A 72,089-nucleotide genomic window follows, 5' to 3' on the forward strand; every position below is an offset into this window, starting at 1 on the left:
TGAGGATGTTCAAGAACCTCGTTTTGTCATATTGCCAGAATTATTTTTCTAGTTCCTTCTCATTTGGGTAGACTATGTTAGAGGGAAGATCTGGAATTCAAGGGCTGCTATTCAAATTATTTTATCCCACAGGGTACTCCCTTGATGTGGTGTTCTCTGCTTTCCCCTAAGAATCGGGCTTCCTGACATCCAAACTGTAGTGATTGTTTTTCCTCTTCTGGGTCTAGCCACCCAGTGGAGCTACCATACTCCAGCCTGGTACTGGGGAGTGTCAGCAAAGAGTCCTGTGATGTGATCCATCTTCAGGTCTTCAGCCATGGATACCAGCATCTGCTCCAGTGGAGGTAGCAGGGGAGTAAAGTGGACTCTGTGAGGGTCATTGGTTGTGTTTTTGTTTAATGCACTGGTTTTATGTTCGTTGGCCTCCACCCAGGAGGTTGTGCTTTCAAGAGCACATCAGTTGTAATCCTATAGGGAGGATGCAAACTTGCCCTAGGGACACCTAGTTAGGTATTCAGGTTTCTCAGGTGGTGGGCAGGGCCATAGAGTCATCAAGAGATTATGACCTTTGTCTTTGGCTACCAGGGTGGGTAGAGAAAGACCGCCAGGTCGTGGCGGGGATAGGCATGTCTGAGCTCAATCTCTCCTTGGGTAGGGCTTGCTGTGCTGCTGTGGGGGGTCGGGTTGTGGTTCCCAGTCTAAGGGTGTTATATTCCCAGGGGATTATACCTCCCTCTGCTGAGTCATACAGGTCGCCAGGGAAGTGGGGGAAAGTCACAGGCCTCACGCAGCCCACAGTCCTAAAAGCCAGTCTCACTCCCACTGTGTCCCCACCACCCCCTGCCCCGCAATTGCACCAAGTTTAATTCCAGGCGGCTGGGACTTTCCCCAGACCATGAGCCTCCCTGTTGAGAAAGCAAGCCGACTCACAGTTTTTTGGTGTCCAGCGAGCCTGCTGTGGTGATCCAGTTCCTTCAAAAGGTCTTTGGATTCTCTCAGTATTCTTGGTATCTTCCTGCAGTAGTTCTTGGCACAAAAGTTCGTGATATGAGTCTCCACACGCTGCTCTGCCTCTCCAAGCGGGAGCTGCAAGCTAGTCCTGCCTCCTGTCTGCCATCTTAATCTAAAGTTCCATGATAGTATTTTAAACCAAATATATAAATAAATGATATACAAAAAAAAAGTATACAACAAGACCAGGTTGCTTTTTGTCTCTCAAAAAAGCACGGTTGATTTGGCATTAGAAAATTACCAATAAAGTTCAGTTCGTTAATAGAAAAGAGAAAGGAAATCAGATAATAGTGCTGATAGATGTAGAAAAATATTTGATAACATTTAATATCAGTTCAGAACTTGAGAAGATTCATAGCAAACTAAAATAGAGGGAACTTCCTTAATTTGATAAACACCTATAAAATAAATCTACTGAAAACTCTATATTCAATGGTAAAATACTGAATAGTTTCTTCCTAAGACTGGGGTTGAAGAAGAAATACTACTGATCATCATCATATCTCATCTTTGTATCACCACTATTCAACATTGTATTGGAGGGCCCAGCATGTGCAATAAAGGCAAGAAAAAGGAATAAAATGCATAAAAATACAAAAGGAAGCAATTACTGTTATTCATATATGTTATGATTGTGTACCTAGAGAATCTCAAGTAATCTGCAAATACTAAATTCAATAGTGAATTAAGCAAAACTACAAAACATTATAAAGATAAATTAAACAAGATCTAAATAAATACAGAGAGATACTATGGCTTCTCCCCAAAATGAGCTAGTTTCAATGCAATCTTAATGAAAATCCAGTAGCTTTTATTGGAAATTATCAAGTTGCTTTATGGAAAGGCAACCTCCTCCCCCAACAACCAAGGCAATCTTAAGGAGGAAGAACAAGTTGAGACCTCATATACTACTGGATGTTAAGAGTTTTATAGCTACAGTAATTAAAACAGCATGACATTCTTGACAAAAATAGACAAACCAATGGAGCAAAATAAAGTCCAGATAGAGATACACATATATGAACACATGATTTATGACAAAGGGAATATCGTAAAGCCCTGGAAAGTGGGTATTCTTTTTAGTAAAATGCTTTGGTCACATGGAAAAAATAATATTGACTCCTGTCTACATCATATTCAAGAAAAACTAATTCTAGATGGATTTTCAATCTCAGTGTGTAAGAAAAAAATAGTTTTTATAAGATAACATATCTTCATGATAACTGGGGTAGACAGAGATTTCTGAAACAGGATATGAAACCACTAAACAAAATGGAATTCATTTATAAATTTGGGTAAATTAAAATTAGGAATTATGTTCTTAAATTAAAGGGCACTATTCAGTGTGTGAAAATGCAAACCACAGATTCGGAGATATTTAAAGTATATATAACCAACAATCAGACTCATGTCTAATCTTACAAATCACTTATTTAAAAAGATAGACATGCCAGTTTAAAAATGAGCAAAAGAATTAAGCACTTTACATCTAATTAAACAATAAGCACGCAATAAACTCGAGGTCATCAGGGAAAGGCAAATTGAAATCATAATTCAATACCATTACAAACTTACTAGACTGACAATTTCAAATGTTGGTGAGGATGTGGAGCCACTGGAACTCTGTTTGTGGGATGAATTTGAAGGGTGATAACTGATATGACCACTTGAAAAAACTGTACATTTGTATGTGCTATGACCCAGAAATTTCATTTCTAGGTATGTACTTAAGATAAATGCTTATATTTATTTGCCAAAAATACCTGCAGAAGATGTGCCATATGAAATACATAGCATTCCCAGTGAAGAATTCTGTCCTAAATATTAAACCTGAATCTACTGGAGCTTATAACCTTAATCCAGTTTACAGTGAATTCAGGGTGTCTTAGACCATTGTGTTGCTATAAAGGAATACCCGAGGCTGGGTAATTTATAAAGAAAAGAGGTTTATTTGGCTCACAGTTCTGCAGGCTGCATAAGAAGCATGGTGCCAGCAACTGATTCTGGTGAGGGCTTCAGGAATCTTCTAATCATGGTAGAAGGTGCAGAGGGAGCAGGCATGTCACATAGCAAGAGCGGGAGCCATGTGACATACCTGCTCCCTCTGCACCTTCTGCCAATATTAGAAGAGGGAAGAGGTGACAGGCTGTTTTTAACAATCAGATCTCATGAGAACTAATTTAGTGAGAACTCACTCATTACTGCAATGACAGCACCAAGTCATACATAAAGGATCCACCTCCATGACACAAACACCTCTTACTAGGTTTCACCTCCAATGTTGAGAATCAAATGTTGACATGAGATTTTGAAGGGACAAATATCCAAACTATATCACAGGGTGAAGAGAAGCTATGTACCATGAGAAAACAGTTCAATCCAGAATATTACAAAATGGTCTGAACTCTTCCAAAAGTCACTATCAAAAAAAATTATGAGCCAAAAAAATATAACATCAAATGCAGTGCATGAACCAAGACTGAATCTTGATTGAGAAAAAAAAAATGACCTCTGAAAGACAGTCTTATGATGTTTGGGGAAATTTGAATCCTTGATATCAGATGTTATTTTAAAGTTACCATTACTTTTCAGGGTGTGAAAATGATATAGGGGCATGTTCTTATTCTCAGGAGGTACATGCTGATGTATTTATGGGTGAAGTGTCATAATGTCTGCAACTTATTTTCAAATATTTAGCAAAAAGCAATGTATAGATGGATGATAGATGAATGGAGGTAGATGCAGCTCTCAAACCAGCATGAGAAATAAGGTAAATATGACAAAATGTTAACAGTTGTTTAATTTAGGCAGTGGGTATTTGATGTTTATTTTGCCATCCTATCAACTTATCTATATATTTAAAATTTTAATAAATTCCTGAATTATGTATTTTAATAGGATTTTGTGCTTAGCTTATTTAGAAGGTACAAATATGTTTTACTCTACTTTAAGAAAATAAACATTAGAAATTCTAGAATATATATTATGGGTATAGTTTATGTTAAAAAGAGTACTGAAACTCCAGTCAGAGAACTTAAAGTGAAAAAAAAAAAAAAACAACCCTTTGGCTCCACATTAGAAGTCTGGTTCATGAATGTACATTTATATGTTTCAGGTTAAAATAAAATACTTACTGTATATATACATCACCTTTTAATGATTCCCAGATTTAGCTACGTTCTTCCAATGAGCCAACCAACCACTAGTGCCAGTTAACTCCAGATGAGAGGGATTCCTCTGTATACTTTGTGTATGTAAAGAATGTAGCATACAGCTAATAACTGGTTCAGTGATTGTGATTGGAATAGCCATCTGTTAGTGTAGTTGGGTATTCCAAGAGATAACAGGATGAGGAAAGACTGTCCTGGCCTTCTAGGGAGCCTCATGCAATATGGTGGTGAGGAGCCCAGGTCTTGAAGCAGAGGGACATGTGGTTAATTCCTGGAGGTATTATCTTGGGAAAATCACTTAACCAACATGAGCCTCAGTTTTCTTATATGAAGGATGAGACCTGCCTCGCAGAGCTTTGGTAGGGCTTAAATGTGACCGTGACTCTGTAGCAGCTGTATGATGTGGGTGCAGCAGCAACAATGAATTAATTGTTGGTGGTATCATGTATAGGAATGTCTGGTCAGAGGAAGAGAGTTCTAAGGCTGTAGTTGCTGCGGAAGACACACAGTAAATAGGGGTTCTGCTGTTTCAAAAAAAATTCTAAAAGGGAGAAATGGGCTAAACTTACCAAGCATACTTACAACAACCTGACTCATAAACTGGCTAGACCAATTTTCCACAAAAGATTCCCAGGACCACAGGCATTGGTATCACCTGCTGCAGTTTTTCAAGATGCAGATTCCTGAGCCAAGCCCTGTACCTACTGGGTCAGAAGCTCTCGAAATGAGGCCTGAGAAGCTTTATTTTAACAGGTATGAAAGCCACTGAGTGTTGAGACTGTCTATCCTGTTCACTGTTGTATTCCCTGCAACTAGCAGAATGTCTGAGGTGCTCAGTAAATACTGGGTGGTTAAATGGACGAACAGATGAATCAATAACATGACTCTGACATAGGACAGAGTAGGAGTTCTGATTTCTGCTCTTCCTTACATATGCCTTAGGCTGCAAGTTGCCTTCTCCTCTCTTCTTTTTCCTTTTAATGCTGTCTTTAGGGTCGTCATCACCTGATTTTGCTGCAGAGACTTGATGAGGCAGAAAAAGGTGAACCCCGGGGCTTTCCCTGCCCGAGAAGCCCCAACCTGTGAGCTAGATTTATATACAGCAGTGGATTGAGCAGTGCTTCTCAATCCTGGCTGTACTTTAGAATGACCTGAGGCTTGGCCCGCACCCTAGACAAATTAAATCAGAATAACTGGAATGGAGGTCCAGGTACTGAAAATTTTCAAAAGCTCCCGAGTGATTCTGTTTCATAGTGAAGTTGAGAACCATTGGCAAACCATAATATGGATACCTCTAAAAATCTTAGTGTTGAGTGCAAAAGGTGAAAACAATTTATAGCACATTACTACTTAAGGATATTAAACTTTAATATACACACAAAACCAAGTTCTGTATTTTTTGGAGATAATCTAAGAACATATAAGAAATCCCAGGAAGGAAGACAGGAGAGGGAAATGGGAGGAAACAGGAGTGAGAATAGAGAATAAATGTGGAAATATAAAATAAAACAAGAGAGAGAGATTACACAGACCTTAAAGACTAAAAAGTGTGACTCCCAAACATCAAATCACCATAGTTAGTATGAATAGAGCAGTCGTGTGTACTAGACACAGTGTAATTGATTTACACACCTTATGTCTGTTAATCTTCATAACAACTCTGAGGTAAGTGTTACTATTTAGAGTCATTTTATAGATGAGGAAACCAAGGCTTAACCAAGATCATACAACTAGTAAGTGACAGATTTGGGTATAAACCCTGTCTACCTGGACGGAGTCCAGGCTCTATTTACTCCACTCATCACTTCTTTGAGTTTTCTTGAGCACCTGCTGAAAGGAAAATGTCCTCCTCCCCAAGCCCAGGTCTCTATTAGGCTGCTCAGAAACCACCAGCACACACTTCATCCCAGCCCTTGCCAAAGACGGGAATGAGAATGACCATCCAATGCTCTGTGCCCAATGCAGAAGAAAATCTACATACAACCTCCCTGACCTGGAAACATCCAAAACCAGCCTCAGTTTCCTAATGAAGACCAGCAATGTTTGTTGGGTTCAAGGAATAGAAAAAAGCTTCACCTGGCTGGAATAGAAGAAGAGGATGGTGGGTGCTGGAGCAGAGGATATGGGGGCTCAGAGCTCTTCACTTCCCACCGACATTCCTTTTCCCTTGGAGGTGGACTGAGCATGTGGAAGACTTCCATGCAACTTCATATCCACTGCTCACAACACTTGCCTCTGAGGATGTGACCTTCCTACCAATCCCAGAACCTTTCAAAATTAATTATAATAAGAATGTATTTATTGAGGCAGACACAAATATTAGTCCCCATTTTCTTCAGAGAAAACAGAAGCATACAGGGATAGCTTGAATAAAATTTCCCATCCAGAAAGGGATGAAGGAGGAGAGACCAGAAGTTCAAACTCCTCTTATCTGAGTTGGCGCCCTCTAGAGGTGAGCTGACTCTCTGACAGTCCCTTCTCCTCTCCTAACTGGATATCCAGTTTCCAGGTAGGTCCTTCCAGGTGGACGCCCGCCTGACCTCGATGCATGCTCCAGCTCTGGGGTGCACTCACAGGGGTAGGACATAGAAGGTCAACTCAGACCAGCTGCATGCGCAGCTACCTCTGCAGAAAAAAATCAAGAGGTGCTGGAAGCCCTTCTCCCTCTGCTTACTTAGCAACATCTCCCCTGCTGCCCCACAGCAGTTATCTGAGGAAATAAAGGCTTTTGTTAAAATATAAATCTGTAATTTGAGGGGATGTGAAAAGGTTAAGGGACAGGCTGCGCAAACTTTACTGTGCTTGACACTCAACTTATAAGTGTATTGGAAATGCAGATCTTAGGTTCCCATACCACAAATTCTGATTCAACAGGCACCAAATGGGGCCCAGGCAGCTGCAATTCCAACAACTTCAGGTGTTTCTGATGCTCGTGTTCTATGAATCTCATTTTGAGAAACACTGTGTGAATATGAACTCTTCAATTAGTTAATGAGACTTGGCCCAGAGGTCAATTGTGTCTATAATGAAGCAGAGAGGAGAAGGATACAGCTGCTCCCCGTCTGACTTGGTCTTTCTCTGTACAGTTCAAAGCTGTGTTCATAGCTCAGGGCTTTAAGAGACAGTATTCAGAGCCTTAACTCAGGAGGACCGCCTGGAGACCTGCCAAGGTTTTGCCTAGACACACATCACACATTTACAGGGGTGGCAAAGGTCTTGTGCTATCTCAGGACCTCACACAGTTCTTCTCAGTTTCATAGGCCCACTCAAGAGGTAAATGTGGAAACAGAAAAGTTATATATCTATACACACACACACACACACAGAACAATAAAACAGGAGCAATTTATTCATAAGATTCTAAGTCATGAATTGTCTCTACTTATAAAACACTAGCCCATAAATTATGATTCTGCCAAGCTTCATTTTGAACAAACCCACACTCTCAGAAACATCAGCAGTTCAACTGCAGAGACAGAGATGATGAGGTGGCTTGAGAAGAGTGACAGAAATGTCTCTAGATGGGATTCCAGACCTTCCGGAGGAGGCTTCTTTGAAGGCCACCTGGCGATTGCATGGATTCTGATTCTCCCCGTAGTGATCTTGCCTTTCCAGGTACTGAATGGATCTCTTTGAGCTGTTTGCATGGCCGGTGTGTGAACTTTTGGCATGGCCAGTGTGTTCAATGGGAGTGCTGGGGTTTACAATTGGAGGAAGGATACCGACTCCCTTTATGGCTGGAGCTTCTTGGGATTCCTGAGTGTCACCTTGGTCCACAAGTAGCCGTTAAAAATTTGAAAAAAGTCAGCTGTTTGTCTTCTCACTCTTCTACAGGGCTCCTAGAGATTAAGACAGCCAAGCCTTCCTCTCCCTGCAGGGCCCATCTCTTTCTGAAATATGAATAATTTGGGCATTTTAAAAAATGTACAATTAAATTATTATTGATAGCAATCCTCATTTTGTGCTATCAAGTACTAGGCTTTATTCATCCAGAAAAATGATATTTTGAATTGTGGTGATACAGTGTTTCAACAGATTCTTACATGCTTCCAAAGTTTTGAATGCTATTACAACAGGGCGTCACATGAGGGCGCTCTAGAGAATCTGCAAGAGCAAATTCCGTAGGGAATGGGGAGGAGAGCGTTGTATTAATAGATTTTACTTTTTAGTTTGAATTTCCTTAGTCTAGACGGACTCACAGAGTTTCCAACTGTGCTTGCATGCCTGCTGTGCCCAGCGTGTGAATGTGAGTGTGTGTGTGTGTGTGTGTGTGTGTCTGTGATGCACGCATGGAGGGGTTAGGGAGGATACAGGAATAGAAGTTGATGAGGCACCAAGGGGAAGGAAAATTAAAATGATGAGCTTCAGAAGTCACCTTCTTTACAATTTGAGAGGCAATTTTCTGCTCCTATCTCTTGAAATGTCCTCTATCTCTTCCTTTCAAGGGAAAAAACACCAGTTCCCACCCAAGAGTTCTCCAGGACAAGGGAGGCCTTGGAGAAATGCAGTCAGAGGTGAATGGGAGCAGATAGCTGCTTGTCAGTGCACGTGCATCTCTTCCTGTCCACTTTGGCTGAGACCAACCTGACCTTGCTGAGCCCTGGCCACGCCGTCAGCCTGCGCTGACAATAGGAGACCGGGCCACACTCTCCTAGCAGCTGCCCAGGCGAGGCTCATGCCCCAGAAAAAGCAGCTCCAGTTACACATTAGTCACAGAAATAACAATGATCAAAGGGAGCCAAAGGCATGAAATGGCTTCATTTTCCCAATTTAATTATGGGACTGGAGGATACATTTCGATCTGGAAGGAGCCTGATTTCAACTTGTTATAAAATGGTTGGATAAAGTGCTGTATATTATTTTTTGTTTCTCCCCTCATCCCTCCTCCCCATCTGTAATACAAGTTTTCATAGGCTGTTGAGTCCTTTTCAGCTCCTCCCTGTAGACGCATGATAAGAAACATAAATATGTCCCTTTCTTACCTAGGGAGTCCTACTCATGATGCTGATGCACCCAATTAGAGCCGGTAGTTAAGATCCCTGGGATTGTTCTGGGCCCTGGAAAAGAATGGCAGCAGGTGAGTGATGAGAGGACCTCCCCCTCAGGGCAAGTGCAATGGCCTCATTGAGAAAGTATTCAGCCATCTGTAAAAAGGGGCCTATGGCAGTGGGGTCAGATGACAATGCCCCACATGCTTTAGTGGTTAAGATGCTTCAGTGCTCAGATGTTTTAGTGGCTACAAGTTGTTTTACTGGGCAGAGAAAGATGTGAATCAAAGCTGTGTTCCAGGTATATGTGATGGGCTTTCTATCCCCTGCCACACACACACACACACACACACACACACGTGCACACACACATGCACACGTGGACCCTCCTGCCCCAAAGCCAGGCCTTGAGCTTCGAAAGGCTAGAGGCAAGAATTAGACCAGGGACGTGTATTTCCATCCTTAGAAATTGTCTGACTGTTTTATACTAATTAAATGACAAAGTGTAATGAAATTGTTGCCTGGTAAGGACAAAGCCACCAGGTTGTTTTTTGTTTGTTTGTTTTTGTTTTGTTTCGATTTTTCCAGAGGGGAGGGGAGGGGCAATGATGAGACGATTCTTTTTGGGTCAGCCATCATACATAGCACATAAAAGATTTGACTGGGACCACATAGTGAATGGCGTCCTTTAGAGCTTACATGGGCAGTGCAGACTCAGGCAGGGGCTAGAAGTCAGGGGTGCAGTTTCTAGACCAGCTCTGCCACTGACTTGCCATGTAAATTTGGAAGGGACTCCTGTCCACTCTGGGGTTTATATTCTTCCTCCGGACTAGGAGATTTCTCCCTCTGCACCTTTTTGCTCCAAGGGTCTACTAGTCCATGCCTCTCTGATGCTTAAACATCTGTGTGCAGCATTTTTAGGAGGCCTCTTTCCTCTGCAAAATAAGAGGCCTCTGCTCTTACATTCCTTTGGGATGTGTTTGGAGTTTTATTTATTCTCCACAAGATTTAACTGTAGTACAAGGTGAGTCTTTTTCCTACTCCCCAGGAATTAACCTATGGCATAAATTACAGGCAGGAAGTAGATGGAGCAGATAAACACGGAAGGTTTGATTTCTTTTCCTCTTCCTCTTTCCTTGAACCTTTTTGCACATCCATATTAAAACCCGTTTCTGGCTTTCTCCCTTCACACTCCTATTTACAGGGTTTACAGAACAAGGATCTCTCAGCAAGATGAAACTAGGTCTCCCCTCATATACAATTTGAGTGAGGTCTTCCTTGTGAAATGGATTCACCTTTTGTACTGGAAGAAAAAAGCTTTTTAACATAGTTAAAGTAAAAAATAAATAAGGACAGAATCTGCACAAGGCAAAATTACATTGATATCTTCTCTTAAAAGATAGATTTTTTTTTACAAATTCTGTATGTCCAGATACCTTTTAGAAGCAAACTCTGATTTCACACTGAGGCTGAAAATGTATGAACTCAAAGCTGATAAGAAGCCACAAATAGAGTAATTTATGCTTTATATTTTATGTGATATACTTGACAACATAAATAATCACATAGGAAGGCCTCTGTTTAGCGTTGGCAAATAAGAACACGACTATGTACGGGTGAAGGATAGCAGAGAGAATTTTAACCTTGAAACTCCCTGTCTATTGACTACTTAAGATCCTAATATTTCTTTTTTTTCTTTTCTTTTTTTTTTTTTTTTTTAGGATGGAGTCTCATTCTGTTGCCCAGGCTGAAGTGCAGTGGCATGATCTCAGCTCACTGCAACCTCCACCACCTAGGTTCGAGTGATTCTCCTGCCTCAGTCTCCCAAGTAGCTGGGACTATAGGCATGCACCACCACGCCTGGCTAATGTTTGTATTTTTAGTAGAGAGGGATTTTCACCATATTGGCCAGGCTGGTCTCAAACTCCTGACCTCAGGTGATCCTCCCGCCTTGGCCTTTCAAAATGCTGGGATTATAGGTGTGAGCCACCACATCCAGTCTGGATCCTAATCTTGAAGCTGGATATACCAGGATTTTTGTCCTGGTCACATTTAATATTTATTCATTTTTTTAAAAAGGGCAACAGAATAGAAAATGGGGTTTTAATTTGATAATATCCAGATTCACTTCTGGTTCAATAGGGTGGTACTTCTAGTGGGCATTAGAATCTCTGGGGGAACTTGTTTCAAATGTTGATTCTCAGGCCTCATCCCTCAGAGTGTTTGATTCTGTAAACTGTATTGGGTGCAAAAATCTGTATTTTAACAGGCATTTCATGCTGCTTCATGTGCCTCTAGTCCGGGGAGATTGTAATTTAAGAAACATTTGTCTAATACATATTCAATTTTGTTCAGTTATAATTTTTCTATTTTTGTTTCAACTGTTTTATATACTCAAAGGCTTACATGTATTATTAATATTACAGTTTAGCTTTATTCAGTGGCATTGTATCGATTAAAGATATGCTGGTTAGAGGCCACATCTTATTCATCTTTCTAGTCTCAGAACTTAGTGCACTGCCTGTGACACAGTAGACTCAAAATCTGTTCGTGAATCTCGTTGAGCCAAGGGTGCAGCTGTGATTTAAAGTATCTGCAATCTCAGATCTTGATCACTCAGCCTTAAACTCTGAAGGACAAAAAAGGCCAATGGTGCATCTTTGCACTAATTCATGCCCTCAGACATAGACACTTCTCATTGGAGCAGGATCTATAACAAGCTTGCTTATCTTCTTTCCCAGTTGAAAGGAAAAGAGGGAGAATTAGAAGAGGTACCCAATAGCTCATCCTTCCCCTGTCATCACCCGGGCCCTATGGTCTCCTGCCAGAGACCCTTTCCCCATCTCTGTAACTGTCTGAAACCTACTCATCATCTAAGGCACGGGTGAGGTCTCACTGGGAAGCCTGCCCTGACCATTCTCACCTCCCCTCCTGATCTTCCATGGCACATCTAGCAGCTCATCTGAACCAGTGCTCACACTGACCCACCAAATCTTTATTGCCTTTGCTCTCCCTATCACCCACCTTAGAAATACTGGTTAAAGCTAGAGTCCTCATTCCCTCTTCTTCCCACATTCCTGAGATCTGCAGTAGAAAATGTCAATGGTTTCTAAGTCCAGTAAAATGTTAAAAATCTGTAGTATGTACTGCTCAATAAGCAGCTCAAACATCTCCTACCTTAGAATCTTATTTATCTTTTCATATATATTGAACCCACCCCAAATCCTATTACTTTCTTGAAAGTCTCACCAATCCATCCACCTTTCTTCATCTCCACCACCGCTTCTCTTGCTAGTCCAAGTTACCTGCTTCTCTCACTCAGGCTTTTGTCCTAATGTTTTGCTTGTTGTTTACACATTCCAGTTTTTCTCCACTTAGTAGCCAAAGTGATCTCAAAATGCAAAATGATCTTATCTCTTCCTGGCTTGAATGCTGCGTGGTTTCCCGTTCCTCTTTTAAGATCGACGACGCTTCTCAACAAGGCCCTGCCTGGTGTGAACCTTGCCTACTTCTCCAACTTCATCTTCCAACAAGCTCATTTTGTTTTCTGTGCTCCAGCCACCATGGCCTTCTTTCAGTTTCTCCTACTTTCTCGATTCCCTTCTACCACAGAGACTTTGCACACACTACTCCTTGTTTTTGGTCTTCCCTCATCTCTTCATTGAAGGAACTGCTATTCATAGGGCATAACTCAGCTCAAATCCTTCTCTGAATTCCCTGGCTAGGTCATAACCTAGTCCTATAGCACCATGGATCTTCCTTCAGAACACTTAAAGCAGTTTAGTGCAGTTTTGATTTTACAGGTATCTTTGTTTTTGCTTGCTTGATATCTGTTTCTGCAATTGAGTGGGAGCTTCCTGAGGACAGGGATCATATCTGGTTTTGCTCACCATTATGTCCCAGGTATTTAGTTCAATGCTTGTGAAATGACAGGCACTTGATAAATAGTTGTTAAATGATGAAAGTTGGATAGATTTATTCAACAACACAAAATGTGACATTCTCTGGGGATGTGAATATACATTAGATGTTGCCCTTTATATTCAGAATCTCATTATCTAGTGCAGGAAACAGACTTTAAAGCTTTTAATTTCAGGAATGTAATAATACAAGGATGACCATATATCTTGGGATACAAAGCAGAGAGCAATGAAATATGCCCAGAGGAATCTATGGAGATGTCATGGAGAATGCAATATTTGAGATGTGTCTTGAAAGATAAATATGAGCATTCAAAATGGAGAAACACCCAAACAGATGGAAAGCATATGCAAATGGCTGAAGATGGGCTATAGGATAAAGTTCTGGAACATGTTGGGTTGGGGTGATGGGGCATGGATAAGGCATGGGTGGCCGATTGAGGTAAAAGAACTTGCTAAGAGTATTGGACTGTAAGAAACAGAGCCAATAGAAGTACAAATAAAATAAATTCAAGGGTGCTTATGTGTTAGGAAGGTCACTCAGACTGGAGTGAAGAATGATGAGGAGCTAGAGAGAAAAATGAAGCAACTTCACTATTTCAGATGAGAAAAAAATGGGGGCTTGTGCAAAGGCAGTCATAGCAAAGTAGGAGGAAAGGTAACTTTGAGCGGTTTTCAGAGGAAGAATCAACAAGACTGGGTGACCAGCTGGATATAGGCCTTGAGAGAGAGGAAGAAGGGTAAGGTCATTTAAGTTAAGTAGCCTAGTAAGGTGGTGGAATTGTTAACCATCATAAAAAAATTCTCCAGGAGAAGAAATTTGGGAATGAAGGAAGAGATAAACAGCTCAGTTTTGAGCTTGCTGAGCTTAGGTGCCTAGGAAACTCTTCTTAGAAATTTTCAGGAGGAAGTTGGACAATCACAAGGCTAAAGGCAAGGAGCTTCCTATGACTACCTGTTACTTTTGTTCTCTGGCATTGGTGGCAGCTTATAAGAATACATCACTCTTGTGTGTCTTTAAAAAGACAGTAAGCAGTATCTGTCACCTGCCTGGAGCCAGGTACATCATCACCATAGTGATGGACCATTCAGACAATAGTTTCATTGAAGGAGAGTCATATGCTGTCTGAATAATTGAAAAGGCACCTCCAGCATTCAAGTGGAGCTTTAACTTGGCATTAACTAAAAACAGGTGGATGCTGGCTAGCCAAGTGAGTAGAACAGAACTCTATTAAGATTTAATATTACTGCAATAGGGCAAGGAAAACACCTACAAATGATCATTACATTGAATTGTACCATCTTCATCTAGAGAGGCCACTCAGTGCTCTGGGGTTTGGCATGGTTGGGGTTGGGGGGTGGGTAGCTATCTCCCCTTGGTTCCCTCTTATTTCAAACCACTCATTGATTTCTTCATCCATGTAATAGTTACAGAATCTAGGTTCTAAATCTCTTGGCAGCATGTGAAGACACCAGCTTTGGTCTTTGCTCTTGATTAAATGCATGGTCTCTAGAGCCAGAGAGCTTTGAGTACAAATCTTGGCTTGGGTACTTACTGACTATGTGATTAACTTTATTTTGTGTGCTTCAGTTTCATTTTCTGTAAATCAGACATAGTAATGTTAGCTATTTCAGGTGAGGTTTTTTGTTTTTTGTTTTTTGTTTTGTTTTGTTTTGTTTTGTGATGATTTGTGATCCCTTTAGGGGAAAGCCTGAAGCCTGCCACTTAGGAAGTGCTTTATCACTGGATCTTGAAGTTCAGGAATTGCAAATTGGAGTATTTTTCTTGATAATCAGTGTCTCAAAAACCAAATTTAAACACCTTTAGAGGAGTGGGTACCATCCAGTTCCTCAGGCCCCGCTAATCTCCATGACTTTGATACTCTTCCCATTTGCACATTTTTCTTAATCTGGTGGCCCTTATATATTTTTGAGTCAACAGACCCCAATGCAGCCCAATGTTAGAAAACACTTTGTATTATGGCCTAATGATGGAAGGGAGGACAGTTTTTTCTAGTCTTTAAAACTAAGAACAATCTGCCTATATGGCGGCAAGATAAACATTTGTGTGGTTGGAAGATGCTAATCAAATCTCAGTGATTTTGAAACTCCACAATTTAAGAATAACTTTTGGCTGGGCACAGTGGCTCACACCTATAATCCAAGGCTAAACGATCACTTGAGCCCAGGAGTTTGAGACCAGCTTGGGCAACATAGCAAGACCCTGTCTCTACAAAAAACAATTTTGAAAAATTAGCTAGGCATGGTGGCATGAGAACCCATAGTCCCAGCTGCTCAGGATGCTGAGGCAGGAGGATTGCTTGAGCCCGTGAGGTTGAGGCTGCAGTGAACTGTGATTGTGCCATAGCACTCCAACCTGGGTGACAGAATGAGACCCCCACCTCAAAAAAATCCCAAAAAGAGTAATTCCTTTGGATGAAGTGCCATGGGGTTGGGGATATTCAGGGAAGGAGGGACTAGTAAGGTCAGTTTCAGATAGAAGTAGCGCCTTGAGGTCCAGAGGTAAAGCCCCTGTGAATTTCTGACCCAGGCAAAATATTGCAGTGTTGTCTGAACCTGGTGGAATATGAGTCTTTATTCCAAATAAGTGTGGCCCTCAAATGGACCCTCAGTGGTGTTAAAGCAAACTAAATATGGCCTGAAAAGGACTCCATAGTTCTATATTTGAATCTGTGTGATGAAATGTAACCTAGCTTAATAGTCAGACAAAACCAAAAACCTAACTTAATAGTATGCACCTTTAACAATAGCTGAGTGTTGGCCAATCCCAGCGGCCATACTTCAACCACTCATAGACTGCTGAGTTTTCAAACTGTGTTTAAATAAGGCAAACACTGAGCTGTAACTAACCTTACTCTTTCTGTACCTCACTTCCTATTCCTGTACGTCACTTCCCTTTTTGTCTATAGATTTGTTTTGACCACAGGGCACCCTTGGAGACTCTGTGAATCTGCTGTGATTCTGGGGGCTGCCCGATTTACGAATCATCTGTTGCTCAATTAAACTCCTTTACATTTAGTTCTGCTGAAGTTTTTTTTCATCAGTGGGCTGGGCCTCTTTACTGTGAATCAGGCGATGTCCATGGTGCTTTGTCACAGCAGTTCTTTTCTTCCTAAGCTAGTTCGTGTTTGTCAGAGTTGGTTTTGGAAAACATCAGACTTGCAGGTAGGCGGAGTGGCAATGAAGTTGTTCATTCCTGTACCCTTCCTCCATCATTTCACATGACCCAAGCTGGTTCGTTTTCAGGAAGCAGGGGACATAGCAAAAATAAATTCATGAATAAGGCTAATTATGTTCAATGACAAGGCTAGTACCAAGCTGTTTTTACACATAAATTCAGTCACTCAGGCCACACAATTGAATCCCACAGCAAAAAGGCAGAGAGTTCTCTGAAAGATACTCACAGCTGTTACAGTTCATTCCAGCCCCTCCCGGAAAATTCCAAACAGAGGACATATGCCCTAGACACTGCCTGCCCTGTATGTCCTGATGTTAATCCCTGGAGGAAAAACTTGATTGGATTCAATGACAAAGCTAGCATCAAGCTGTTTTTAAATTAAACTTTCCTTGTTAAGGAAAAGGGAACTATCTGTGGCCCACGACTTTTGAACTTAGAAATATCGATATGGCCCATTAAAAATCAGCCTCATTCATTTGTTTGTTTGTTTGTTCCTTTGCCTCATTTTGCTTTGCTTTCTTATATGTAGGGATAACCTGAAGCAACATTGGAAAATATTGGAAGTGTGTCTTAACCACTCTTTCTCTCTGTACCTTTCTTTAGCCTTTTGATGTACCAATAGTCAATGAGCCAGATCTTTGGCTGATAATGGCTAGGCTACTAACCTCACCAAGTGAGCTGGAGAACTTAAGGAAAGCTACTTCCCCTTTTGAGGCCACAGCTGTGCCGTCAATAAAACAAAGAGTTGGACCTGTTGATCTAACACCAATTAATGTGCTGTTAGTTTCTCTGCTGAACCTCTTACCCTAGAAAAGAGTTCAATAATTCACAGACCTTGATGCAGCTACTTTCCATCCCTGTGCCCAGGGCTGACATCACTAATCAATCATATCCCTCTTTCTGAGCATAGACTCAGCCTCATGCCCCTTTTAACACACCACTCTAAGAAGCCAACACCAATGGAATAGAGTTGTACTCAAGTAGAACACCCTTTGCCCTCCCAACTCTATGACTATTCTGACCCCCTCTCTACCATTAAATCATACTTGTTTATGTCGAATTAGCCATTTTTTCCCCTCCATCTCAAAGGTGGTAAGGTGGGACTCACTGAATCCAATGTTCCTTTGAGCTTGCTCAAACAATCCTCCTGCCTCAGCCTCCTGAGCAGCTGGGACTATGGGTTCTCATGCCAATTTGGGTAGCTGTCATTCTCAAGCTGACCTTATATATTTTTATTGGGATAAAGATACCAAAACTAAAAATGGAGACACAATGTTATGCCTCCAGATATGCTACCTTATTTTATCAGTTCTTCAAAGTCCAGAATTAATCTCTCTGTGAATTGTCATGTCATGGGCCAGGTGAACCATACTACACAAGTAGAGTCAAGCCTCTGTAACCCAGAGTGGGAAAAATCAGGTAAGTAAACCCTTTCTCTCCTCAAACACATCCATTTGTCTGAATAAGGCTTATTTCTATCTGATGTTACTAGAGATACATGAAAAGGTAATGAGAAAAGTCCTCTAGAGTGAGGAAAGTATTTGGAGGGAAGCAGGATGGACACATCACATATTTGAAGAATAAAATGACCCTCAAGTTCAGTTTGTAATACACTTATAACTGCAGAATAGCAGTTTTTTAAAGTATGTCAAGACTGTGGCTAGATCTAAGTAAGACAGCAATAGAAAAAGTAAAGAAAAAAGAAAAGGAACGCAACAGATCCCAGAAGTTTATCCTTGTCAAAAAGTGCTTTTATACGTGAACTATAATTAGGGTGACAACATAAGTTATTGCCCAGACCAGGACATGTTTGAGAGTGAAAGGGGCATTATTAATAATTGCACTGGGACAACAGGTGTAAGCCAGGACAGATGACACCCCAACCATGGTCCTACCCTTTGCAGAAACTTCTGAGTGTGAGTGAATCAGAAGGCAGTAAATAAAGAAAATATATTTGACTGAGGCACAAAGTCTATGAACACTGCCTTCCTTCTTATTCAGGGCAATAGGCATGAGGCAAAGGTAAGATAAAGACATGAGGAAGAATGTTAAAAATAGGTAGTGTTTAAAAACCAATCTGTTGTTTATAATCTATTTTTGTTTCAAAGTAGGGTGAATCAGAAGAAAAAATTCACTTAAAATGAATTTTTACATCACTAGATGAGAATGCAATTCTTAAAGAGTAAGAAATCCCATCAGAGTTTTGAAACCAGCTATGTAGCTCTAACAATCAGAAGTTTCCATCTGACCCCAAAGAAGAAGTCACATTTCTGTGTTCAGACACTGCAGGATGTTGCCACAAGGATCTCTTGACTGTCTTTGTATCATCTCAGGTTTCTTAGAGGAAAAAACTATGTTATTTAATCTCATAACAATTCTGAGTGTTTTATAAATTGGCTGCTTCATTTTACAAATATCAAAACAGAGGATCAGAGATTACTTGCCCAAGATAACCCCATTAAACACAGACAAGGATTGAAACTCACCATGTTTTACTCTTCCCGTATTGCCTAGGACAAAGGCGTCAAACAAAAAATGGCAAAACGTAGACTCATTCATTAGCCCTTCAATATTTACTGAGTGCCTACCTTTTACCAGACATTGTCCTATGTACTAGGGATACAGGGATGAGCCTAAAACAGTGCCCTGACACTTATATTCTAGTGTGAGAGGTGGGAAGAGCATTATTGGCAGAAGGAACAGCACATGCAAAGGTTGTGAAAAGATGATCTCTTGGTTGTGTTGGAACACCAAAGATACTAATCCGGCTGTAGAGAAGTGAGATAGAGAAGGCTGGAGAGAGAACCACGGGAGAGAGTTTGTGGGGCCCTGTAGCCCCAGGTAAAGACTTTGCATTCTAAGTAGAATGAGAAATCAGGAAAATGTCACGATGTTATTTATAGCAGTGGGAAGCCTGCACTGTAGGGGGCAAAAGAGGCAGCAGAAAGACCTGTGAAGAGGTGCCTGTGGTCTTCACAGATGCTAGAGATAATGGTGTTAGGTGAGAGAATTAGCAGTGGAGGTAATGAGAAGTGGATGCAGTGAGGGTGTACTCTAAAGGCCACGGGAAAGGATTTGCTAATAGATTAGATGCTGGCCTTGGGTGCCAGAGAGGTACCAAGGAACTCCTGTTAGTGGAACCACGAATGCAGATTGGGAAAAGGAGCAGGAGGCTGAGCAGGCAGGCGGGATCTCATTTGGAAGTTCTCTTCAAACGGAAGGATTTCAGATGTTAAGGGAAACTTTGGGGAGTTTTGAGGAAAGGAGGAAAATCATTCCATTTTCCTTTTGGAGAGATCACTCTGGTGGCTGTTTGGAATGGATTAGGGAAAGGAGGAGAGGAGAAGCAGTGAAAGCAGCTGGGAAATTAAATGCTGAGTTAGGTGGGGGATTGTGAAGGCTGGGACTGAGACAATGGCCATGGGGATAAGGAAGAGAAGCTACATTTGAAATATTTATGGGGCAAGGGAGTTAATTTAAAAAACAGTGGCTTATTAGATGTGAGAACAGAAGGAGAAGATTAAAGTAGTCTCCCTTTTCTGAACATTCTGAAGTCTGGGAGGTTCAAGAATCTCAGCAAATCCCAGATTTTCTTAAAGGGCCAGTAAATGTAAATTAATGAACAGTTTAAAAAAAATCTTCAAAGAAATATAAAGAGTTTTTAAAAGGGAGAGCAGAGGCAAGGTATTTCTTTTTGTATTGCACATTTTTTTGTATTGGGTCCAGAATTTAAATTTCTACCAAGAGTTCGAATTGTAGTGATCATTGTGTTGACTCTGTATACCGTAAATAAGTGTAGCCATTATATAGGGTGGCACTTTTAACTCAACGTGTTGTCTGTCTCAAGAGGCGCCTTCGAAGTTTACGGTCTGACTGTAACGATGCTGCCCATCATTGCTACAAATTTTCTACCCTTTTTGAAGGAGGTTATTTTTAAAGTCAGCTGGGCATTGCATCAGAAAGAATTCCCACTACTTTGGCCACCAACCTAATTTTTACTTTAAAATAGAAATACCCTGGCCAGGTGCTGTGGCTCATGCCTGCAATCCCAACACTTTGGGAGGCTGAGGCAGGTGAATCACTTGAGGTCAGGAGTTTGATACTAGCCTGGCCAACATGACAAAACCCTAAAATTACAAAAATACAAAATTACTACTAAAAGACAAAAATACAAAAGTTACAAAAATACAAAATTACTACTAAAAATACATAATTACTACTAAAAATACAAAATTACTACTAAAAATTGCAAAAATACAAAATATGGCCAGGAATGGTAACATGCGCCTGTAATTCTAGCTACTTAGGAGGCCGAAGCAGGAGAATCTTTTGAACCCAGGAGGCAAAGGTTGCAGTGAGCTGAGATCACGTCACTGTACTCCAGCCTGGGCAACAGAGTGAGGTCTCAAAAAAAAAAAAAAATAGAGAAAAAAAGAAACACTCATCTCAGTTGTCCACTTTGTTCACACAACGTGGCTGTTTCAAAAAGTCATGTCAGTGTACAAAGGTTGAAAATTTTCTTCACGGAGGTTATGTAAGATGCTGTGCTATGGGTTCTTAAAGCTGTATGGAACCACGGTATTGAAGTTTCCTCTTAAGATATGCGGGTTCTATCTGGTATCTCGGCCTTTGGGCTTCTTCTGGCTTCAGGGCTCTTCCTCCCTCCCACCTTTATTTTTACAACCTGTCTTTCAGAATCAGTTGAGCTCTCTGTGTCCCTAGAATTCATCCTCAGACCTCCAAGGCCAGATTGTTTGTCCTGTGCACTCCTGGGCCTCCAATGTTTACCTCTGTCCCCACCATATTGTAATATTCTATCAGCTGCTCTCACCACTTATCTGTGATCTCTTAAAGAATTGGAATTGATCTTTTCACAGCCTCTAGCACTTAGCATAGGGCCTAAGTGCTAAATCAATATATATGCTTAATAACTGAATAATGGCTAGCTCTAAGGATTAAAACAATGTTTTTCCTTTTCTTTTTTTCTTTTAAAAAAAAGCAACCTCAAAATGGTTAATCTAAACTCTCTTGGTAACAACTTTAGCCAGGGAGTACTCATTTGGAGGTACATACATACTCTGACATCTGGGTGTCTGAATTATTTTATTGGTCATATAGAATAATAGGAGTCCATTTTACAGATACATTTTTAATTGGCATATCTCTAACCACAATAGCAGCAGTGACTAATCTTAGGCAACTGGCTTTACACCAGCTCCTGTGGCAGAAACCACCAGTTATTCCTTACTAACACAATCTCCGTTTCATTAACAGTAATGATGCATATGTCTACATGCTCCTTTGAGTTGGCTATGGCCTTGCAACCAAGTTCCAGCCAGTGAGCTGGAACAAAGATGTTGAGAAGGACTTCCAGAGGGCTCCCTACAAGGTAGACAGACATTCTAGGAAAGCTCTTTTCCCCATTCTCAATTGTCTTAGTCCATTTGGGCTGCTATAACAAGATGCTATAAACTCAGTGGCTTATAAATAATAAATTTATTTCTCACAGTCTAGAGGGTGGGAAGCCCAAGATGAAGGTGCTGGCAGATTTGGTGTCTGGTGGGGTCCTATTTCCTGGTTCACAGACAGTGTCTTCTTCATGTGTCTTCACATGATGGAAGGGGCAAGGGAGCTCTCAGGAACCTCTTATAAGGGCACTAATCCTATTCATGAGGCCCCCATCCTCATGACCTAATCACCTCTCAAAGGCACCGCCTCCTAATACCATCACGTTGGGGTTAATGGTTCAACATTCGTATGTTGTAACATATGAATTTGTGGGGGGGGGGACATAAGCATTTGATCAGTTGCACTGGTACTTGCACTGAGCCATTTTGGACCATGAGATTACCTAGAAGGAGCAATCTGTCTCTAAGATGCCAGAGCCAAAAGAACAAATTCTGGGATCCCTGTGATGTCATGGAACCAATATCTTAGCAACAATCTGCCATCTCCAAACATTAAAAAAAATTTTTTTTGAGACAGTATGTTGCTTTGTCACCCAGGCTGGCATGCAGTGGGGTGATCATGGCTCACTGTAACCTCAAACTCCTGGGCTCAAGAGATCCTCCCACCCCAACCTCCCAAGTAGCTGGGACTACAGGTGCATGCCACCACACTGAGCTTAATCAAAAAAAATTTTTTTAGAGATGGGGTCTCACCATGTTGCCCAGGCTGGTCTTGAACTCCTGACCTCAAGCAATCCTCCTGCCTTGGCCTCCCAAAGCACTGGGATTACAGGCATGAGTCACTGCTCCCAGCCTCCAGATGTCTTTGCATGTGGAAATGAAGCCTTGTGCAGTTAAGCTGTTATTATTTTGGATTTTCTATACCAGGCAGCTACACTTATTCCTAATGAGGTTAGGTGTTTTACAGAGAATATTTCAGTTAACCTTTACCATACCCCTGTGAGTTAGGGGTTATTGTCCCCACTTTTCAGCTGAGGAAATTGAGATAGCAGAGTTGAGTTTGAACCATGACTGCTTGACTCTAGATTTTGTTATTATATGAGAATGGTCCTCTGTTTTGAATGATTTATGCATCTCCACCTCTATGGAATTGTTGACTTTATACTTTCCTATACATATCTTTAGATCACTCTTCTTTTTATCTTCTTTCACGTGTTTTCATGGGATCAGAATTTATGGTTGGACAGGAAGCCAGAAGGACTTTGTTTTTAAAGCTTTTGGCCCAAAGAATGAGGTCAAATAAAATGTGGCTCAACCAAAGGGCATGTTCTGTTATTCTCTGAGCATCTGTATAGTTGGAGTTTGTTTTAGAGAGACACTGATGCTTCCTTTGTCCTGCTTCATCTTCATGATGCTCTGAGAGCAAGACAGAACGACTGATGTTTCTGTTATTTAATGAATGAGAAGACTGGGTCAGTCTAGGGATGTTGACCACATTTCATTGTGTATGCAGGATCCAATACCTGAAGTTGCTCTGTCCTGTCTGGGGAGTTTTGGAGACCAATGTAGACAGTAATATACTGGAAGAATTTTAGAACTCAGGAGAACCTCTCTAATATCACTCTCTCAATATATTTTTTTAATTCAATTCTAATTATCAAAACTTATATAAAATATTTATACCAAGAATTTTAAAGAACTCTAAAATAATCAGAAAGGATAAGATTACAGGTAATTTTTCACCTGTTTGTTGGGGTTGTAAAAGGGCCATGATGCAAACTTACTTTATCTGGACTTCATCTGCCACATCTTATGCGTTTGTAAAGAGATAATTCAATTTCTAATAAACATCTCTTGGATTCCTTTATAAGATATTTAGCTTAGCCATGTCGTTCCCTTTCATCTAGTGAAACTCACTCTAGCTCTTAAGAGGATCATGTCATTTTGCACATCAGTGAATAGCCTCACATCTCCCGTTTCTACTCACAGCAAACATCCTTGAGGTTAGAGCTTGATGGTTAAATACAAAGAGTCCCAATGCCCTAAGATTCCACAGATGCCTGTTGAATTACCAGGATGCTCATAGACTGCAAATACTTAACAAAAGGAGTTTCTCCTCCTTGACATCCCCCTCACCCTCACCCTCAACACTCTCACTCCCACAAGTGAAAGAGAAAAAAAATCCCACTTCAAACAGTGCACCTGGCTATAATCTTTTCTACTTCAACTAATTGCTATTTGCAGTGGCATGAGGTCGGGGGACGCGGAGGGGGTGGAGACTTCACTGGCTAATAACGAAGTATCAAACCACAAAATGATTTCATACGGTCGATTGTTCCATTCCAGGACAGCCAACATCTTACATTAATTTTCAGTTGCAGGAACTGTAGTTCTCATACAAAGAAATACATTCCTAGCAAGGTACAGGAATTAATTTTCAAAATGACCTTAATGCAAAAGCAGGCAGAGTTTCAAGTTGTTTCAGAGTTTCAGAATGACTTTTACAGATGTCTGAAAATCACTCAACTTCTGGACTTTTCAAAACCTTTAATGTTCTTAAAAGAGGCAAACCCCAGTTTTTATAATTGACCGAGGTTTGAATTACACTTTCATGTTTGTGACTATTTGTTGAACATCTGTCTAGTCAGATTGTACATGTCATGTGGACAGAAACGTTGCCCATTTTTGTTCACCACCTTATCATCAGGATTCAGCAGAGTGCTTGTAACATAGCAGGCATTCAATAAATATTATTGGTTTCATGAATGAATGAAATCCCAAGGCTATAAATAATGCTTTAAATGTTTGCTATAATAATATCCTGTTGCCAAATGGCCAGAAGGGAAGAGAGAGAAGGAAAGGAATTTATAAAATTTTATAAATGTTATTATTTATAGAATGCCTTATGTAAGTGGAAATATTTTCACATAAAGTGATAATAATGGTGATTATCAGTAGCAGTAGAGTTATTATTAGTAATAGTAATAGTCCTAGGGTAGTGGTAGTAGACTTGAACGATTATATGCCAGGTGTTGGGCTTTGCTCTTTGCATGAATCACATTTTATATTCACAGTTCTCTGTGGGGTAGTTATTTATATTATCCCTATTTCACAGATGAGAAAACTGAGGCATAGACACATAAATAACTTTTTTCAAAGTTCCAGGATCACATAGGTAGGAAGTAGGAGATTTTGAACTAAACTTTATCCCATCTGTAGCCCATTTCCCCCTTTTTTCCTTTCCTTTTCCGTTCCCGTTCATTTTCTTAGAATAGCATATTGATGGTAGACATTGCAGTTTGCCTCTTTAAGCATCTCTCCCAGGTCCCTTCTCCCTGACTTTCCTAACCTATGAAACTAGAAAGCTACCCACTTTATTTCCCAACATCCTCTGCGCAACAGCTGGCCATGTGACAGTTTGGGGCAAAGAGTTAGAAGTGGAAGTCAGCAGAGAGAGGCTGTGAGTGAAGACTTGGAAAAGCTCCTGATTTCTCGAAAAAGGGGACAAGGTAGCTGGCATTCCGCCATTTCTCATCTGCCTTCATTCATTCTCGAATGTGATATTTGTCTGTCAGGGGATGCAGAAGCCATTTTGTAACAACGAGGCTAAGAGAATCACAGGACAGTCAGCCCCAGCATAGTGTGCTGGCTGCACCAACCCCAGTCACACTTTATATGTTGATGTCTTATTACGTCAGGTAAACAAACCCCCATTTGTTTCAGCTATGGTGAATCTAGCTTGCACGATTTGTAGTTAAAATCATTACAGCTGATGCCAATATGCATCTTCTAAAGTTAAGGCTGAGACTTAGGAAGCTGCTTCAGGTGTAACCAGAGGAAACTGGCTTTTGGTGACAAAACAAAAAATAATCTCACTTGTCTTGATGTTGAATCTCGCAGCGTGGGGATATTGAAATCTCAAGTCAGATAGAATGCACTAGATTGTGAAACAAGGTATAAATATCTATATTTGTCATTGTCTTTCCAAAATAATCCCAGGCAGTGAGTGTTGCTAATAAAAAAGTGTTAAGTCAATGCTTTGCAAATTGTAATCAGTTTAAAAGAAAAAGAAATCCAGAGACAAAGAGGAAACCTGATAATCCATGCATGGATATCCATACATTTAAAAGGACCCTGCATCGTTGCTCAAAAAGCCCAAAGAGCTTTTGTGGCCTGACATGGAGAACTCATAGGGACTGTGATCAGTCATTTAAGAGGTTGTGTAAATTCCTGCCATTCTTTTTTGCTGTTTGTTACAGTAAAAGGAAAAATTTCTTAAAACTTGCCTAAGTGGTAATCTCAAATTAAAGAGTTTCTCATGTCCCATATTTGTAAGCCTGTTGGTAGCTCTCTACTGGTACATGTGGCTCTTCTGTCAATGTGGAATGATCTCCTCTGTCTGGATAGGACATTCTTGGCTTTTAGGAGAGAGAGATTATGTTTATTCATCTGGACTATGGCATAAATTAATCTGGCAATTTGTTTCTCCAAATCCTTCAATTCAGTTCCTTCATTCATTCAACATCATGAGAGACATTTAAGGGCTGTGTTTCTTGGAGTGCTGCCTTGTTGGCAGTCAGAAATGGCTTGATAGTTTCCACGGAAAAACTGATGACTTAAACTTATTCATATTTATGTGCAAATTCAAAATGTAAAATAATTGTGGTTGTCACAGAGATTCCATGATATTTTTGCAAGTTGTCTTGCTAATATTCACTTAACTGACTAGTGTGTTTTTACCTCATTTGTGTATTTGCTGAAATGAGAATTTGCTGAGTTCTCATTTCCCATCATTATTGTGTGTCTTCACAATTCTCATAAATAAGTGTCTCGAAAGTGATTGGCTGAACATAATGTTAACGATGACGATAGTTACATAGTTACTATAGCTCAAAATAATGTCCTAAACATGAACAGGGAAATAGAATTTGAATGTAAATGTGAATATGTATGTCTTGGAACAAGTGAATATATGTGCTAATGTGACAGGTTTCTGACAGCTCCCCCCGCTCCACAAATGTATGCATAGGGATAATCAGAACGGATTTCTGAGGGTACATTTTACTATAAGCGAATTACACCCAAGTAATCCTGACTTGAAAAATGAATGAATGAATGAATGAATGAATGAATGAATATCGAAGGTCGGTTATATTACTTGTCAACACCTAGGCTATTATGTGTTTTGAAATTTTTAGAATAGAAACATAAACCCAACAGCATTTTCAGTTAATTTTTAAACAAAGCTTGATGATATGATTGTTTAGTGCTTGAATTTCTCTAAAACAAGATCAGAATAATGCTTTTTGATACAAAATTGGCAAATCAGTTAAGTCAGTGAAGAGACAAAAGTTCTCGAAGTTTCATCCAAATTCATATTTAGCCATACTGTGGTTAAGATGATTACAATGAAAGATACTATGCCCTCAAGTTCATGAAAAATACTATGCCCTGAGAGAAATCAGGGGCCTTTGGCAAGACTCCCTTATTCAGTGACACTTTTGGACTTATTGTTGGTAGTGCACAAGGGAAAGAAGTTGCTATGGCTTCATTGTTAGATGAATCTATTGATATGCAGAGTGTGAACCAGTTCCTAGCCTTTATGCAGGACACGTATGAGGGGAAAGTGCAAGACAACATCTTGTTCCATTTAATTACTGAAGCCCCTGCCACAGGAGAGGGCATTCCCATGCAGTTAACAGTTATTCTGTGATTCATGCGCTGGCTGCAAGAGGTGGCTAGACTCAGTAGTGAAGCATATCTACACAAATAAAAGAGCTGCGCTGAATGCCAGGTCACACACTGCTTGATCCAAAGAGAACTGGCAGACACAACTCCGAGGAACACTACTGGCTTTGTGCTCCAGGGAAATCCAGCGTCCGTATGACCACTCGAAGTTGTACAACAAGGTGGCCCCGACTCTGCCTCTTGCTCTTGATTCAGGGTTGAAAGAACTGGTGAAAATCAGAAGTCCACACAACTCCATCTAATGAGTATACGTCTTTTCTAGCTCTTTGTTATGAACTAAGCAGTGAGTAATAACATTTTGCTTGCTGGCACTAGAGTATGCTAGCTTTTGAGGGAGAATGTGTTCTTACGGTTTTCTTCTTTTCAAATGAAGAATGAGGGGAAAAACCACATTTTTCTATGACACTATAATACCTTTTAAAAAATTCATTTTAAGTGGTTTGCTCAAGCAGACTGTCTCAATATACATACTCCAGTTTCAAAATGCTATGACTATAAATGTCAAGAATTAGATAAGATATTAGGATTACTTAAGAAAACCAAAGTGGAACAAACACTTCCATTACTGGGAATTTGATTCATTTCTAATGCTTGCTAATTTTCTTTGCTTGTTGAAAATAATCACTGATGTTATATTATTGGCCGTATTTTAAAACCACATTCAGATGCTCCAACATGCCATGAAGAAATACTTTTGAGAACAGAAGGCAACAAATGGGTCTATTAGGAATTCGCTGACCATCATCTCCCAAGTTGAAAAGTATACTTTCTAGCTTTTGGATAAGATTTGTTTAACAACTAGATGTCCAAACTCTTATGTGCCTGTTGCCATCCCCAACCACTTTCCTCTGTGCTCAAACATGTTAAACATGTATAAATACTCGCACATATGTTCTTGCTTTGCTCTTTTTTTTTTTTATTAACAAAAGAAGATATTATACCATGCATTTTACTCTGAAACTTGCTTTTTAATCCCTCCAAATTATAGCCTGGGTAACTCTCCATATCATTAGATTTAAAAAATGTGTTTAGAACAATCTAATGTTGTAAATGAAATAATATAATCAAAAGAAACCAACTGAATGCGGGACTTATCTCAAATGGAGAATATTGGTAAATGAATCCCTCATTAATATGACAAAACCCTGTTATCAAGCCTGAAATTTTATGTTAACAGTTCATCATTTAAAAACTGTGATATGTCCACCGGCCGCGGTGGCTCTCGCTGTAATCCCAGCACTTTGGGAGGCTGAGGTGGGCAGATCATGAGATCAGGAGATCGAGATCATCCTGGCTAACACGGTGAAACCCCGTCTCTGCTAAAAATACAGAAACAAAATTAGCCAGGCATGGTGGCAGGTGCCCGTAGTCCCAGCTACTTGGAAGGCCGAGGTGGGAGAATGACATGAACCTGGGAGGTGGAGCTGGCAGTGAGCTGAGATCATGCTACTGCACTCCAGCCTTGGCAACAGAGTGAGACTCCATTTCAAAAAAAACAAAAACAAAAAACAAAAAAAACCTACCATATGTCTTTTGAACAATTATTGAGGCATAACTGACATATAATAAACTGCAAATATTTAAAGTACATAATTTGATACATTTAGGCATAGAAATATACCTGTGAAGCCATTGTTACAACCAGGATAATGAACATATCTATCAACCCAAAAAGTTTGCTCATGTGGAATCACTCATGTATAATTTCTGTCTCCAGGGCCACTTGGTTTCTCATCTCTAGAAAGCTACCGATTTTCTTTCTGTCATTATAGATTACTTTGCATTTTCTGGATTTTTATATAAATAGAATCATAGCATGTACTCTTTTTTGGTTTAGATTTTCTCCAGTGTAACTATTTTGTATTGTATGTGTTCTTTTTTATTGTTAAAGAGTGTCCCTTTATATGTATATACAGTCAGCCCCCTCGGTATTGGCAGCTTCTGCATCCTTGGATTCAACCAACTGCGAATCAAAAATATTCAGGAGACAAAGAACAATAGAAAATCACAATACGGCAATAAGAAATAATGCAAATAAAAAATACCATAAAACAACTATTTAGGTAGCATTTATATTATATTAAGTATTGTAAGTAGACAGGACTTAAAGTATACGAGAGGATGTCTGTAGGTTATGTGCAAATACTAGACCATTTCATGTAAGGGACTTGAGCATCCGCAGATTTTAGTATCCAAGGGAGGTCCTGCAATCAATCCCCCACAGATACTGAGGAACTACTGTATTACAATGTATATATCCAGTTACTGATGGACATTTGAGTTACTTCCAGTTTGGGGCAATTGCAAATCAAACTGCTGTGGATTGTTTTCCAGAGTGGTTATACGATTTTACACTGTCACTAACAGTGTATGAGAGTTCTTCCATATTCTTTCATGATCAATCTTTTAAATATTAATATCAATCTTTTTAATTCTAATTGGGGCATAATGGTATCTCACTGTAGTTTTAATTTGAATTTCCCTCCTAATAATATTAATCATCTTTTCATATGCTTATTTACCATCTATGTATCTTCTTTTATAAAATATCAGTTCAAATCTTTTGTGTATCCTTAGTGGGTTATTTGTTTTCTTACTGAGTTTTAAGAATGTTTTCTAGATTCTTGAGCTAAGTTTGTTACCAGATATGTGGTTAGCAAATACTTTCTTTCAGTCTATGCCTTGTCTTTTTTTCTCTTTACAGTGTTTTTCTCAAAAAGAAGTTCTACTTAAAAGTTCAATTTATTAATTCTTTTATGGATTAAGCTACTGGTATCATATCTAAGACATCTTTGCCTAATCCAAGGTCACAAAAATTTTCTCATATGAAATATTTGTGTATGTTACAAATTATGACTGAATTTGCTTCATCTTCCTCCTCTTCCTTCTTGCAAATAGCCTAGCACCATCTCAGTTGGAATTAGAAGTTCAGATTTATCATTTTAGAAATAATATAACAAAAACTGTTTGTCTGCATTGGTTCTAAATTCCTGTTACCTTGGCAGGGGATGTCAACATTTTTGGAAGCTTGTCTTTTGAACTGAGGCTTAGGGAATTAGTATGATTTTAGGATGAGTATACATTAGACAGATAAAACAAAGAAAGGGAGGAAAGTCATTCTAGGCAGAAATTATAAAGACAAAGTGACCTGAAAGGCATGCCATGTTAAAGAACTTCAGGAAACTTAAAATGATTGCATTACCAAAAATGAGTGTCAAAAGAATGGCTCAATATTGGGATCTACATAGGAAGTATGTAACTCTTTTTTCAGTTGTACTTTGCTTTGGCACACAGGACAACTTACCCATTTTGTACCATACGAATTTTAACGGTAGCTTCTTAGTTTTATTCTCTGAAAAGAAAACCCACTTCACACTGCATTAATAAGAAATATAGGGTTTTCTGAAGATTTTGTCGAAATAACAGAGGTGGGAGTTTCCAGTGTGTAGCAAGCACTCAGCACTTTATTAGAAAGTTATCTGTGCAACATTTCCTGATTCTTCTCACCTTCCAAGTAGTTGCTGCTTCTCCTCTCCTTCACTCTCCAACTGCCCTCCTTTTCCCAAAGCTCATATTCTGTTAATGCCCAGATCTATCCTAGAGCCCTTTCATCTCTCCGTTATTTTTAGGCAATATAATTTAGCTACTCTTTTCTGGCATCTGTCTCCAAGATTGTATATCTCTACTGAATCCTTAATACTGCTTTCAGAATGTAAAAGCCATAACACTGAGGATGAAAACAAAAGCTTCTCCAGTTGCTAGAATCTGGCATCCCTAGAAAAATAAATAATAGATTTTTTTCCTTTGTTAGAAGTACAATTGATAAGCATCTGAAGGCCTGCATAGAAGAAGTGAAGAAGAGTTCAAATGAAAACTTGGCTGCTTCTTTGATTTCTTTTTTGTGGGGTTAGAGTCTGATCTCAATAGTAAATTTATTTTCTTTTATTCTCCTTCACCATGATCTACAGCTTAATAACCATTGTATAGATTAGTGAATAAAGGAAGAAACAGAGTATGAAAGGAATGAAATGTAGAGAAAAGTGAAGAAGCATTAGGATTGGAGGAAAGGAGATGAATTCAGTGTTGAATTTGAAATACTTACATTAGTTCCAGATTGAGGAATTCAATAAGTGTTAGTCAGCTATTGCTACTCTAATAATGCTGCAGCATAGACAATACCAAAATATTATGACATATAATGACAAACATTTATTTCTCTCATGTATAGGTTTATGGGTCAGCTGAAGTTTAGCGGACATTGTCTGGTCATGGTTGAATTTAGCTGGTTGGCTCCAGGCTGCAGGTGAGGTTAGAGTCTGCTCCAGGTGTCTCATTCTGGGACCAGCAGCTCATAGGGTATATTCTTCCCTTGCTGATGGCAGAAGCACATGAGGCCAAGCCACATCTTGCAAGGACATATAAAACTTCTCCTTGTTTCATGACCATGAACATTCCATTGGCCAAAACAAGTCACATGGCAAAGCTCAACATCAAAGTGGTGGGGGAAATGAACTTCACCCACTCTAGTGAGAGATCTTACTGAATTCCTGGCACAGGATATGGTTGTGTGATTCTTTAACTGAGAGGTTTAAAGAATTGGAAGGAATAATTCAGTGTACCATAAATAGGCAGTTGAAAGGTGGGACTGGAGTTCAAAAGTGAGGAATTCATTGTTGATAGTGGAAGCCTTAGGCATATTTTTCAGCACACAGAAGGGAGGGTATTGAATGATAAGACTGGTGCTGGAACCTTAGGATATGCCTCATTTAGGAAGTAAGTGCAGGATAAGGAGTATGAGAGGAACACTAGGAGGGTGGAATCAAAAGTGTAAAAGGGAGTTTTGTCAGAAGAAACAATCCAAGGCTTGACAAGAAATGGTCTACTGATAAGCATTTCATGATTTTTTCCCCTCTACTCTCAACCCTCTACTTCTTTTCTCAACCAGATAAGAGAACTGAACTATCTGCTGAAGTCTCTGATCCCATTTTCTTACCACTTGATTCTTATTATAGCAAAACAAGTATTATAAAGGAGCAGATAGAGTTAATTTTGGCTCTCTGTTAAGCCTTTAAAACATACACAAAGAGGGTTATTCACTAGTCCACAAAGCTTCTATATACAAACACATACACGTATATCTAAATTTAGTATATGTTTACTATGAAGGATCTTAAATATCACATATTAAATATGTTGTATGGTCAGCCTCATGGAATAATGCACACTTTTATTCATTTGCTGTGACTCATCACTTCATAAGCACTGGGAGGACCCTAACCACAACTGTGCAAAAGCTTCCATAATAAAACCATAATGGGCACTGCACAAATTGCCTTTTTTAGATTTGGGGTTTCATTGCAATTGGGAATTTTGGACGAATTTTCTTGAGGCTTGGCTTGAGGAACTCTCAGTTGCTCTTGGAAAATCCTGAATCTGGTATATGGCTTTAGGCAGAAGATATGCTCTAAAGCTCAGTACTGGATGGTTATGGTGGTGTTAGTGTGTGGTGGACTCCATAGAAAATTATTTGTGGAAAGAGCTATTTTTCCTTCTTGGGCATGTGTTGAGAAGAGAAAGTGACAGTTCAGGTCAGATTTATTGAACATCTATTTAATACTACTTGTAATTGTTCTTGTCACTCCCCAGTTGAAAATCCTTATAGATGAAGTCTAAATTTTCTGACATGGTATGTCAGGTATCAATTTATTGCCTCTCATTTCCCCTGTTTAACATACCATGTGGTTTTTGTCTCCTGCTTGGACCAAGGCTGACACATATGGATCTAGGGATCACATGAACCAATCCTAGCTTTTCCCCCCGGCTTCATCTCTCATCCTTTCTCTCTTGGATTTGACTCTTCAGTCATAACTTCCCTCTCATCTCTGGCCTGGGTCACCCTTTCTCTTACCCTACTTTGTTCTTCCTACGCTTTCGTCAATAAATCCCACTTATCTTTGACATGTCAGAAAGCAATCATTTCTTCTGGAAAGTCTTTCCTGAATTAGTGAGTACTGTGGGTGACTTTCTCAAGTGCTCCTGTAACCAGCTTTTAGTCCTTATCACCCTATGTTGCAGTTACCAGTTTCCTTCTCTTTCTCCCATGAAATATGCTCCTGGAAAGTCTAGATATTGTATCTTTCTCCATTATACCTTCAGCTCTCAGCTGGGCCCAGGCACATAAAGTCAATGGTACCTCATGTGTATTTGCTGAATAAATGCCTAAATAACAAGGTGCCTATCTTTAGGGAGAAAATAATCTGCACAAAACATTAGTGCACTGAACACTAGTTGAACTTAAAAATGCAATTCTGAGTTAATCGTTTAGACAAAGCTGGCTGGAGAAGGCAGTATTTGAGCTGATCTTTAAGGGTTTCATGAGGCAGAGTGAGGAATTAAGGATGGAGAAAACAGAATAAACAAATACATAGAGAAGGCCTCATTTATGGCATGTTCTGGACATGTGAAAAGAATCTCAGTTTTCTGGGATGGTCAAGTGCATGATGAGAAACATAAATGTGCCAAAGAAGTGTGAACAGGAGGTTTTGGGCCAGATTCTGGAAGGCCTCAAAATGTATGCAGAAGTGGTGGTTATAAACAGGTGGTTCCACAGTATGAGCATCATCTGGGAATTTGTAAAAAATGCAATTCAATTCTAATGCACACCGTAGTTTGAGAACTACTCTTCTAAAATATTGAGACTTTTCCTTCTTAACCCAACCTGCCATTGCTGTGTCTGTGTTTACTATAGAAGATCTTTTCCAAATCTCCTTAGGGCTGCTGTACTTTGAGGTTAATTTGCCCAGATAAATAGAACGTGGTGCATCCTGCTGGCTTCTGGATCATATGTCAGACATCTTCAGAGAAGTCTGACCTCAAAAATTAGTCCCAGTCCATAATTTCCGCATTAGCACATCCTATTCTCTCTCGAGTTCCCAAGTTTCCCCTCCTTATAGAGATTGTTTCTGGGATTCCTCTGCTTCACCATTTCCAAGGGAAGAAAAGCCAAATTCTCAGAAATATTTGGGTGTGGAGTCATGGGCCGCTGCTCTTCCTAAATCTGTTCCCCTAGTATTCAGCAAGTTTATACTGATGCCTGCACTGTCATTTAAAGAAACAAGGTCATGTGTCCACAGAATGCATACTGAGGTCATCCTTCCCTCTCCTTCATTCTTGGGGAGACCTAATATTCAGGATTAGCAAGAAGATGGTGTGTTAAATCTCTGCTAGTTGAACTGCCCATCTTCCTCAAGGGTGGTCCTGGTTTGCTGCTGCTGTGAATGTTTAATTTCTTAGATAATCCAAATCTATTCCCCTCTCTCAAGCTTTTATTCCCTTCTTTCCACCCTCATCCAACAGAGAAGTCTCTTAACTACTCAGTTACAAGTCTCCTAAGTGCCCAGCCTTTACTTTTGAATTGCTCATTATCTTGTAATTAGTGAAGATGTCTTTCCCATCGGATTGTGGATTCTATGCGGTTAGGAACCACTTCTGATTTCTTCACTACTACATCCCTGTGTTTTATAGCAGGGCCCAGAACACAGTGGGTGCCTAATAACAATTTTTAAAATTCTATGACTGAAGGAGTGATGTGGTGTTATAATGCAAGTCCTAGGAGTTTACCTTTTAGTAGTCCCGGGGCCCAGAGTCATGTAATAGTAGGCACTAAATAAATGATTATTAATACCTTGGCACATATTATTTCCCTCTCCTTGGACTGAGTTCCTTTGTTTCTGGATCTACTAAAATCCTTATCCTTTTTCAAGACTCCAGTCATGGTGACTACATAAGACCACACGGGTTGTACATCTCACAATTCCAGGGAAAGTTATTCAGATGAGATTGACTGCATTCAGAATGGTATGCCTGTAGACCAGGGAATGCTATTGAAATAGACTGTGATGTGAAGAGCACCCCACTGGAGTTGTACAATATAAAACCCCTCCCAGTTCAATTGTCTCCTCTACCAGGAAGCCTGTCTGGATACAGACTGTAATCTCCATGGGGCAGTGATTTTTGTCTTACCCAGCACCTAGAACAGTGCCTGGCTCATAGCAAGTGGAGAATGAATGTTTGTTGAAGGCATGAATAAGCTCCTCAGTGATGAAAAGTCGTTTGTCCTCTGTGCCTCACACCTTGTCCCTGCTTGTTGTTGAGCAACTGTTTTGTGTGGAATGATGTTCGAAAGTTCAGTCATAATTATGATGCAGTTCCCAATGATTTGGGACCTTAGTTGTGCTTTCTTATACTGGAAAGTGAGGGCTTCAGAGAGCCTATAATTGCAGGACTGAAGACTTTATACCACTTCTATATCCAGGTAGATCAACTCTACATAGAAATTTTTGGAAATTGTGCACACCCATGTTTTAATGTGGTCTGGAAGTTTTACTTCAGGGTGTGGTACATGCAGTGTAGGCCACAAATCATGGTTTGTGAGAAGTACTGTTCTGAGAGCAAAGGCACTGGAAACTTGGATAAGAAGCACGAGTAAGCCCTAATGGAGGGCAGCAATGCTCAGAGGCTGCCAGCCCAGTCCCAAACTTTAGGCACAATCACCCCCCAGCATTGCTGCCTTGAATCATATGAAAGGGTGGTGTTCAATGTTCTGAAACGTTAGAGAAGGGCAGGACTGGTGTCATAAGCTCAGGTGACCACACCTCTTATTTCTGGTAGAACCATCTGGATATGCAATTTCATGTTTTGTGTAGTTAGAGGTCTCAGACAGATCTTGCAAGAATCATCTGTTCTCTTGCATAAGCTACAGAGCCCAAGAATCTATCCATGCTTTATTGGATGCATCTCACTTGACAGGCTGTTTATGCAGAGATGTCTTCTATTGGCCTGAGGAAAAAAAAAAAAATGGTGATGCAATCCTCGAATGTAGAATTTAGGTGTCAGCACACTATGGCCCCTGAGTCAAATCTGGCCTACATCCTGTTTTTGTAAATAAAGTTTTATTGGAACACAGCTATGCTCATTGTTTACCTACTGTCTATGGCTGCTTTCACTCTACAACAGCAGAGTTGAGTAGTTGAGATGAGACTGCATGGCCCACAAAGCTGTAAGTATTTCTTTTCTGGCCCTTTACAGAAAGTTTGCCAACCCCTGACTTAGGAAATGAAGCTTCCTCTGCCAGTTAAAGGCGCCCTATTGCAATTGCCTGTCATTTAAACTCTCACAATAAGTTTAAATTCCATGATGGTTGAGAAGCACCTATCTTACGCACTGCTGTATCCCCAGGAATGGTTGCATAGTAAGTGCTTACTATATGTTAGTCAAATTAATTAATTAACAGTTAAAAAGTGGACAAACTAGAGTGGAAATAAAATATCCCCTGGAGGGGCACAGAAATTACCAGTAATTTGAAATCTACATTGATTGCTTGAGAACTATACATTCACTTTTGTTGCTTAATTTTTTTACCTCCAAGAGCTCCAGAAAAGTTACACATTAAGTGTTCAACTATTGATGTATATGCACCTAACAACTTTCATTTTAATTTTAGAAATGTTAGTGTAGAAAATTGTGACCTTCGAGATGCAATAAAATATATACTTACCAAGCCCCAAATCCCCTTTCAGATACATCTTTTTTTTTTTTTTTTTTCTTTTTTTTTTTTTTGAGACGGAATTTCGCTCTTGTCACCCAGGCTGGAGTACAATGGCATGATGTCAGCTCACTGTAACCACCACCTCCTGGTTCAAGCAATTCTCCTGCTTCAGCCTCCTGAGTAGTTGGGATTACTGGTGCCATCCAGCATGCCTGGCTAATTTTTGTATTTTTAGTAGAGACAGGGTTCTGCCATGTTGGCCAGACTAGTCTCGAACTCCTGACCTCAGGTGATTCACCCACCTTGACCTCCCAAAGTGCTGGGATTATAGGCATGAGCCACTGTGCTTGACTCGGAGACATCTTAACATCTTTGCACTTACCTATTGTAGTAGTTTACTCTGACTGCCATAATAAAATACCACAGACCAGGTGACTTAAACAACAGAAATTTATTTTCTTGTAGTTCTGGAATCTGGGAATACAAGATCAAGATGTTGACAGGGATGGCGTCTTCTGAGGCCCCTTTCCTTGGCTTAGAGATGGCTGTCTTCTGCCTGTGTCTTCACATGGTCTTTCCTCTGTGCCTGTACATCCCTGGTATTTCTCTCTGTGTCCAAATGTCGTCTTCTTTAAAGACATCAGTCAGATTAGATCAGGATCACCCTCATACCCTTCTTATAATTTAATCACCTCTTTAAAGACCTTATCTCCAAATGCAGTCACACTCTGAGGTACTGGGAGTTAGGGCTTCAACATATGAACGGGAGGGTGAAATTTAGCCCACGACACCTACATATCTCTACATACTTTCTTCTTTTACGCAAGGCTTGAGTACTTGCATGAAATCACATGTGAGGTGACTATCACATCACTGACCACTGAAAATAATGTGGCCAGTTCTCCCAGTTGGGGATGTGTGCTCATCTCTACCTTCTCTATCAAAGGAATTCAAATTCCTTCTGGGTCAAGGGTTTACCAATGACTGTTCCTCCAGTTAAACTTTCAACTAAGTCTTCAAGGTCAAGGTTTGCCCTGTACGGACAAATCATGTAAATACTTTCAAGGTACTACATATGTTTAGAAATGAGAGAATAAAAGATGGTGGGGTGAGGAGGTAAGTATGTTGGCATCCACTGTAGTCCCAGCAACTCTGGAGGCTGAGGTGGGAGGATCACTTAAGCCTGGAGTTTGAGGCTGCAGTGAACTGTGATCACACTGCTGCACTCCATATTGGGCAAAAGAGCAAGTTCCTCTCTCTCTTAAAAAAAAAAAAAGATGAAGGACTACTTAACCTAACTGTTCAACCACTGGAAATTGATTAGATTCATTATAATACAGCCATAGTATAGGATGTGATATAGTCTTTTTAAAAGTTTACTGAAGAATATTTAGTGATCCTGAAGGTTCTGTACAATATTGTTATAGGGAAAAAAATCAATTCACAAAACAAAATGTATTCACTTATTTAATAAATATTTATGGAGCACTGGCTATGGCCAGGCAGGCAATGTTTTCGGTTGTAGGGATTTGATGAACAAAGCAAAGCATCTGCCTGTGTGGAGCTTAAACTGCAGTGGAAACACTGATAACAAGCAAATGACTATAAAATATGCTATCAGCTCATGTGTGCATTGAAGGAAAATAAAGCGGAACAAGAAATCGAAGAATGGCAAAGAGAAACAATTGTTTTTGCTCATTTGGTCAGGAAGCGTTCTTGGAGGGAACAGCATTTGAACAGTGACCTGACAGAGGTGTGAATGCTGGTCATTGGAGGGTCCGGAGGAAGAACATTCCACGAGGGGAAAACTGAAAATGCAAAGGTCGTGAGGTGGAAACATGCCTGGAGTGTTGGGAGAATTTCAAGGGGGCCAGTGTGGCTGGAATGGAGTAAAACAAAGGCTCGCATGCCAGGAACAGCATGACTTCAGCCCTGTGGAAATACAGTAAGTGTACAGAAAAAAAATTCTGAGGAGAGATAGCAAGATTATGACACTATAGGTCATCTTGATTTCCTTTCTTTTGATTGCCTACAATATTCTGAATTTTCTGCCACGTGTGTATTACTTTAGAAAGATAAAAATAACGAACGTCTTTATACAAAAGTTTCTGTGGAGCTCAATACCTTTGCCTTGGATGCTCTGATTGGTTGCTGGGTGTTTAGATAGCCACTCTGACTGTGCCTCATTCCAGGAACAGGGGAGAACCCCCAGCTGGGAAAGTCAGAGGGAGGTGCTTATCCAGATGCTCTCAGGTAAACACAGTTTACTCTCAGGTAAACACACACTGATTTACAGTTAGCGGTGAAGGTGCTAATGTATCCTCTCAATGATATCTCCCACTATCAGCTATCAATACTTGTTAGCAGAATCCAATAACGACTTAATTGGCAACAGAGATCTGAACAGATGTCTCACCTAATAAAAAGCTTTTGTGACCAGCAAGCTGACCCCTTTTGGGCTTAGCTGGGCTTTGGTACTTTGTGTATGACCCCTTTTGGCAGTTGTCATTAATCAGACAAACTGGCTGATTGTTGATTGCTGTGTGTACCAAGTCTACGAGTCAAACCTGGACCCATGGAGTGTACTTAGACCAGGTTCCCTGAACTCTGACCTCTGACTTGTCTTCTGTCATCTCATTTAATACACACACAGGCTAGACTCAAGGGCTTTATTGGCGTCAATTGTAAATAGCTATTGTAGCTAGATTCTTCACCCACCCATTCACCCTGTGAATCCCTGGTGGATTACTATGGACCCTTCATCACACAGATTTAAGTAAGTAAAGAGGTTGTTACTGGTGCTTATCTCTCTCCTTAACAAAGAGGGTCTGTGTGTGGTGTGAAGTGAACTGGCCTGAGGATCCATCCACTGGTAGAAATGACCCCGAAGACTTCCTGTGCAGGGAGGGCAAAGAAAAAAGTGCTTTGGGATAGAAAGATCCCTTTTCCTCCTCCTGAATGTGTTAGGTAAGGTCAAGAGGATGGTTGTTAGATTGCAAAGGCATTTTATCTTCCAAACTTCTGCTTGAATCAATTATGTTGGTGAGTAGAATATGCTATTGTTAAGAGAATAGTCTCTTTACGGAGGCTTAAGCAACCAAATAACACAATTAATGTTCATGATATTAAGAATAAATGCCCAGAGACAGCATTCAGAACACAAGTAGAGCATTTCCTTGCGAATGAAGATGTTGAAAGGTTTGTATTCTGTAATCCTAATTTCAAAGTTCACAAGTAGTCAATAAAAAAGGAAAAGATAGTTGCGTGATCAAATACATTTGGGCCTTGTTAGGTTTGACAAAGTGAGCCAGGTTGTTTTACTGCAGAACTTATCAGAACCTTTCATGTATAAGATAATTAATGGAAGTGTTATTTTGACTTAACCCTTCTTACAAAATAGTGGTGTTAGGTAGAATACAGGCCAATCTTTATACAGAAGCTGACATGCATCTTTTTTTTCTAATTTTTTGTATTTAGTGGTTCACAAATTTCTGATTAAAGGGAATAAGTTGAATTTTTTTCAGGCTTCCCGTTAGTCTCACCAGTAATAAGCATAGTTTTCTGAATCAGTGAAGAGATGAATTCATGGACGAAATGGAACGGAGAAGTGGATCAGCAAAATGTTCTCAAGAGTCTTGTTGCTTCCTCTCTGGCTCTATTTTTGTTATTGTATGATTCTGGGCCATTTCCTGTTATTATTACACTTATTGTTGTCAGAGGAAACCAATTCGTTTTAATATTAGCCTGAGCAAAACATAATTAGGAAGAGAATCTGCTACCAAAAAGGAAACACGTATGTGCGACTTTGCATTCCAAAGCCCAGTACTCAGATAAACACGCACACGCGTGCACACACACGCACAGGCAGGCACACATACGCACACATGGGCACACACACAGAGGAGCCCTCTCTATACAATCTCAAAACATCCTGCCAAGCCAATAAAAAACAGTCTTAGCCACTCCAAGGAAAAACAGCCTGAAAACCAGATGATTTACCAAGCTTTACACGCTTCCTATTTTTATTTTGGAAGAGGAAAGAGAAGAGGTGATAGAGAAGGGGCGAAAAAAGAAGGGGATTGGCAAGGGAACAGCTTGGAGGTTGAAGGCTGAACTTCTGGCCTTCCCTTCTTAGATCTTTCAGTACTCCAGGCTCACTACTGACATTTGTCTCCTGTGAGCTGAAACCTCTGGGTACTTGAAAGTCCATCATATCCATTCATGTGCTAAGACTTCCTTCTTTCTCCCTTCTCTCCCTCTTTTTGCCCTCCCTTCCTAACAAAAGGATTTTCTCTTAACTGAGTGTACAGTTCACCCCCTTGGAAGGATCACCATTTCCTGGACAGATGCAAGAGTTGGGAAAGGGTCTGGAGAAGAAGCGGAGGAGGGAGAGGGAACCAGCAGGCGAGGAATGCCAATTCTACCAGGCTCTGTTAGGTCCTTTCATGGTTTATTTTATTTAATACACACAATCATAGTCTAAGATAGGCATTGTTATCATCCCATTCTACAGATGAGGAAATTGGGCTTACAGAGGCTAAGAAATTGCACAAGGTTACAAGGTTAGGAAGTATTGGAGGCAGGATTTAAATACAGACAAGTTTACTAACTTCAAAGCCAATACTTTTACCCACAATCCTAATGTACTTCATTTAACTTCTTCAGGCTTCAGGGTTCCTATTTATGAAATAGAGACTATCCCTATTTTCACTCTTATCCCTCCAATATTGTTCCCTACACAGTAGACAGAAAGATAGCAGCCATTTGAACTGGGCTTAGCTTCCAGAGGCATGCGATAAAATTAATGTCTGCAGTCAGCCTGCGTGTGCTGGTATGGATCTACTCCACAAAATCCTCAGGGACCTAAGCTTCTTCCAACTCCGCACTGTCCCATCCAGAGGGGTGACCCTTGTCTTCATAGTCCAATATAGCAGCTGGAGCTCCAACCATCACATCTGCATTCTAGGCAGAGGATGAAGAACAAAGTAAAGAAGAAAAAGGTCAAAACCACCTGTCTTTTAAGCGTGACTTTTGAATTACCCCATCACACTTCCACTCATGGTCCATTGGCCAGACTTAGTGTTATGGCTATACCTGCCTGCAGGAAAGACTGGGAAATATAGTCTTTATTCTGTGATGCCATGCATCCAGCTAAAATTGTGGGTTTTCTATCATGCAAGAAGGAAGGAATGACTACTAGGGATAGTGCACAGTGTCTGCAAGAGGAACGCTTTCAAAATGTAAGTTAGATCATGTTACTCTGCTGAAAACTGGGTAAAGTCTTCCCACTCGCTCAGGCTGAAAGCCAACATCTTTGCAGTGTCCAATAAGGCCTTCCATGCCTTGTTCTCAAGACTCATTGCTTCCTCTCTGGCTGGGCCCTTCTTCTCATCTGGACCCTTCGTTCCTTAAGTCTCTGCTCAAACATCACTTCATCGGGACCACCCTCCAGAAAACAGTATCCACTTCCCTATGACTCTCTGTACCCTTTACCTGGCTTTGTTTTTGTTTTCTGCTTTTATCCGCACCTTATCCCACCTGACATAGTCTATATTTGTTCAATTTGCTTATTGTCTATTTTCCTACTAGAATATAAGCTCAATGAGATCTACGACCTCATCTGTTTTTTTCACTGCTCTATATTTCAGGGCCTAGAACAGTGGCAGGCACACCGTAGACATCCAATAGACAAGAGTTGAATAGATGAATGATTGAATAAATTCTTGCTTTCTCCAGCTTCCAAAATTTGAGAGAGGATGAATGGAAGTTTCCAATCTCAAAGAGCCTTGAAAATAGGAGGAGTCAAATATAAATTATTATTAGCTGTCCTTTGATGTCCTCCCATTTGTAAATGTGCTCTGTTAACTGTGAAGAATAATGCAAATGTGATTGGCCATTATTGTTTTGAAGTAAGGCTCAGTGGGATAGAATTTTCAGTCATTTCTTCCCAAAGGACCAGAACTATTCATTTTAAATCCATTTCTTCCCTGCCTTCAGTTTTGAATGAAGATGGCTTTGCTGCTCATAGTTTCCTAATATATCACTTTGATGGTTTATTTCACCTTAAGTAGCATGGAATTGAAGTCTGAGACTGTATCAGGCTGATTTCAGGTCTCTTTTGCTTCCCTTTGTGACATCGCAGTAGGGGAGAATTGTCAAGCTGTGCCTGGCCAAGTTAAATGAGGAGACCAGATGGTCAGAAAGAAAGGAATTTTGGTCCAGGTTTAGGAGGAGAAAAGCTGGAGGCAAAACTCCTGCATAGTTTTTGACCTGGAGATCACAACACTGAGCACTGGGGGTACGTTGTTGAATGCTGGGGCACCCCAGCAGAGATTTGCAATGCAGGAGTTCCTTTTGGTGGTACTCTCCTAGGACTTTCTGCCAAAACTTCAAAATGATTTTGCTGTGCTAGAGTTTTGGTTATATGGGACTTTTAGTTTTCAGAGACAGAGAGCATTGATTTATGTTAAACACAACAAAAAGGAAAAAAAAAACGGGAGGTAAAGAAGTCACTTTTGGCTTTTGCTTTTAGCAGGCAATTTTAAGAAAAAAGAAAACAAAATCCAAAACGGGGGGAAGAAAGGATGGAAGGAAACAAAGCAGCGCTATAGAAGGTGATTTTTAATATCTCTATCCCCCAACACAGAGAAGGCAGCTGGTGCAGAAACCCAGAAGCTGTTCCAAGTTGCATTACGAAGTGGCATCGTGAGCTTTCTGGCACTGAGACAGGGTGAGGAGGCAAGAGATAGAAAGTCAGGCAGGAGAAGGTGGCAAGGGTCCAGGCAGGAAGCAGTCTGAGTGTGAACAAGTGTCTTCGTGGTAGGGACAGATGGAAAAAAAGACCTTAGAAAAAATACTGCTGAGAAAGGAAGAGCCTGACTTCTTAATGTCCTCTGATAAAGCATTTCATCGCAGCTGGTGTTCAGCAGTCCTGGTTTTTAATATGCTGACTGCTGTGCTTGATATCAAATGGCAAGGCTTCTGCTCTGTGGCCTCAAAGCTTAAATGTTACCCCAAAAGAATAAACATACAACACTGTTCTAGGAGTACCAGAATGCCAGGGTTGCCAGGGTTGACTGAGCTTGTCCAGGTTTTATTCTGATTGTCTCTAGCATGCCTTGGTGACCTAATAGCAATGTGGCGTGTCTATAGCTGAGACGATAAGCCACTTTCACATCACCTTCCTCATTTAAACATTCTAACCACCCTCTGGCAGGAAAGTGGAGTGAATTATGGTCACCATTACAAAGATGAGAGGACTGAGGCTCACTGAGGTTGGATGGCTTGCCCTCATTTGTAAAAGTGAGATTAGTATCTGGTTTTCTGTCTCCTAATGTTTGCCTTTTCTTCGAGTTATTTACCAGAGTTAGTTATCAATGCTGACTGAGTGTGCACTCTCCTAGACACCGGGGAGAAGCAGAAGAGGAAACCAGATATGATCCTTCTCCTTGGGATTCTCCTGACCTAAGAAAAAAGACAGATGAATGCAGATAACTGAGTCTATATACAGAGACTACCACAAGTTCACACTTTACTGAATGTTCAAACATAGTCATGCACCCTAAGGGCATTGTTGGAAGCTTCTGGAACTAAGTCTCTGGGGATTTGAATCAACTCAGAAGACTGACTCATTCACTTGGCTGTGGAGGCTATTCCAGATATTAGGAGCTATGTATGTGGGGCCCTGGATTTGGGCCAAAAGATGCATTTGACTGGAGAGAAGGGATTGAGATTTGAGCAGTTGTTGGACAACATAGAAATGAAACAGCCATAGCAAACTTGCCTGCCGTGATTTCTCTGCTGAGATAATGGAACTTTTCAGACTCCCTGTAACTGGGATCTAGATAAAAAGAGATGTCTGGAAAAAACTGGTCCCAATTGTCGCTTGGCTTTGCTTTCATAGCTATCTGAATGTGGCATATGTCAGACTTTGAAATGCTGGGTCTCTTGGAAATACAAATACCATCTGGTTCTGGATAATTCCCAGAAACCTAGGCTACTCAGTAGGAAATGAGGAGCTGGAAACATAATACTGAGACCAGGGGCTTGTTCTTGGGCCACCCTGTCTCGTGTCCTGGTCATAGTCACATTACTCATACAGAAAATTTCAATGGGAAGACACCACAGGGTTCATCTTTTCATGACACAGTGACCTCTGTTTTGGACATCCTGATTTCTCTTTGAGAAGCCATCCCTCCCCTAGTGTTTATAGTCTAGCAGCCAAGTCCCCCTTGCCTTGGCCAAGGGCAGCCTGAAACTCAAACAGGGCCCATCCCTTATCCCTAGATGGAAATCTTGAGCAGAGTGCCTGACAGGACTGAAGATGGCTGCAGTTCTATCCAGCAGACAGTGGTTCTCTGAAGAGGCTCCCCTCTGCCCACACCCATGAGTGTCTGCTCCCCAGACGCTCCAATCCTACTTCTCCAGCTTTACTTTCTGTTCCGTGAGCTGCTTCCTTTTCTTTCTCCAAATCCCTCTTTTGCTGGTTGGACGAAGATTGTTTCTGTTGCCTGTAATCAAAGAACCCAAAAGGATGAACAGGCGAAATCATAAACATACTTTTAAGTGCTTGGGATATGCCTGCTTCTGTCCATCTTTCAACCCACTTGCATCAGATGCCCCCTTAGAGGATGAGAGCCTGTCCTGTGAACCATGGTGGTTCAGAGTGGAACAGAGCAGAGTGTGGAACACCAGGAGTTACAGCAATCAGTGAAATATGATGTAAGCCTCTATTTCAGAAATTATATATAATAATCAACTGATTATTAGTAATCAATAATAGCCTTCCCATTTTATATCAAGCACAGCACTCAGCATATTAAAAACAAGGACTGTTGGACACCAGCTGCGATGAAATGCTTTATCAGAGGACGGCCCTTGATGTCTACGTCCATTTGCAAGTATGGCATTAATTACAAGGCTGATTTAAGTATAATCAGTAAGTTTATATGCTGGATGCTCAAGATGATTTCTGGCTAAACATGGAATTTCTATTTCTATTTTCCTTATGTTAAAAGTCAGAACAGTAAAATGTATTCCTAATGTCACTATTATGACATTTACATCCCGAAAGTTGCAGTAAATGATCAATACAATAGTGGAATGCCTAGAAACCTGTTCCTTTTTTGCTAGAAAAAAAAAGGAGGGCACTTTTTATGTCTTTGATGTGAAGTTCATGTTCTTTGACAGTGACTGATGGAACATGCTACAGAAAAGGCTGATTACATTTTACTAGAGAAGTGAAAAAGAAATGCAGGAGAATCTCACAGCTCTGGGATTGAATGGAAAGTAAAGGAGGAGCTCTTCTAGGGGGCTATCTGATGCCTCTGTATAGCTACTGAATCTCTGGGGCCATGGATGGCAATTTGGTTCATCAGTAGGTCAGCATTCAAGAGTATGGGCTGGGTGCAGAGTAAGTGACCTGCTGAGAGTAATGGCCACGGCTTTACTTCTGTCTTCAAAATCCTGAACAAGCTCCCCTTTTGGCCAACTCTAACCTGGAACCATGCAGATTAGGAAGAGAAAGAGAAGGGGATTCTGAGAAAGATTTTAGCGTGGTCAAGTTGATAACGGAATGATTCAGAACAATGAAACCCTTATCAACTAGGTATATCTCTTTTTTTCTATATTTATTGTCCAAAGAAAGCAAAATCATGCTTTCACCTGCCTGACATGATGCAACTGTCCTTCATAAAAATGAAAACAGACTAGCCCTCTCCAAGATTCTAGACACTGTGTCATTTTATTCATCGTTGGGTTATGTTTACTCGCACTACTAGCTGAATTACACTCCCCTTTAATATCCTGTAACTTAAATACCAACATATAAGGCTTACCACTTTTATTACATTTTATATTACATAGTAAATTAATAGGAGAGGGGGCAAAGAAAGAAAAATTATATATTATATACGGATATATAATTAATAATTATATGTTACATATATTTATTTATAAATATATAATAATTATATATGATATAAATATATATATTTATATAATATATATTATATTTATGTTATGATATATAATATAAAACATACATATATATATACCAAAAAGGAAACACATATATGCGACTTTGCATTCCAAAACCCAGTCCTCAAATAAACACTCACACGCACGCACACACACGCAGGCAGGCACACATACGCACACATGGGCACGCACACAGAGGAGCCCTCTCTATACAATCTCAAAACATCCTGCCAAGTCAATAAAAAACGGTCTTAGCCACTCCAAGGAAAAACAGCCTGAAAACCAGGTGATTTACCAAGCTTTACACGCTTCCTATTTTTATTTTGGAAGAGGAAAGAGAAGAGGTGATAGAGAAGGGGCGAAAAAAGAAGGGGATTGGCAAGGGAACAGCTTGGAGGTTGAAGGTTGAACTTCTGGCCTTCCCTTCTTAGATCTTTCAGTACTCCAGGCTCACTACTGACATTTGTCTCCTGTGAGCTGAAACCTCTGGGTACTTGAAAGTCCATCATATCCATTCATGTGCTAAGACTTCCTTCTTTCTCCCTTCTCTCCCTCTTTTTGCCCTCCCTTCCTAACAAAAGGATTTTCTCTTAACTGAGTGTGCTGTTCACCCATCTTGGAAGGATCACCATTTCCTGGGCAGGAAATATATAATAGTTATATATTATATATTTATTTTATTATATAATATATAATTATTTATTATATATTTATATATCATATACATTTCTATATTATGTATAATTATTTATTATATATTTATGTATCATATACATTTCTATATTATGTATAATTATATATCATATACATTTCTATATGATATATAATTATATATTATATATTATATATCACATATATTTGTATATGATATATAATTATATATTTTATATTTACATATCATATACATTTATATATTATATAATGATATATATAACCACATACATATACTCTTCTCTGCCCTCAGTATGTGGTAGTGACTCAAAGTGGTCAGGTGGCAGTGTTAGTTTACAGTTAACAGCTGTTGTTTGTCCCTGGTGAACAACCCCCTGTGAAAAGCACACAAAACCTGCTCCTGTTTTCTCAAAGCTACAGATGTCTTCTCGGGCTCTGCTTTGGAGCAACTTTCCAATTTCCTCTGAAACGTGACCTTGGAATTCAAGGCATATTAAGTCTTTCACACAGAAGTTCCATTTGGAAACAAAGAAGGTGTAAGAGGAGGGAGGTGGAGGAGAAGAACATTCCTTTTCAAGGGAGACATTTTTCAAGGAAGGTAGGTTCTTCCAGAGGGGATTGTATCACAGTTGTTCCTTGTCCTTGGCCCTAGCACCATCACCATGTGTTGCTTGTGGATCTAAAACTCTATTTTCTGGTGTGATGTGTCATGAAAAAACTAACATGAGAAACCTACGTGGAAGAGCAATGAGATCATGTGATTCTTGGGACCTGGTGCTATATTAATTCAGAAATGTGAAATAATTCTGGAAACAAAATCAGAAAAACTATCCTCCAATCTTACACAGGGCTTCTGTTAAAAATAATAATAATAATTTTATGAGGTTAAAAATAACAGAAATTATAGGTTGACAAAATATTGAACACTTAGCTCAAGACAGAAATTGGTAGAGTAGGGGGAAAGATTTGCATTGGCTGAGTTTTAACTTATAAATCAAGAAAAATCAACAGAGAATTTAATCCAAACATGCACTGCACATAGTTTCTACTGGGCTTGTGTTACCAAGGTTAGTGTTGTGGTTGAGTTTGCTAGGGAGGAAGCATGAAAAATTGATGACATCTGTCCTCTTAGGTCTTTTTTGCTTTCCTGATAGCTACTTCAGAGGCCTTGGCATTTTGTGATAAACTCTCCAGACGACTGATGAAAATGTAATCATGGGGGTTGAATAATTGGAAACCAGAAGTCTGTCTGTGTTTCTGAGACTCTTGTGAAGCATTTTCCCCTTGCCACCAACAAGATCAGAGAATCTGGAGGTTCTATAGTAGAGTTGTCCTAAATAATGGAAAGCCACTAAGATGATAAGAAAGATTATCAGTCATACCAAACCAGTGAAAATCAGGGTATCTTTGCCTCCTGTCACCACCACCATCTCATTCATTCGTTCAAAAAATATTAGTAAAACACTGTGGTAGATGCTGCTGGTTATTGTTCATCTCCTTTGGGCCTTGCCACTTAGGTGGACTCCAGCCGACTTCTTCTGCCAGTATCTGTATCTCTTTGTTTGAGGGATTCTCCAAAGTCAGTCTGCCACACCTGCTGCTAGATGAAGAGGTGAGGAATTGGTGCTACCTGGAGCAGTCCCCCACCAATGATTGGCAAGAGTTTCCTTATAAATACCTCAGCTCCCTCACTCCCGGGTGAGATAATGCTGAGGTATGTTTCTCTACCATATCCCAGTGTCCCCATGGGACTGAGCTTCTGTGGCCCATGACATTAGCTGGTCTGATGGCACATCTTTTACCGTCTGCTTTCCTTCCCTGTGTAGCTCCCCATCCCCTCCCATTGTTTTCTACACCTCCCAAGTCCACTCTTTCTACTTGCATCCTCGCTCAGAGTCTACTCCTGGGGAACCCAAACACCTACTGTGTGCCAGGGATTCACTGATTGAGGATACAGCAGATGATGAGATTTCAGACACCAGTGACAGGCTGGTGGGAAGATGTTTGATGGAAGTTTGAGACTTTATTCTAACAACTTACTTCATAGAATTTGTGTGAGGCTTAAACATATAAAACTCTTAAAAGAGTGTTTGGCACATAGCAACAACTAAGTAATTATTAGTTATTATATTCATTATTCTGATGAGCTAAGGCATTGGGTGTTTACTAGTTCTCTTGTTAAAATAGAAATTTCTATGCAAAGGTAGTGCATTAAGCTCTTAGTGGTCATTAAAGCTTTAAGGGAGTAGATTTGTCAAGAAGCTTTCATCACTGTGCTAGACTTTGAAGGAATGAGTCAAAAGGCAAGGTAAGCTTTAAAGGTGGTGGGGGAAGGAGCAAGAGCTGATTGACATGAGCCTTGGGATCAGTTCCTGGGATCTCCTGGTAGGCAAGGATCATCCTGGGACTCCAGGTTGCCTAAGTGCCAAGGCACAGTCTAGAGCAGGCAAATCCAGGCTTCTCTGAGTCCAAAGCCCTCAACAGAAAAGTGGCAGTGCTAAGATAGGTCGCACTCATTCATTTATTCTTTTAGTGTTTACATACATTTGTTCAATATTTTTTTTGAGTTGGAGTTTCAAAGGTTATCAGAGGATTCCCAGTGGAAGAGCAAGTATTTATAAATCAATGGTGTGCAATAAAATATCCTAAGTGCTTTGGGAGAACATATGTGTGGATCAGAAACAAGAGAATGGCTCCTTCTGCTTTGGGAGGAAGGGGAGGAGGGTCAGGAAGAGGAAACTCTTGATCTGAATTTTGACAGATGGCTGACCCTCCTGCCCACTTCATTCGATTGCACCCCCAGCGCTAGGGCATGGGCAACTCACTTCATTTCTCTGAACCTCACTCGAGTTCTTCACCTGTGACATGGGGATCCTGACCCTAAACTCACAGGGCAGCTCTGAGCATTGCTGAAGAGCAGGTGTGGGAAAGTACTGAGCAGCAGCTCTGCAAATGCCATTTTCCATGCAAGATATGGCTAAGCAAAATACTTTTCAATATGAGGCTCACCCTGCCCTGGCCTGAGGGAGCCCTGGCATAGGCTGCATGGGGACATGAGCAGGAGGGCACAGAGAAGAAGGAGTCAAGCTCCGGAGTCAGATGGCTTCAGTCCAAATCTTGGCTTTCTTCCTTATTGATTATGTGACCTTGCGCAAGTTCTTGAACTCTTTGAGCTTCAGTAACTTCATCCATGCAGCATGAGTGATAATATTAATATTAATAGTTCTCACCTCTTGGTGGTGGTATAAGAATGAAATGAGATAATTTAAGTGCCTGGAGCACAGTAAGCACGCAGTAGATGTCATCATTATTTAGAAGGAACTCCTGGTAGAGGGAAAAATTATGTGATAAAGTTCCTAGCTTCTACATCTGGATCACTATCATTCAACAATCTAGGATTGGGTCCAAATGGTCAACTCTTTAGATTTAGGAGGCTTTGTGTTTTGACTCACTGGCTGCAGATATTGGCAATGCCTGACTCAGGTACCCTAGACTTTCTTCTCCATAGGCTGAAGGCTCTGTACTGGACACACCTGTGACTCCCTGCCTAAGAGGATGCAAACTTGGTCTGCACACCCAGCATGCTGAATGTGCCCTTAGACACAATGACAGAGGAAAGCTGATGGACGAGCACCCCAGCTTCCTTGCCCTCTTGTTGGGGTGTGATTCTGAGGCATTTCTACAATGACCTTGCTAGTCACCCTGCAAGATTCAGTTCCAGTTGCCCATAGTAGTAACTAGCTGAACGACATACTCCTTACTGCCTACTTTCCCTTCTCTATCTCAGGCTCCCATTCCTCCACTAGTATACTCTAGGATCACCTCCTAAGTTAATTAACTGCACTGAAATTCTTCATTATAGGTCTGTTTCTGGGAGAACCCAAACCAAGACACTCACTGGTATGTGCCTCTAAACAAGTTCAACACGGGCTAAATGAAGTGCAAGGTCATATAGCTACCTGCATATAATCACAACTGTCTAGACAGCCAGTTCAGGCCCAAGCAGATTTTTGCTTGCTTGAATTATTTGGGTTGGCTTGGCCAGGCAGTCCTGGACTCCCTCCAAAATTCTTCCAGCCCCCGCTTTCCTTTCGTCTCAGAGACTTAACCTCCGAAGCTGGCAGGCTTCAGATGGGAACAACACAGGATTCTGCGAAGGGTGAAGTGTGGGCTGCTCCTGTGAGCAAGCACAGGATAGAAATGCAGCTTTTCTCTTGTTCTTAAAATGAAACACCAAGGCCCTCCCATCTCCTCTGAGTCCAGAGATGAGGCTCAAACAGTTAGTTCTCTGGAATCAACGCCACTATCAAAGGTGAGATATCAACACAGAATTGGAGGTATGGATAGGAACGGGAGCAAGTTGTCACCCCTTGGAAACACTAATAGCAGGTCCACCCTGGGGTCATTCACATCAGGCTCCCGCGTTACTCTCATGACTATACAGCAGAGCTGATGTGATTCATCCGTTTATCATGATGCCCAGGCCCTCGTGAAAAGTCTGCCAGCTGAGCAGATGGAGAGCACCAAATTCATCTCAAATTCAAAGGTGGGAAGGAGATTTAATCATAGCAGCCTTCCTCTTCTCAATAGACCCCCTTGAGAAGAAGGAGCAGGGAGGAGCCAGGATCTCAGCATTGCAGAACCAGAAATGAGAAGGCATGGATTTCAAGAGAAGACAGAAGCTGTTGAGGTAGTAAAGAAAAGCCAGCATTTATTGAGGGCCTCACATGTGCTGGGCCTTGTGCTAAGTAAGTACATCATATACACAATTGTAGTCTCACTCCCTTTCTCCCTTTCTCTCTCTGACTCTCTCTCTCTCTTTTTCTCTCTCTCTCCCTCTCTCTTTTTCTTGTCTATATATTATCCAAGTTTAGAGATGGAAAAATTGAGATTTAGAGAGAATAATTTTTTTTTTTGCCCAAGATCACTTGCGCAAAAAGAGGGTAGAAAAGATAAATGAGGTTTGACCTAGGTGTATCTTATCCTAAGTTTATGTTCTTATCCATGGCACTTAGAAAGCCTGACCCATTCGAAAACCATGAATTGTGATCCTTCTGGTCCTCCTCATTGACATGTCTGGCAATAGATATTTGGGGGTAAATGTACCCTCTGCTAAGTACTGGCATGGAGGATACAAAGATAAATGAAAATGGGCCCTCCTTCCTTATTATCACTTTGATTTTTTTCTTTCTGTGCATTTTGTCTCCACATTCAATTATTCAACAAGCTTCTTTCACAAAGTCATCCAGACTTTGACCTTCCTCTTGACTTCCCAAATCACCAGGGGATGGATACTTATCACATCTCCTCTGGGAGTGTCACGGCCTCAGCCACCTGGTGGCCTTTCTGCCTTCAGTTTATTGGGATAACCTTTTGAACCATGACCTCTGCAATATCACCTGACAGGCAGAAGCTGAAATCTATTCCCTCCACTATCATTGGGATACACAGGGAAAGAGGACAGGATTGAGAAATGAGGGGCTCAGAATCTGGCCTTACTCTGGCATTAACTCCTGGGTGACCTTGAACAAGTCACTTCTCTTTTGGGGCCTCAGGTTTTCATCTGTAAAATGGAAGATTGGGATTTTAGGGGTTTGGGGTTTCCTGGGAGTATTTTATGGGCCTCTTTACAGGGTTTATTCATTCACTATTCATTATGCCCCCAATATGTGCCAAGCATTGTTCTTAGCAACAGAGAGTGAGTAGTGAATAAAAACAGAAAAAGCACCTGCTTTTGCTAAGCTTACTTACTTTCTAATCAGGGAGACCAGCCAGGTGTGGTGGCTCACACCCGGAATCCCAGCACTTTGGGAGGCTGAGGTGGGTGGATCACTTGAGGCCAAGAGTCTGAGACCAGCCTGGTTTAGCCGGTACAAAAATAGACAAATGAGCCAGGTGTAGTGGTGCATGCCCATGGTCCCAGCTACTTGGGATGCTCAGATAGAAGGATCACCTGAGTCCAGGAGGTCAAGGCTGCAGTGAGTCATGATCATGTCACTGCCCTCCAGCCTGGGTAACAGAGTAAGATTCTGTCTCAAAAATAGATAGATAGAACAATAGATAAATAGATAGATAGATATAGATAGACAGAATGGTAGATAGATGATAGATAGATAGATAGATAGATAGATAGATAGATAGATAGATAGATATGTAGATAGATAAGGGAGACCAACAGTAACACATAATCTATTTCAGGTAATGGTCAGTGCTGAGAAGAATAACAAGCTGGGTAAGGACACAGGGAGACAGGGAGCTATGTTAAATAGCTGGCCGGGGGAGGACTTATGGTGCGGTGACCAAGCAGGGCCTGAAGGTAGTGAGGGGCAGAGTCATGCAGACGGGTAGGGTGGAGTTCTCCAGGTAGAAGAAACAGCCTATGCAAAGGCCATGATGAGTGTGAGCATGGCATATGTAAGTAACAAGAAAGGGGCTGGGTGTGGTGGCTCACGCCTGTAATCTCAGCACTTTGGGTGGCCGAGGCAGGTGGATCACCTAAAGTCAGGACTTCACGACCAGCCTGACCAACATGGAGAAACCCCGTCTCTACTAAAAATACAAAATTGGCCGGGCATGGTGGCACGTGCCTGTAATCCCAGCTACTCACAAAGGCTGAGGCAGGAGAATCGCTTGAACGTGGGAGGCAGAGGTTGCAGTGAGCTAAGATTGCACCATTGCACTCCAGCCTGGACAACAAGAGCAAAACTCTGTCTCAAAAAAAAAAAAAAAAAAAGTAACAAGAAAGGGACCAGTGAGGGAAGTGGAGTCACTTATAGCGAGGCAGGAAATACTGTTAGAGACTTGATGAGGCACATGATCATGGAGAGCTTGGAAACCCTGTGGGACTGTTGGAACTCACCACAGGGTTTGAAGGAAAGGAATGACAAGACCCAACTTAACATTTTAAACTGTAGTATATAAATATTGATAATCCGCAATAGAATGTGGATTATCAAGAGGGAATTAGAGAGATCGGTTAGAAAACTTTTGCAAAATCCAGATCAGAGCTGGTGGTGACCTGACCAGATGAGAACTATGGAAGAGAAATGCTAGAATGTGGAGTCACACTGGCAGGATTTCCTGATGGATGAAATGTGGGGTGAGAGAAAAAGGGAGGCAAGGCTTACGGCCCATGAAGCTGGAAAAATTAATTGCCATTTACAGAGATGTGAAATTCTGGGAGGAGGAGCAGGTTTAGGGGGAGGGTAAGGAGTTTGATTTTGAACATTTTAAGTTCAATATCTAGTAGACATGTGATGTAAGGCATTTGCTTTATGAGTCTAGCACGCTGAGAAGCTGTCTGAGCTGGAGAAAAAAATTAGTGGCTCATCAGCATTAGAGATGGTGCTTAAGTGGTGACACTGAGTGAGCTTAAGTAGGGAATGAGTACGCATAGCAGACGTGGCTGTGGAGCACAACAGCATTTAATGACAGGGAAGAAGGGAGAACCTAGTCAAAGAGGCTGAGAAGGAACAACCTGCAAGATAGGAGGAGGACTGAGAAAGGGGCATCCTAAACTAAGGGGACAAGTCTTCAAACAAGAGGATGTGATGAGCTGTAGCCAATGCTGCTAACAGAGCAAGACGGAGGAGGACTGAGAAGTGACCACTGGATTTGGTATCATGAGGGCCACTGATTCCTTTTAAGTGTGATTTCAGTGAACTGGAAAGTTGTGAAGAAGGCTAAGTGTGCAGGGTACTGACCCCTTCCTTGGTCCCCTCCAACCAGTGGCACAATCTCGGCTCACTGCAACCTCCACCTCCCAGGTTGAAGGGATTCTCCTGCCTCAGCCTCCGGAGTAGCTGGGTCTACAGGCACACGCAACCACACCTGGCTAATTTTTTTTTTTTTTTTTTTTTTTTGTATTTTAGTAGAGATGGGGTTTCACCATGTTGCCCAGGCTGGTCTCGAACTCCTGAGCTCAGGCAATCCGCCTGCCTCGGCCTCCCAAAGAGCTAGGATTACAGGTGTGAGCCACCACGCCTGGCCAAGTTTTATCAAAAGAAAATAGATCCTCAATAATCTGGACAACAAGAGAAGAATAGAGACTTTCTACCTCAATGTGAGTTGTAGAGGAGAGAGGACGTTTCAGTCCTCCAGACCTTCAGACCACCTGGTCCACCATCCTTAGGAGACCAGATGAGAGGCAGCTGGGCTAGGGTAGGCTAAAGGAAGATGTCAGTGTGAGATCTTGAAGGATGCTGTATTAGTCTGCTCTCACACTGCTAATAAAGACATACATGAGACTAGGTAATTTATAAAGAAAAACAGGTTTAATGGACTCACAATTCCACATGGCTGAGAAGGCCTCACAATCATGGTGGAAGGCAAAGGAGGAGCAAAGGCACATCTTACATAGTGGCAGCAAGAGAGTGTGTGTAGGGGAACTGCTCTTTATCAGATCTAGTGAGACTTATTCACTATCACGAGACCAGCATGGGAAAAAGTCACCCCCTTGACTCAATGACCTCCAACTCGGTCCCTCCCATGACACGTGGGGATTATAGGAGCTACAGTCAAGATGAGATTTGAGTGGGGACACAGCCAAACCATATCAGATGTCTTTGGGGTTTTAAATAAGAGGACTCAACCTTGCTGATAAGATAGGGTACACAGAAAAGCACACAGAGAGAATCAGAGCTCAGACTCCAGAGGCTGGCAGGCACCAGGGAGCTTTGTGGGAACCAAGCTATAGCCTGCAACTCATCTGTTTCAATTGTGTGAGCAACACATACCACCATCACATGGGAGGAACCACATGGCTGCTCTTCGCATTGCTGTCTGATGAGCTTCTGCCACCACCTATCTTACCATTTTTGTTGGATTTTCCAGCTGAAAAGATTCCTGCTCATGCTCTAAAATTTTGCAGATCTGATCCTCACTACCCCATATGGACACACTGCTTTTTAATGACTCAGGACACTTGTAAATCCCCTGAAACAGCGTGAGTGGAAAGGTGGTGCTCTTGATACCCAATGGGAGGCATAGATGAGAAATTCTCCAGCAGTAGCACCTGGATTGAGTTGGACAATGATGAGACTTACCTCAGATACACAAGATTTTATTTGAGAAAATATTTTTGATCTCAAAAGTGTTTGGGAAGATTCTGGTTTCAGCTTCAACATGTAAAGAGCTTAGAAGTTGTCACTTCCATCCTCACAATGAGAAAAAAATGAAAAAACTGAAAAGCAACATTTTTCTCAGACCCATCAGAGATCTGAGATTACAGAGGAAACCACCACCCTGAAATCTGGAGGGTTCTTAGGAAGCCCAAAGACAATGGAAAACACAAAACAAGGACAAGAGATGAATTTGAAGCCTGTAACACCCACAGCTACAGCAAACGCTAAACGCAGTCCAACATGTAGCCAGGTTAACATACATCCTCACGTTAGGGGCCTATTTACCTTTGTTCCCATTACCTGATACAACATATTCAGCTTTCTACAAAAAATTGCAATGCATTCTAAAAGTCAAGGGGAAACAGTCTGAAGAGTCAAGCTGAGCATCAAAACCAGACTCAGCCATCACACAGATTTTGGAATTATCAGCCACATGATCAAGGCCAACGTCAACAGTGATGTTGAAACAGAGAGTTCCCTGGATCCCTTCATGGGACTTGTGACAGGGATGGGGCTTGCTTACTCAGCCACTGTGCTCAAACTCCTTGCAGGAGGGAGAGCAAGCAGGTGAGCAGGTGCCGGGGCCTGGGCAAGTGCTTTCGGCCTCTGGCCCCATGGTAGCACCAAGGAGTATGTTACAATTAATGCTCTTTTAGCAGTTGCTGTCCACAAATGGCTAAGTATTAACCAGCTCAGTGGAGAGTCAGGGTGACAGCCTTTTACACCCTGCTCTCTTGGTACCAGGTCCTTGTCTGGTGTCCAGGAAGAATCAGGTCACAAAGACTTGAAGGATGGTGAATGTGGAGGTTTTATTGAGTGATGGAGGTGTCTCTCAGCTGAATGGGGCACTGGAAAAGGGATGGAGTGGGAAGATAATCTTCCTCTGGAGTTAGGCCATCCCTGGCCAAACTCCTTTCTGACCATTCAGCTGCCTCTTCAACGTTCAGGCGCTTATTTTCTCTCCTTCTCTACAGTGCCACTCTGCTCCTCTGCCAGTGGAGTTTGGGTGTTTTATGGGCACAGGATGGGGGGCATGGTGGGCCAGTGTGGTTTTGGAAAAAGCAACATTTGGGCAGGAAAACATGGATGTGAAGTTCTCATTTAGGATGGCAGGCTGACACTTGTGGGTGGGGCCTTTGCCGAGGAACCATCCTCTCCTATCCAGTATTTCCCTGCATCCTGTTCGTATTAATAGTGGGTACCCTTGATATGATGTGATGAAAACGATACTTTGCCTCTGTGGTCTTCATCCCAAGAACAGATGGCTCCAGTCTAATCTGAGGAAAACATTGTCTATAACCATACTGAGGGACGTCCTCCACAATACCTGCTCAGTACTCTTCAAAACTGTCAAAGTCACCAAAAACAAGAAAAGTCTAAGAAACTCCATCAAAAGGAACCAAAGGAGATGTGACTGTTAAATTAATGTGATATCCTAGATGGAATCCTGGAACAGAAAAAATACATTAGGTAAAAACTAAGGAAATCCGAATAACAGAATAACATGAACTTTAGTTAATAATAGTTTATGAACATTGATTCATTGTAACAAATGTACCATAATAATGTAAGATGTTAAAAATAGGGACAATTGGTGTGGAGTATATGGATACTCTCTGTACTATCTTTACAATTTTTCTGTAAATCTAAAACTGTTATAAAAATAAGATTTCTTCAAAGAAAAAAAATGTTTTGCAGTACCTGGGCTATTCATCACCAAGGTGTCTGTAGCTCTAATAAACTGAGGGATTTTTTTTGGCTTTGTTTTAACTGTTCCATCTAGGGAACCCAAAGGCCCAACTTATTCCTTGGTCCACTGTATAAATACAAAAAATTAAAAATCCTGGGTGAAAAAAGATGTGAGCAAGGATTGAGCAAGACGTGAGCAAAAAGATGTGAGCAGGATGTGAACAAGAATTAAAAGACTGCCAAAATTGAATTTCAAAAGACAGAAAATTGTGATGCTTAAGAGCACAGCCTCTACTACTGATTAGCTGAGTACCTTAGGCAAGCTATTCAACCCCTCTAGGCCTCAGTTTTCTCATCTGTAAAATGGTGATAATAACAACAGTATCTAGCTCTCATAAGACCATTATCAGGATTAAATGATACAATGTAAGATGGTTACAACAATCTCTTGGGACATGGAAAGTACTGTGTGCGTGGTGATATATATGTATGTGTGTGTGTGTGTGTGTGTGTGTATAAATGTGGAATAAACGAAAGGTAATTATCTGAAATTGGCAATCTATGTGGAATCAGGAGGGTCTGTGGCCAGCATATGGTATTTTTTGTAGTATCTGTATTTCCATTAAGAAAAAAACAAAAAGCACAGACAAATACCCATGACTTTCTTTTTTTTAATATTTGTTTTGAAATGGAGTCTTGCTATGTTGTCCAGGTTGGCCTCAAACTCCCAGGCTCAAGTGATTCTTTTACCTCAGCCTCCCATGTAGCTGGGCCTACAGGCATATACCACCACACCCAGCTTAGATTCCTTTGATTTTTCCTGAACATTTATTTACGACTAAGTGAGCGAAATTTATTTGTCTGACATTGTACTAATCACTTTGCATGTATTTAATGCATTTTGTTAAATACACACAAAGCTCCCAGTTTCTGATACTTTCATTTCTTTTCCTTTTTTAACAACTATTCAGCCCATACTGAAACTATCTGGACTGCCCACAGAAGCTGGACTGCTCCAAAACGCCCATCCTTCCCTGGGTCAAGCAGATCCTGCAGCTGAACCATGAGGCTACCAAGGGAAAAGGTGTTTTCAGCTTCATTCTGTCATAATCCAACAGTAGCACTTTTTGAGGAAAGCTTATTTCCAGGCTTCTGTGTACTTTCCTCTTTGCTTTGAGCCACTTTTGCCTCTCGTATCCTAGGAATAAAGTGTCATAGCCGGCAACGTTGCCCAGATTACATTCTGATGATGTGTGGGGCTCAGAAAGCTGGAAATGAAGAGCGGGGCGGAATGGCTTTGCCCAGCGTCTTTTCCTGACAAGCCTGTTGCCCGTCGCTGTGGCCATTTTTCCAAACATGAGCTTCAGCTGAGAATCTTCCACCCTCAGGTGTCAATTTATTTTCCTAAGCTGGAGGCTTTGTCTTGGTGTCTGGAAAGCAATTTGGATATTCATGGTGGCTAAAGCTATCCAGTGGAAAAATAAGTCACCATCGAGTAATGAGACCAGACTATTGGGTGTCTCATATCCTGGCTGCAAATGCAGATGCCAAAGAGTTCAGAAAATATTTCAACAGAGGCAGCATTGTTGGAATAAGTGACAGTTGCCCATGATGACTTAGGGACCAACACCTATTTAGACGTGTGAGATCTGGTGTTTTTAAAAATCAGTTTCATTATTTATTAATGTACCTGATAATTCCAATGTGGTTGATGGGGGAGTTGAATTCTAGGAGCACCATAGCAACATATTGCTCAATTCTCTATCATTCTGTTATTTATCTTCCTAAGACTGGCTCAACAAATGGTCCCAAGAAGACTTTATTCTACTTGAAGGAGCGACACTTGTATTTCTTAATCACTGTTATGACCTGGATTCACGGCAGTCCACTTAATTCTGCCTCCTAATGACTATCATATCTACCCTTTCCATCACCATCTCAGCTCCTATCTCAGGCTCTCCACAGATTTTTTTTCGATGCTAATGCAATCTTTTCCTTATTAGTCTTTTCTGTGGTTAGCTTCACTGCTGTCCTCAACCCAATCCTTTCTTCATGTTGCATACCAAGTGACATTTTACAGATACATCAGAAATACATACTAATATTTTATTTATATAATTAATAGACCCTGATGCCTTTTAAGGTGTGGGAAGATCTTTCTTTGGCAGGTCTTTCTTTGCTGAGTAAAGTGATGGGAATGGAAGTGCTAGAATAGCGCCCGATTGTTCTGCGTGAGAAAGGGGAAGAGAGAGAGGAATGGGGAGCCAGGAAGCATAATTCCTGAATAAAGACCTAGAGTCAGAGAAAATTACAGGCTTAGAAGGGAGAAGACCCAGAGAAAGATGGGGACTCAGCTAGGAGCCAAAGGAGGAAATGAGGAAAGGGGATTTGAGGAGTGTCATTCTGTACACCCTGAAATCTGACTTCCTCCCCAGTCTGACACATAAAACTTCCAGTTTCTGTAGTGAGGTAGAAATCTCTACATTGTACAAATGTAGAGAACATCTTAATTTTTCACTAATGTTTTGTTGAGGGGACTGTTATTTTGGGGAAATGAGTGGAAGCACCATGTCACACTACAAGAATGGTGTGAGGCAAACCAACGCCAAGACAGGATACAGAGTTGACCAATCTGTGTAATGCACACATCCAATCCCTGCTCCTCTGACCAAGTCTCCTATGGATCCCCATCTTCCATAGGTGGGAGTGGGGGGCTGAAACATTTTAGCATGGAATACCAGATCCTTCCTGATCTAGTTTATACGTATCTGTCCAAGTGTATCTTGTAAGCACCTCTTCTCAGTCTCACATACACACACATACATCCTTTATACCCTAGAGCAAAAGAAGGACTGCAAAGAGGGTATATGCTATTTCACCCTGCTAGACTACTCTTTCCCCACTCTTATTCAGTTGGAAAATGCCTCCTTCTCCTCCCTCAAGCAGATTTAGGTGCTGCTTCCCCTGGGCTCTCAATTTACCTTGAAAGGCATACACTTTTGTTTTATCATCACACTGTTTGGTAATTGCGGTTTTTATTATTATTATTATACTTTAAGTTCTAGGGTACATGTGCACAACGTGCAGGTTTGTTACATATGTATACATGTGCCATGTTGGTGTGCTGTACCCATTAACTCATCATTTACATTAGGTATATCTCCTAATGCTATCCCTCCTCCAACCCCCTCCCCACAATAGGCCCTGGTGTGTGACGTTCCCCTTCCTGTGTCCAAGTGATCTCATTGTTCAGTTCCCACCTATGAGTGAGAACACGCATTGTTTGGTTTTCTGTTCTTGAGATAGTTTGCTGAGAATGATGGTTTCCAGCTGCATCCATGTCCCTACAAAGGAAACAAACTCATCCTTTTTTATGGCTACATAGTATTCCATGGTGTATATGTGTCACATTTTCTTAATCCAGACTGTCACTGATGGACATTTGGATTGATTCCAAGTCTTTGCTATTGTGAATAGTGCTGCAATAAACATACGTGTGCATGTGTCTTTATAGCAGTATGATTTATAATCCTTTAGGTATATACCCAGTAATGGGATGGCCGGGTCAAATGGTATTTCTAGTTCTAGATCCTTGAGGAATCGCCACACTGTTTTCCATAATGGTTGAACTAGTTTACAGTCCCACCAACAGTGTAGAAGTGTTCCTATTTCTCCACATCCTCTCCAGCACCTGTTGTTTCCTGATTTTTTAATGATTGCCATTCTAACTGGTGTAAGATGGTATCTCATTGTGGTTTTGATGTGCATTTCTCTGATGGTGAGTGATGATGAGCATTTTTTCATGTGTCTGTTCATTGTATGAATGTCTTCTTTTGAGAAGTGTCTGTTCATATCCTTTGCCCACTTTTTGATGGGGTTGTTTGCTTTTTTCTTGTAAATTTGTTTTTCTTTGTACGTTCTGGATATTAGCCCTGTGTCAGATGAGTAGATTGCAAAACTTTTCTCCCATTCTGTAGGTTGCTTGTTCACTCTGATGGTAGTTTCTTTTGCTGTGCAGAAGCTCTTTAGTTTAATTAGATCCCATTTGTCAGTTTTGGCTTTTGTTGCCATTGCTTTTGGTGTTTTAGATACAAAGTCCTTGCCCATGCCTATGTCCTGAATGGTATTACCTAGGTTTTCTTCTAGGGTTTTTATGGTCTTAGGTCTAACATTTAAGTCTCTAACCCATCTTGAATTAATTTTTGTATAAGGATTAAGGAAAGGATCCAGTTTCAGCTTTCTACTTATGGCTAGCCAATTTTCCCAGCACCATTTATTAAATAGGGAATCCTTTCCCCATTTCTTGTTTTTGTCAGGTTTGTCAAAGATCAGATGGCTGTAGATGTGTGGTATTATTTCTGAGAGCTCTGTTCTGTTCCATTGGTCTATATCTCTGTTTTGGTACCAGTACCATGCTGTTTTGGTTACTGTAGCCTTGTAGTATAGTTTGAAGTCAGGTAGTATGATGCCTCCAGCTTTGTTCTTTTGGCTTAGGATTGTCTTGGCAATGTGGGGTTTTTTGGTTCCATATGAACTTTAAAGTAGTTTTTTCCAATTCTGTGAAGAACGTCATTGGTAGCTTAATGGGGATGGCATTGAATCTATAAATTACCTTGGGCAGTATGGCCATTTTCACAATATTGATTCTTCCTATCCATGAGCATGGTATGTTCTTCCATTTGTTTGTGTCCTCTTTTATTTCACTGAGCAGTGGTTTGTAGTTCTCCTTGAAGAGGTCCTTTACATCCCTTGTAAGTTGGATTCCTAGGTATTTTATTCTCTTTAAAGCTATTGTGAATGGGAGTTCATTCATGATTTGGCTCTCTGTTTGTCTGTTACTGGTGTATAAGAATGCTTGTGATTTTTGCACCTTGATTTTTTATACTGACACTTTGCTGAAGTTGCTTATCAGCTTAAGGAGATTTTGGGCTGAGATGATGGGGTTTTCTAAATATACAATCATGTCATCTGCAAACAGGGACAATTTGACTTCTTCTTTTTCTAACTGAATACCCTTTATTTCTTTCTCTTGCCTGATTGCCCTAGCCAGAACTTCCAACACTATGTTGAATAGGAGTGGTGAGAGAGGGCATCCCTGTCTTGTGCCAGTTTTCAAAGGGAATGCTTCCAGTTTTTACCCATTCAGTATGATATTGGCTGTGGGTTTGTCATAAATAGTTCCTACTATTTTGAGATACGTTCCATCAATACTGAATTTATTGAGAGTTTTTAGCATGAAGGACTGTTGAATTTTGTCAAAGGCCTTTTCTGCATCTATTGAGATAATCATGTGGTTTTTGCCTTTGGTTCTGCTTATATGCTGGATTACTTTTATTGATTTTCATATGTCGAACCAGCCTTGCATCCCAGGGATGAAGCCCACTTGATCATGGTGAATAAGCTTTTTGATGTGCTGCTGGATTCCTTTTGCCAGTATTTTATTGAGGATTTTTGGATCGATGTTCATCAGGGATATTGGTCTAAAATTCTCTTTTTTTTGTTGTGTCTCTGCCAGGCTTTGGTATCAGGATGATGTTGGCTTCATAAAATGAGTTAGGGAGGATTCCCTCTTTTTCTATTGATTGGAATAGTTTCAGAAGGAATGGTACCAGTTCCTCCTTTTACCTCTGGTAGAATTCAGCTGTGAATCCATCTGGTCCTGGACTTTTTTTGGTTGGTAGGCTATTAATTATTGCCTCAATTTCAGAGCCTGCTATTGGTCTATTCACGGATTCAACTTCTTCCTGGTTTAGTCTTGGGAGAGTGTAAGTGTCCAGGAAGTTATCCATTTCTTCTAGGTTTTCTAGTTTATTTGCGTAGAGGTGTTTATAGTATTCTCTAATGGTAGTTTGTATTTCTGTGGGGTCGGTGGTGATATCTCCTTTATCATGTTTTATTGCATCTATTTGATTCTTCTCTCTTTTCTTCTTTATTAGTCGCACTAGCGGTCTATCAATTTTGTTGATCTTTTCAAAAAACCAGCTCCTGGATTCATTTATTTTTTGGAGGGTTTTTTATGTCTCTATCTCCTTCAGTTCTGCTCTGATCTTAGTTATTTCTTGCCTTCTACCAGCTTTTGAATGTGTTTGCTCTTGCTTCTCTAGTTCTTTTAATTGTGATGTTAGGGTATCAAGTTTAGATCTTTCCTGCTTTCTCTAGTGGGCATTTAGTGCTATAAATTTCCCTCTCCACACTGCTTTAAATGTGTCCCAGAGATTCTGGTATGTTGTATCTTTGTTCTCATTGGTTTCAGAGAACATCTTTATTTCTGCCTTCATTTCGTTATGTACCCAGTAGTCATTCAGGAGCAAGTTGTTCAGTTTCCATGTAGTTGAGCAGTTTTGATTGAGTTTCTTAGTCCTGAGTTCTAGTTTGATTGTACTGTGGTCTGAGAGACAGTTTGTTATAATTTCCATGGTTTTACATTTGCTGAGGAGTGCTTTACTTCCAACTATGTGGTCAATTTTGGAATAAGTGTGATGTGGTGCTGAGAAGAATGTATATTCTGTTGATTTGGGGTGGAGAGTTCTGTAGATGTCTATTAGGTCTGCTTGGTGCAGAGTTGAGTTCAATTCCTGGATATCCTTGTTAACTTTCTGTCTCGTTGATCTGTCTAATGTTGACAGTGGGGTGTTAAAGTCTCCCATTATTATTGTATGGGAGTCTAAGTCTCTTTGTAAGTCTCTAAGGACTTGCTTTATGAATCTGGGTGCTCCTGTATTGGGTGCATATATATTTAGGATAGTTAGCTCTTCCTGATGAATTGAGCGCTTTACCATTATGTAATGGCCTTCTTTGTCTCTTTTGATCTTTGACGATTTAAAGTCTGTTTTATCAGAGACTAGGAGTGCAACCCCTGCTTTTTTTTGTTTTCCATTTGCTTGGTAGATCTTCTTCCATCCCTTTATTTTGAGCCTATGTGTGTCTCTGCATGTGAGATGGGTCTCCTGAATACAGCAAACTGATGGGTCTTAACTCTTTATCCAGTTTGACAGTCTGTGTCTTTTAATTGGGGCATTTAATCCATTTACATTTAAGGTTAATATTGTCATATGTGAACTTGATCCTGTCATTATGATATTAGCTGATGATTTTGCTCGTTAGTTGATGCAGTTTCTTCCTAGCCTCGATGGTCTTTACATTTTGGCATGTTTTTGCAATGGCTGGTACCGGTTGTTCCTTTCCATGTTTAGTGCTTCCTTCAGGATCTCTTGTAGGGCAGGCCTGGTGGTGACAAAATCTCTAAGCATTTGCTTGTCTGTAAAGGTTTTTATTTCTCCTTCACTTACAAAACTTAGTTTGGCTGGATATGAAATTCTGGGTTGAAAATTTTTTTCTTTAAGAATGTTGAATATTGGCCCCCACTCTCTTCTGGCTTGTAGAGTTTCTGCCAAGAGGTCTGCTGTTAGTCTGATGGGCTTCCCTTTGTGGGTAACCCGACCTTTCTTTCTGGCTGCCCTTAACATTTTTTCCTTCATTTCAACTTTGGTGAATCTGACAATTATGTGTCTTAGAGTTGCTCTTCTCGAGGAGTATCTTTGTGGCGTTCTCTGTATTTCCTGAATTTGAATGTTGGCCTGCCTTACTAGTTTGGGGAAGTTCTCCTGGATGATATCCTGCAGAGTGTTTTCCAACGTGGTTCCATTTTCCCCATCACTTTCAGGCACACCAATCAGACGGAGATTTGGTCTTTTCACATAATCCCATATTTCTTGGAGGCTTTGTTCATTTCTTTTTACTCTTTTTTCTCTACATTTCTCTTCTTGCTTCATTGCATTCATTTGATCTTCAATCACTGATAATCTTTCTTCCAGTTGATCGAGTCAGTTACTGAAGCTTGTGCATTTGTCACATAGTTCTCGTGTCATGGTTTTCATCTCTATCAGTTCTTTTAAGGTCTTCTCTGCATTGATTATTCTAGTTATCCATTCATCCATTCTTTTTTCAAGGTTTTTAGTTTCTTTGCGCTGGTTATGTAGTTCCTCCTTTAGCTCTGAGAAGTTTGATCAACTGAAGCCTTCTTCTCTCAACTTGTTAAAGTCATTTTCCGTCCAGCTTTGTTCCATTGCTGGCAATGAGCTGTGTTCCTTTGGAGGGGGAGATGTGCTCTGATTTTTTGAATTTCCAGCTTTTCTGCACTGCTTTTTCCCCATCTTTGTGGTTTTATCTGCCTTTGGTCTTTGATGATGGTGATGTACTGATGGGGTTTTGGTGTGGGTGTCCTTTCTGTTCGTTAGTTTTCCTTCTAACAGTCAGGACCCTCAGCTGCAGGTCTGTTGGAGTTTGCTTGAGGTCCACTCCAGACCCTGTTTGTGAGGGTATCAGCAGCGGAGGCTGCAGAAGATAGAATATTGCTGAACAGTGAGTGTTGCTGTCTGATTCTTGCTCTGGAAGCTTCATCTCAGGGTGTACCAGCCGTGTGAGGTGTGATGTGTCGGTCTGTCCCTAGTGGGGGATGTCTCCCAGTTAGCTACCCAGGGGTCAGGGACCCACTTGAGCAGACAGTCTGTCCATTCTCAGATCTCAGCCTCCGTGCTGGGAGAACCACTGCTCTCTTCAAAGCTGTCAGATAGGTACTTTTATGACTGTTTTTAACTGTATATTCACATGACTCTCTCCCTAACATGACCATAATCTCCTTGAAGCCACATGTAGTTTTATCGCTATGAAAAACTTCTAGCACCTAGCAAAGGATTAGGCATTTAGTCTGATGTTTGGTGAGTACATTTAGCTTCTATGGCTTGTAAGTGTTATAGAGGAGCTACCAAAGAAAAACTAACTGACAAGAGGAAAAGACAAATTCTCATTGGTCTTCTAAAAACTTGCCCAATATTTATGGTTTCTCTCATCATGAAGACTATTACTTTGGTGGTCCTCAATAAACCATGACTCCTACCATTCCAACTCTTGTGCCAGCCTTCCCAACATTGCCTCTGGTCTTGGCCATGTTAGCTTTGGCCACTGGAATATTGGCAAGGATGAAGACAGTGGATGCTTGACCATTGCTTGTACACTGGGTTTGTCCACTTGAAGTGCTCTTTCTTGGAACCCAGGTGCCATGTTCAGTGTAAGTCCAACAAGCCATGTGAAGAAAAACCAAAGCCCCTGGATGAGAGTCCCAGGTGAGCATCCAGCTGAGGGCCACCAACAAGTTTGATGCACACAGTCCTCAAAATTATCCTTAGCTAAAACCATTGCATGTCTCTCTTAAAAGCCGTATTAAAGGCATATTAAAGGTTTAACTGTATTGGTAAAATGTCATTGCCCATGGAAAAGAATGAAACCTCCTTCACAAAAGAATCATTACAATTGCCAAAAAAAATCTGAAACTCATTCATAAATTGGAGATGTTATGGTGGAAGCCTTTTATTAGTTAATGCGTCTCTATATTGAGATTACAAGCACATTGTAAATGATCTCTGGGGAGAGGTATTGGGTCCAATTAGTGAAGGGGGTGAATTCTCACAGAAGAAAAGAAAGTGATAGGGGGTCGAGCTGTTCAGGTGGTGGTTCCTACATGACCATAGTCCCATTTTCCTTATCGGCATCCTCATTTTCTGGTATTTCAACATGGATTCGGGTATTTTGGAAAAAAAAAAGAAAGAAAAAAGACCATTATAGAAAGAGCAGGCTCAAGAATCACAGTCCAAGTCTGGGCACAACTACATGGAGCAGCTATAAGGGTTTCATATTAGTCAAGGTTCTCTAGAGAAACAGAGCCAATAGGATGGGTGGATAGATAGATAGATAGATAGGTAAGTAGATAGATAAATAGATAGATGATCGATAGATAGATAGATAGATAGATAGATAGATAGATAGACAGACAGACATTGGTAAACATATAGATAATGATAGATAGATAGGTAGATGTTGCTAAATATATACATACTGATGGATGGATGGATGGATAGATAGATAGATAGATAGATAGATAGATAGATAGATAGATAGATTTAATATGAGAAATTAGCTCACATGATTATGGAGGAGGAAGAAAACCCATAGTCTGCCATCTGTAAGCTGGAGACCCAGAAAAAGTGGTGATATAGTTAAGTCCAAGTCCAAAGCCCTAAGAACCAGGGGACTCAATGGTGTATGTCTCAGTCCAAGGGCAGGAAAAGAACAATGTCCCAGATCAGTCAATCAGGAAAAAGAAACCAATTCTCCCTTCCCCACCTTTTGTTCTATTCAAGTCCTCATGACTTGGATGATGCCACCTACTTTGGGAAGGGTAATCTGCTTTAGAGTTTGCCAATTCAAATGCTAATCTCCCTCACATACATGCCCAGAAATAGTATTTAGCCAACTATCTGGGTACCCCACGTTTCAGTTAAGTTGACACATAAAATTCACCATCACAGATTTCACCAAAGCTGAAACTGAGTCCCAGACTATAGATGTACATGCATGGATGCACAGGTGTGTAGGTCTCTGTAGCATCATGTATTTTATACATACTATTAATACATTTTATGTATATACACTATTTGTTCATTCAAAAATATTTTTAAAGTACCTTCTATGATTTAAGTTCTGGCTGGGTATTAAACAGTAAACAAGACAAATATGATCTCTACCCAAAGCTTATGTCATCACATTTTACAAAACAACTAAGTCCTACAGACAAATAAAACAGTGATAAATAACTGATAAAAGTTTTGAAAAAGAAGAGATACATCATAGCAATTTTTTACTTGAAAAATTTATACCTTAGCTGTAGGGCCGACACCTTCACTATGTAAACTTTTATGTTTTTCTAGTTCAATAAAAGATTAGCATTTGGTGTTTAAATGCATATTTAAGGGAACAATAATCCCAATGACTCCTCAGTTAACTATTCCTAAAGGAAGTTTACTATTCAAATCATGAGATATCATCATTATCCTCCTAGGGACAGTATGCACCAAGTACAGGAAGATTACTCAAAACTTACTAAAAAAGGGACAGAAAGGAGAGTTGGAAATCCTAACCACCTCTCCTCCAAGGATTCTATTTCAAACCTAACTTTCCTGGTACTCTGCCAAACAAAACAATATGAACACCCAGATACAAAAGGAGCAGCTTCTATTGTCTAATTCCCTGTATGGATAAGCTGGTTGCCAACTCTATAAATATTTAATAAGAACCAAACTCAACTAGACCCATTAATGACTCTTTGAAAGTATTTTTATTATGAAGTAGTATTAGATACATGTAAAAGAATGCATGAAACTTTGCTTCCAGCCCTTGAATGTGAGTTCTTTGAATCACACTCTGCTCTCTGTTTATGGAGTTTTCTGTTTCTTACGGTGAAAGGAACTGTGAACGTAAGATGTAACTAAAGAAAGTAGAATAACATTATCGATATCTAGCAGTTTTTGAGCACTCCTTATGAGCTAGTTACTGTGCTGTGGGATGCTCGTGCCTCATTTTATCAATCTTCCCCCCACCTTTGATGAGGTAGGCATATCATCCTCTTCCTCTTTGGCTTTCATTTGTTTTCTTAACGTTTTTTACTTGTTTGTTTTTGTAACTGCTTTATTGAGATATAATTTACATACCATACAATTCATCCATTTAAAGTGTACGATTCAGTGGGGTTTTTTTGCACATTCACAGAGTTGTGCAATTATCAACACAATTTGAGAAAATTTTTAATCACTGCAAAAACAAAAACCCCTCTATAACCTTTAGCTATTGCTTTTCTTTGAATGTGGTGTCCCTCAAAAAGTTATTAATATGTTGAAACTTAATACTCATTAAGGTGGTAATAAGAGGAAGGCCTTTTGGGAAGTGATTAACTCATGAGGACTCCGCCCTTATGAATAGATTAATACCTGTATAAAAGAGGCTTCAGAGAGAGTTTGCCCCTCTTGCCTTCCACCTGCCGCTCTATGAGGACACAGCAGCAAGGTGCCATCTTGGAAGCAGAAAACAGCCCTCGCCAGACACCAACATTGGTGGCTTCAGAAGTGTAAGAAGTAAATTTTTGTTCTTTATAAATTACCCAGTCTGTGGTATTTTGTTATAGCAGCATAATTAGACTAAGAGAGCTATTATCCCTAATCCCTCATCATTTCCCCTGTCACTAGACTATTATTAATCCACTTTCTATCACTGTGCATTTTCCAACTTTAGACATTTCATGTAAACAGAATCACATAAAATGTAGTCTTTTGTGACTAACTTCATTCATGTTCTGTAGCATGTTTTCAAGGTTTATTCATGCTGTAGTATGTTTCAGCACTTCATTTCTTTGTATGACTTAGTAATATTCCATTGTGTGTATACATCACACTTTGTTTATCCATCATCTGTTGATGGACATCTGTTTCCACTCTTTGGCTGTTATAAATCATGTTACTACGAATAACCGTATACGAGTTTTTGTGTTAACATGTATTTTAAAAAATTATCTTGGGTATATACCTGGAAGTAGAAATGCTGGGTCAAATGGTAACTCTATGTTTTAACTTTTTTAGGAATAGTCACACTGTTTTCCAAAGTGACTGCACCGTTTCATATTTCTACTAGCAACATCATCATCTTCCTTTTACAGAAGAAGAAACTCATATCGCGGAAAAGTGAGGATGAAATCTTCTGACCACCCTACCTTTAAAGGTCCTTTAAAGGGAAAGAACTGACAGTGTAAGTGGAAAGAGAGCAATTGGAAGTAGCAGGAGAGGGAAAAGCCATTATCATACAACTGGTGGGAAGAAGGAATGTCAAAAACATCAGTGTGAAAATAATTGCAGCAAAAAGGTAAATCCCAGTAATTACTGAAAAGAGTTTTTTAGGATGTGGGCAATGGAAGGTACATGGTGATTCTCAGAAGTCTCATGGGCAAGCAGTAAGTGAGATTGCCATGGGTGACAGAGCACATGTTACATAAGGAGGTGAAGGCAGCATGATTTTGAAATTCAGGTGATGGAGGGCCAGGAGCGGTGGCTCACACCTGTAATCCCAACACTTTGGGAGGCCGAGGTGGGTGGATCACGAGATTGGGAGATCGAGACCATCCTGGCTAACATGGTGAAACTCCAACTCTAGTAAAAATACGAAACAATTAGCTGGGTGTGGTAGTGGGTGCCTGTAGTCCCAGCTACTCGGGAGGCTGAGGCAGGAGAATGGCGTGAACCCAGGAGGCGGAACTTGCAGTGAGCCGAGATGGTGCTACTGCACTCCAGCCTGGGTGGCAGAGCGAGATCCTGTCTCAAAAAAAAAAACAAAAACAAAAAAAAACAAAAGGGTAAATTCAGGTGATGGAAGGAAAAAGAGTAGGAATCCCTCATCTTTGGATGGAGAAGGCATGAGCAGGTCTATGGAGGCAAGAAGCTGGAGTGATTAAGATACTGTACAATGAGGTAAAATGATGTACTGGAAAAGCTGAGGAGGGGATAGCTTCTCAAGAGTTAATGAATGGGTGTGTTTCATACAGAGAGAGACCTATTTCTCTTCGGCCACAAGTGGAAGGAGAGATAAGGGTGACTGGGGGATACATTCTGGTCTGATCACATCTTCCAGAGTTAATATGTTGATTAGGCTCAGAAGTCCTAAGAAGATGCCAGGACACAAGCTGTTTTCCTTTCTTCTCTGCAGGAGGAAGGTGATCTCTGGGCTCCCACTCCAACCCCCACTATGCCCTCATAACAGCT

The 72,089-nt window shown here is 40.6% G+C and overlaps 1 long non-coding RNA gene across 1 annotated transcript; it reads left to right on the plus strand.

Moving 5' to 3' along the window:
* Positions 1 to 6,499: 6,499 nt before the first annotated feature.
* On the plus strand, positions 6,500 to 46,662 carry LOC140712880 (uncharacterized). The gene is made up of 5 exons (XR_012094689.1): positions 6,500 to 6,690; positions 17,650 to 17,707; positions 24,812 to 24,871; positions 39,817 to 39,958; positions 44,356 to 46,662. It is a non-coding gene; the product is annotated as an uncharacterized lncRNA (long non-coding RNA).
* The last annotated feature ends 25,427 nt before the right edge of the window (positions 46,663 to 72,089 follow it).

Source organism: Chlorocebus sabaeus, chromosome 11 (assembly GCF_047675955.1).
Source record: "Chlorocebus sabaeus isolate Y175 chromosome 11, mChlSab1.0.hap1, whole genome shotgun sequence".
NCBI classification, from domain to species: Eukaryota; Metazoa; Chordata; class Mammalia; order Primates; family Cercopithecidae; genus Chlorocebus; species Chlorocebus sabaeus.